Below are 71,618 nucleotides of genomic sequence, written 5' to 3'. Positions count from 1 at the left end.
CGGGTGACGGGCTCTCGGACTCTCTGCTAGCGGCGCCGCCCCCGATCGGCCATCGACATCTACAGAAACGCGATCGAGGCGAGGAGAGGGCCGAGCGGGTCACGGAGGCCCCCCGCGGTGAAACCCGCCTCCGGATCGATCGCCGCCGAGCAGCGGCAGAACGCCGAACGTCTTCCCTGAATACAAAATTATACTTCATACATTCAGGGATTCCCTCCGGAATCCCCTCCCCGCCTCTCCGCTCTCACCAGCGTCCTCCGCCGAGCTTCCAAGACGGACCACCTCGGCCCCGGTTGGTAAATCTTTCATCATGCGTGGGCGGAGATGTTATCCCGGTCGACGTAGAGTCATGCTGTGCGATGCCGTGCCACGTGTCCGGTGAACGCCCCGCTGCGTGGGAGAGCAGCCGAAGCAGATGGGAAAAACGTCTGAAGGGCTACAACAAAGAGTTGGAGTGCCGAGGTGTGAGAGGGCGTTAATGCGCCACATGCGGCTCGCCCGGCGCCGCGTGCACGTACTCCCGGGTTAACACGTCCTGAGAGCCACGCCGCTTTTTAATAATCGAGTAATCCGGAGTTTCGCCGAGCACACTACAAAGTTTCGCGCTTGCAGAGCGCCTGCTGATGAGCCGTGTGAAGGAGGCCTCGGAGGGCCTCCGTTTCCGGCAGGGACGGCCGGAGAGAACATTTTCTCGTATCATAATTAAGAAGCCGACTTTTCCCCGAGTTTCAGAGCACAACCGCGGACGGCTGCGTCGTGAGAAGTTAAAAATTCGCACGGACGTGAGACGACGTAAATATGGAAGGGATCCGCTTGCGGCGGCCGCATTTGTATGCAGGGCTTAACGTTTCCTCCGCATACAGTGCATTCAGCTGTTTCACTCCGGCCGCTCTCCGTTAGCCCCGGAAAACGTATATTTTTGGACGTTGTTGGATCTTGTTATACTGATGGAACCGGCCGGCTGTCGACAGAAAGAAAGGTTCCCGTTTATTTCTTTATTTTCATTTTCTGCGATTCGACAAAAAAAAAAAAAAAAAAAAAAAACTCCATTCGGACACGACTTTCACGGGAAGGGGCCTTAAGGTTATATTTTCAATCCAACGGCGGGCGGGAAATCCGACGCTGGACTGACGCTGTCGGTGTCGCTTTGGTATCGCGCGTCCTCTCGCAGATCCTTCCTCGTCGCTCACGGAGACAATTCTGTTAAAATTTAGCCGCCACCTTTGGCAAAGTGTCGAAGATTTCCTCGGGTATCTTTTAAAGGATCCCCGCCAGATTATGTAAGCGGCGAGCGCGAGACGGAACACAAAATGTTTATTTTCCCCTGCTTTCTATTCAGCCGATGGAATAACAATACAGTTGTTCTGCATTGTGTTTATTTACAATAACCCTGTGTGGCAGAGCATTGTATACCGAGAGGCGTTGGACCGGTGCTCGGGGCCAGAAACAGAGCCACAGCTTGTCCATTTGTAATTATGATCCTGGCAGGTTGCCTCAAGCTGTTACTCCATCCTGCTGTCACCCGTCCAACCAAAACACTGTGCGATGGTACATCTCCACTTACTTCATGTTCACATGTCTCCTCTTGTTTTGCACCGGTTTATTCCTCCTCTCTAATCAGCTCTGAAAGCCGTAATATCAAAACCATTAGGGCTTCGGCGCTGAAAGCCTGTAACATGATGGTGTTGAAACAAATGTGAAGCACGGAGGTAAAAACGGGTTGGATTTGAGGGAAAAGAAAAAAATAAAAGGCATTTTTTGAAGTTGGACAAGATTTTGTGGCAATAGAAACGAGTTTCTGAGAGGAAACTCCATCCGGCGGAAAGATGGCGAAGACAGCGCTAAATGTTTTCATATATCATAAAATATAAACGCTTTAGCCGAACAGATCTTTACCCCCCCCTGGTGTCCTGGTCCCGCTGTGGAGGTGAAACTCAAACTAAATCAGCTTTACCAAAGACTGTTGGTATATAAGTATATATATTTTTATTATTTATTAATGAATCCACTGTATTTTTGTCGGTATTTTCACATGTCTGCCTTTTTTTTTTTTTTCCCCCCCATTTGTTGCGATCCGTTCTCCCTCCAGACGCCAGGAAAAAGGACTACTAACCGGTTGAGGAGCAAAACAAAAGTGCCTTTTATTAACAGGATCCCTGAAATATGCCAGTGAGGTCACTTGCAAGCTTTGCCTGATGGAGACCGTATCCAGTGGTAACACTTCTGAGTATAAACACATCTTCACATCCCAGAAACAGTCAAAACATTGGTTGCAACACAACGTAATTAACTGCGTGAACACATTAGGATCCGTTATTGAGCTCCGGATTACGCCGGTTTGTGATTCCGGGCTTCCGCCTTCAATTAAAAATACACTCGCTTGAGAATTAGATCAAAATCTGCAGAATCCAGATGAGAAACCGGTGAGTGTGTGTGAAGACGTTATCGCTCCCAATCAGGAATGAGTCGGAACCCTAAACAGCGCGTTTGTGACCATAAAAGTCCGGCCAGGATCACCTAGCAGAGACCTGCTCACAGCGTAGCCTCAGAAATGCAGCGGTATCTGAATATTTTGGCTTCTTCTCGCCGTGGGAGAATGTGGCGAAGCGCCCTCCTGTTTTTGGAGTCTGTGTATCAACAACATAGTTTCCCCAGTAGGCCCAAATCCGTCCAGGAGTTTACAAACCTCCCGCTTTGCGTTCCAGCACCTCGCAACGCGCGGGAAGTGTTTGTGTAAGTTATCAACACGCGATTAGGGCAGAATTCGGCATAAAAGAAAATATTTTATCAGCCGTCAGCGGTTCAGGTGTTTCATCTCCAGCGGACGGAACATCCTGTCGTGAATCGACAAGACGCCCGTTTTCGGGACGGGGGGGGGTTCCATCCACCACCTCCTCCTGAGGTAAACTCGCATTTTTTTTTTGCAGATTTCCCACGCGAGCGGCCGCCCAGCGCGTCTCCTATCAGGAAAAACAACCGAACCGGAGGGGAACCTGGGAGGATTCGACGGCGGCGAGGAGCCGTGTTTGCACGGAGGCGTGTTTTCCCAATGAAACCGCCAGAAAATGTGAAGCGAGGAGGTCCGGGAGTGAAAGGACAGCCGTGTTTTCGGTAGCGACGTGGAGCTCGCAGTAAGTGCTTGTTATTGTGGTTGAATAAATAGAGTCGCTCGGGGAGAGACCTGGCGGACGAACCGCCGGTTTGTGGTTCTGCTTCATACGTGTCGGACCAGAGGCCTGGACTTCCTGGTATGAAGCCCGGCCTCCTCCGCCCGCGGTTGCACAACTTTGGGTGACAATGATGAGCTTCGACACGCCGCTGGCATCCGCGGCGAAGCAAAACAATCGCCTCAGTCATGTTTCGCCACCGTACACGTTTCATTTTGTTTTCGCCGGGCGGAAAATGCCTCTCCTCCTCCGCCGTGCCCGGTCAGACCGCCGCTCCAATTTCACAATGTGTGAAAACGCACTTTTGCATCGACCTCCATTCACAGCTGTTTGCGGGAGGTGACATAATGCGGTGGGATATTATACTCGGACGCATCGGATTCTTCAGATCTTTCGGCACGCTCGCAACGGTGACCCGAGTCACGAGTTCAGATGAGTATTTTTAGACGTAAACCTTTGAGTGATTTGTGGTTTTGAATCTTTCAGAGCTGTTAGCGGAGATTCAGGTCTTTTTTGTTTTTATTTTTTTAATTTTTTATCCCAACGGCAGCACGCGTCTACGGTAAATCGATTCGAGAGGAAAGTAGCTGCGGCGCAAAATATCCGAATAAATAATAAGCGCACCATCATAAACGATCTGCAAAGACGCGGACAAAATATTTCAGGACTTCTCAGTAGCAAAAACATTTTGGTCAAACACAGAATAGCTGCCTTCCATCAAAACGCCGATTAGCAAATCTAGACAATCCATGATTTACTGAGAGAATCACAATATGAAGGTCTTATTGTTTTTTTTTTAACTGTAAATGAATATAAACCCTTACAAAGTCGTACATGAAGCAAGCAGCTGATCATTGATCTCCACCAGCTCTTCCTCCACCAGAAAACCCTTCCTCACGTGAGACCAAAGCAGCAACAAGGATCTCGGGGGGGTTTATTATTCTGCACAGCGCCTCATGATCACGGGACTGGATGTAAAAAAAAAAAAAAAAAAAAAAAAAGAAAGAAAAAGAAAAAAGAACAGCAGTGGATAAGCTCTTTATCAGTGGTCGCCTGAGAAACCTTTCTGTCATAAGGAATGTTGGACTCTACCCTGCTCCACGTGAATTTCCTCACCGGAGACAAGGAAAGCACAAAGTATTTACCGTAATTTTCGGACTATTGAGCGCACCTGAATATAAGCCGCATCGGCTGAAAATAACCCAGTAAATATACGTGCACGTATACAGGCCGCACTTGTCCATAAGCTGCAGGTGTCATTTTATAGCCGTTAGTTGATCGCTATCCCCGCTAAAAGCTCCGGTGTCGGAATTGAACGGCCTCGGGATCTCACTGTCGTTTCATCGGTCCGATGTGACGAGGCTGAACGTTTTGGCGGCGTGAAGCTCGATACCCCGGCGTTCGGAGCGTGTGAGAAAAGTAGAGGCTTGCACTTATAATTAGCGAATTCCAGTATGAACGGTAACACAACTGTTAACCAGCTATGAAAATAGGTTCGATATTAATTTTGCTGTATGAATCGACTCCGTGTAGGGCAGAATCTTAGATCAGGGAACAAAAGGGTTGTTGAAGCCCATCAAGGTTCCTGCTGTGCAACACGGTCTCTGGCGGAATAGTCACCTGCGATGTCGTGAACGCAAAAGGTCACGTGAGACTCCTGGCGGACAGCTGAGAACACGAAGCCTGTAACTAGTGCTACTTTCATAAGACAGGTCAAAAGAACCTGGCTTTGTTAGCAGATTGCTAATTTCGTCTTCCTCCTGCGCGCTAAAAGCGATAAAGTCGTTTTCTTCGGCGTCGGAATCGAATGGCCTCTCAATTTCAGTGTGCTTTCATCGGTCCGATGCCACTGGGTACATTTTTCGCATGTAGCTTGTTAGCCGATGAACATCCATAAATTAGTCGCATTGTAAGAAGTAGCTGCGTATAGTCCGGAAATTAAATCGATTTTTGTTGCATATCTTGGTAAAATATAAGTTAATACACCAAAAAGTACATTCAATTCTGGGACTCTTGCAACTCTCTGTTTCGAGTCCATGATCCAAGCCACGGAAAGGTGTCACGGCAATTGTTTACATGCTGTTGTCATCTCACACACACACATCTATACATACATGTGCTGTAAATGGTCTAAACTTATCTCGCATTTTCACACCTTGCAGGCTCAAAGAAAGCCTAATACCGTATTTTCACGACCATAATACACTAAAAGGCACAGTCTCAGTTATGTGTGCCATTACTGTATTTAACACACACATAAGGCGCACCTGATTATAAGGCGCGGGTTTCACATACAATCCAAGCCCACACTTCCCCGTTTAACGTTCTCATGGTGTTCTCTACTACGTCCGCCTTACAACAACAACAACACACACACACAAGCGTACAAGTGTGCGTATTTAAAAATAGAGCGGGAGCTAAACTGAGTTTGGTATTCACATTTTTTTTACCGGTAATCGTCATCAATCGAACCCATGGAAGTCCTCATCCTCTGTTTCTGATTTGAACATCTGCGCTAAATCTCCATCAAACATGCCAGCTTTTCTTTCTTCACTGTCGGAGTCGCTTCCCTCGGTAATGATGCTGGCTTTTGCGAAAGCTCCAACAACAGTGGCTGGGCTGGGTGTGTTTGTAAGCCATGTTTTCAGGGTTGTTAAAACAACTATGTTCTGCATAACTCACATACCCGTTCTTTTATATACAATCAACGCCCACGCTTCCCCCTATGACGTCCTCATGGGGTTCTCTACTACGCACACAGGGCGCGCCGCACATTTTGACGTGCGCCTTATAGTCGTAAAAATACGGTAATAAAATAAACAAAAATAAGAAGACCTGATAATAATTCAGCAATGATTGCTAAAAAGGATAAATGATGAGCACATTGGATTATATAAGCCTGTTATTGGATTACAGTTGCTCTCCAGCAGATGGGGCTATGAGCCAAATCAAAAGATTTCATTGCCTGCACTCTCATCCCGAAAGGTCATGTGTTAAATTGATGTTTCCTTACATTTCCCTTTCTCTTTCTTTATCCTGCTGACCGTCAACAGCGTGATGGATATCAAGACACGCCATTTATGAGGAAAGTGATATGTGGGTCGGTAAAAACCATCATATCGTGCAGTAAAAAGTGCTCGTGGAATCTATCGGGGGCCTCGGTTTATCCCGTAAGTTAGCAGGAACACAACGCACAACAGCCGGATCTGCTGCAAAGACCCCATTTAATCATGCGAGTGAATTTAATTTGAAATTCAAAATAAAATCAACAATTTCCATAATAAATTATTTAAGCATATATATATCAACGTGTGATTTTGGATTAAGTAAAGTCCAATTGGAGTTGATTTAAGTACTAATTTGACTGCGAAGAAGCCCTGCAGTGCAAAGCGTTCATGGTTTGTCAGGTTTAAATGACTCTTAATAAATAACATCTGTTCAGCTGGAACTGGACTGAACTCATCAGCCGGACGACGAGCGCGATAATGGGTTTATACTGGTTATACTGTTACATTATATTTGCCAGAGCTCTATTTCATCGGATTAATGAGCGTGTAAGGTTAACTTAGCATCATGCAACACATGACTGAACCAGTAGTTCTCACTTTTATAATAGTAATAATACTCGTAATAATAACTAATAATAATTATAATAATTATATAAAATATTTTTTTATAACATTTTATTTATTTTAATTTTTTATTTAAAATAATCATTTAAATAGTGATGATGATAATAATAATTATAAATATCATAATAACAATAATGATAACAATTGTAAATATTATAATAAAAAATTATAATAATAATTCTACAATACTGAGGTTAATCACAATTATATAATGATATATAGGTGTCCTTCTATTTCTAAGTATACCATATGCTGTATTGCTGTATATCACTCACAAAAAAAAACTTGTGTATACACGCACACACACACACACACACGAGCAAGCTCTGCAAGGCCTAACCCTGTGATTACAGAGAAGCGTTCTTATCCAAATGATAAACACGGACGCTTTATTTACATTCACGCGTGTCAACCTTTGCAAACACGGCCGTGTGAAACTCCAGAGGATCTCTCCGAGCCAGAGACCGTTCGCTGTTCCTCCGGCGACCCCTGGAGGCAACAGCTCAGAGCTGAGAAGCCGCTCCATAAAACATTTACATCAGGTCGATACGCTTCTTGCGTTTCACACACTTTACACCAACCAAGCCGTCGGTAAAAGCGCTGTTGTGTAAAAATCTGTGCCTGTTCGGCGGGAACACTTTTATCAAACTTTTACTCTTATCAAACCATCCTGTGTTTGGGGACGAATAGGGACTTTTGGGCTCCAGATGGAGGAAACCGTGACCGAATCGTCCAGAAGAGCTGTGAGAAATTCTTTTTATCCTCTAATGCGTTTTCTAATCTTCGGTATCGCAGGTGGATTTAAGGAAATGAGGGCGGGCCTGCGCGCTTGGTAAGGGGTGACAAACTTTATCTGAATAAAATGGTTAAACTAATTCATGCATGTCAAGGGGTTTTGCTCTGAGAAATCACGATTGACATACATTACAAAGAAGGAAGCGAGCCGTGAAAGAGCAGGCCGATCGCCGAGTGCGGGATGATTTCGGATGTTCCTGACTGAACACCATGTGGAGAAAACAGAAACAAATCCAGCTCAGCGACCGCACGTTCCAGCATTGTCCCGTCCTTCTGTTTGGAATTTGGCTTTTCATGATGATTTACAAGCAAAAAAAAAAAAAAAAAATGGGCCGAGGTTGTTATAGCTTTTCCATTCGCTTGCAAAAGGTTATAAATACCGATGTGAGGAGTACCAGCATTTCTCAAACGGAGAGTCTGGATCTCGAAACAATTTGCGAGGCCGATGAACACACCGGGCTCCGTCATTCACACCGAAAAGGTGATTCGGCGAAACACACTGAATCCACTTCTCCCTTCCGATCTGCAATGAGAAGATCCCTGCTCGGATTCTCCATGTTCTCCCCGTGTCTGCAGGTTCCCCGGGTTCCTCCGACAGTCCAAAAACATCGCGGACGTCTGAATGACAGGGTGAATAATTATGTCTCAATATGACGTGTGAATGGTTGTAAGTTTCTGTATAATGTGTATAATGTATAATGTGTTTATCTATTATCCCCCAACACCATTGTGGATACATATTAAGAGATGATCTTCTATTAATGCGGCGATATAGTCCAGCACCGTCATTGGCTGATCCATTAACTCGTGCAAAATATAAAATAAGTAGAATGTATCCTGTAATTTCAAGATTATTGAACAAAATTAACTAATTAATCAACTAAAAAAATTATCAAATTAAAATGAAGAAATACAATTAAAAGAAAAAAAGAGAGGAAAAAAGAGGATTTTAAATATATATATATATATTAAAAAATAAAAAAAAATCATTCACTAATTAATTAACTAAATAAATTATTAAATTAAAATAAATAAATAAATACAATTGAAAAGAAAAAAAGAGAGGAAAAAAGAGGATTTTAAATATATATTTATATTAAAAAATAAAAAAAATAATTCACTAACTAATTAATTAACTACATAAATTACTAAATTAAAATAAATATATACAATTAAAAAGAAAAAAAGAGAGGGAAAAAGAGGATTTTAAATATATAAGATAAAATAAGAAGAACTTTATTTATCCCAAAGGAAATTGTTGCGCCAGAGTTTCAAGTAAAACATAACAATAATAAATAATAGTAGGAAATTGTATAATCGGTATAAAAAAAGAGAATAAAAAATACAAATAAAACTATAAAAAGTAACAAGTCAAGGCTATAAAATGTCTTAAGGTCTTAAGTACAAAGATTTTGAGATTCCCTGCGGCTGAAGGGAGAGGAATTAAAAAGTCTGATAGTCCGTACATATATAGGCCGCACTTGTCTAGGTTGTAACATGAGATATACATTTTTTCATTACATAGATACCTGTAACATCCACAAATACGTGCCAGAAATGCTTTTTCCGAAAAGCGCCTGTAACACTGACGATGAAAGAGACGAGTCGAACCTGGCTTCGATAGCTAATCGCTAATTTCCACTTTCTCCTGCGCACTAAAACCGTTAAAGTCGTCTTCTTCGGCGTCGGAATTGAACAACCTCAGAATTTCACCGGCGATTTCATCGGTCCCATGCGACGAGGCTAAATGTTTTGCCGGCTTGAAGATTGTTAGCACGAATAAATCCATAAATTAGCCGCATCGTTGTTTAAGCCGCAGTGTTCAAAGCGTGCGAAAAAAGTAGCGGCTCATAGTCTGGAAATTACAGGATGTTAGTTGCGGCTCATTGTATTTATTCTCTGTCAATAAATGATAAATATATGTGGCTGCAGTTTATCCAGCTGTAACAGTGACCGTAAAGAATAGATGGTAGGAAGCTAATTCTAATTCAGTGTTCCTTTTTTTCATTTAACATTAGGCATGAAAAGGTAATATTTGAACCCCGAAATTATATTAATGAGAAAAAATGGCTATATAACAACTTGGTAATGGGGAAAAAAAAAAGGGGGGGGCATTAATCCTTTTCACATCATCAATTCCAACATTTTTGTGGAAATTCATCCTCTAAACATTTTACCAGAATTATTTTCTCGCCTATGGCAGCAACTCACTGAGGTTTATTCCGCTATTGCGCTATTGAGTTTTTTGGGAACAGCGCAGCCAAATCATTTCAATACGATTAAACCAATCTGCGCCGGAATTGGAATGGAGCGGACGAAGTATTTCACGGTCATTTCATTGGTCTGATGTGACGAGACTAAATGTTTTGGCGGCGTGAAGCGCGTTAGCCCAAAAAAAAAATCCCCAAATTAGCCACATTGTTGTTTAAGCCGCGGAGAAAAAAGCAGCGGCTTATAATTCGGAAATAACGGTAGAATAAGCAAAATGTACTGACTTCCTGTTTAAGTTTAGGCTTCCTAAACGGATGATACAAGTTTTGCAAAGCGATTCTGAGGACGCAGAGACACGGGACGGCTGAGTCGGGACGGGACGACGGAATCACGTCATTGATTAAGATGGATTATTGATGATTATAGATGGATAATGTTACGGTGTCCGAGTTCGTCTCAATTTGACGGACTGTGGCGTTGAAAGGTCGCTGGAGTCGGATAAAACTCGAATCAAGCTGGAACATTCATTCAGTTAGGGACCTTTTTACTGGAATCGGGATCTTAACATTAAGTTTCTTAGTTTATTCACAACCAAAAACACAGATCAATTCAAAAGTAATGGAATCCAACTCAGCTTTCAACTGGAATATTACCTCCTGAGCTGTGCCTCGACGTCACTTTGCACTTTGCGCTTTTTAACGTCATTCCTGGAATCCATGTTGTTCAATAAAGGAGCCTCAACGCCGGTAAAACCAATATTATCTTGAAAGCGTACACATGCGGGGGTCAGGACGTGCCGCCGGATTTCCATATCACGCCCACCACGTTCATTCACCTTTTGAATTTATTTTCACCCATTCACACTCTGCATTTATTGATCATTTGCGCCGAGTAAAACCTGCTGACAGCGACATCAGGTTTGGCATCGTGTTCCGAAACGCTTCTGAAACAACAGTTAGCGTGATGTCATCCACGGTTTGTCGTAGCGACAAGGCCCATCCAATCAATCCCGGTAAATCTCGGCAACACGCGTTGGTTTAGCATTTAGCGTTAGCTTTGCGGTGCGGGAACAGAGCATGCACACAGGAACAGGAAATATGCAGTGTAGAAACCCCTCCAGAGACACTATGGATGAATATTTAACAGCGATGATAAGAAAGGCTGTGAGAGACGAAAGTGACCCGGGAATACGACGAAGCGTATGTTGGTTGGAGGCGAGCAAAAACCGGCACGTCTAAAAGTGTTGTCAGCCGACAGCATGAAGCCAAATAAATGAAGGGGTTGTTTCAACCCATCACGCCGATGAGCCGCTTGTGTTTTTTCAGCAAAAACGTGCAGAATTTTGCAGACAATCATCCCGCTTAGTGAAAGCTACTTCGGTTAATAAACGTACATAAAGTTATTCTTTGTTGCAAGTTGATCTATATTTCTAATTTTTTCTTTTCTTTTATGGTAATAAGGATACATTGTTATGCAGAGGTGGACATAGAACAATTTTATAGACAAGTTAGACTATTTAAAGTGAGAAAATAATTGAGAATCACTGGTCTACACTGATATATCTATTGCAATGACACACATGAGGTAAATGTGTATTTGTATTTCACATTTTAAAATTAAGCCTCACAAAATAGATCATCATTCTAGATTTGGCAGAATGCTGAGTCTTGAAGATTAAAAGATATATTATCTCTGGTATCGGTCAATTTTTTTTTTCAAAAACACCAAAACTTAACCGTATAATGAATCAAGTTGACTGTGACAGAAAAAAAGATTGACGTCCAAAAATGACTTTATGAGGCCAAATGATGTTGGTCCCTCAACACCATGCAGACGGTCAGGAGGTTGAGGAGGTTTGGCATGTCAACCGCACAATTGCGCACTGCTCACACACTCTCAGCGCAAAAGAAAACCTGCAAATGAATTATATATATATAACATTTAGAACATACGATACGATGCAATTTTGCCACGCAGCCGATCACGGCATTGACAGTACTTGCCAAATACTTGCCCATACACGCTAATAATAATAACAGTGTGGCGGCGCCCAGTGATGCTAATGCTAATGCTAAGTGAATGTGATATCTCCACTCACCAAACCAAGGTAAAAAAGAAATGCGGTTCTTTTAAGTTCTGTCGGAGTTTGTGCAAATAGAAGAAAAAGCGGTGAAACCGGTTGAGATTTTTTCTTTCGAGTGAGAAAGGTCTACTCTGCAAAACAGGCGGCGAAGCTAAAGTAGCAAGCGAGTTTTCTGATGCAAAAAATGGGACTAAATGGAAGCTGTGCTCCCACATGTGATACTGGTGTGTGTGGCCACAGCGTGCACATCCGATGTTGCACACAGTGGTCCTCGGCGTGCACGGCGAGGCTGTCTGTATGCACAGAAAAATTAGAGGGAGCATTGATGGACACTCCTTCCCTTCAGACGGAGGGACGGGAGTGTGAAATGTAGAACGACACGATGAAAGAACTAGTTTACCCGACCGCCATCAGACTCTCCAACAGCTGCCGCTCATTCTTCTGGCACATGTAAAGTCCACTTCAATCGCACTCATTCTTGCACCTGCACTTTACGAGCTATTGCACGGTTCATATCTATAATCATATTTACAACAATGTTTACAGTCAGCACGTATCCGAATGGGAACAGCAAAGTACAGGGAAACATGCTTTGAATCTTGAAAACAAGAGTGAATGATTGTACGTCCCTCCATGAGGTGTGAAGGAGTGAGTGAAAGGCTGGATGTCTTTATAAGATGCGTATATGAGAGGGTGATGGTTAGAAGTGGCTCTGTGACGGACCGTAAACCCGCCTTTCGTCGGCCTCCTCCAAGGACCGCGGTGGTTAACAAATGAAAGTATCTTTCTGTCACAGGAAGAAAACACCGTGCTATAAATGCTTCGGCAAACTTGCAAACTGAATATCCGAGTGATGAGACTCAATTGTATGCAACCCCGGGGAGGCGAAAGCTGTTTTATATAAATGTCCTGAAGTCACACGTGTGCTCAATGTGGTGCTTTTTTATCCGTGTGGGTGAAAGAGAGGTGCTAGAAGTAGGTTGGGGGTGACCGAAGTCCCACAGGGTTTCGGTATCCTCTGATGCGCCGATGGAAAACGCCGTTTTTATTGGGAACAAAAGGGCCCAAAGGACCACGAGGCCGGGGACACTTTTATTTCAGAATCCACATATGGTAGGTTTTCTTTTGCAATAACTGTTACATGACAGGAAGTCAAGAAATCGCTTTGTTTCAGCAAAACAAGGCGGGTTAAGGGGACGGCTGAGTCCTCCTCCATCTGCAAGATAAACTACTGGGGTAGCGGGTCCTCTATCACCGACGGACAAAAATGGTCTTCCTGATCCACGGCGGTTTGTAACGTCTGGTTTTCGCCGCCGAGCATAAAGCAGATTTGACATTATGTTAACTTAAAAGAGAGAGTCTGCCCAAGATTAGATAAGAATAGTGAAACGTATACCAACAGATGGCAGCCATGTGTAAAAAAAGTGCAATCGCTCACGAAACTGGAGATTCTCCAATATCTCATTCTGGATATTCGTAAGGATTTGTCACTTAAATTAGGTCCGAACGGCCGGACTAGATTAGACCGCTAAAATCCTGATGCAAAGCAGAGGGCAGAAAGCGCCCGTGGCTCTGCTGAACACGGTCGGCATGGAAACCCGATCGCTGAAAACCGAGGGGAAAAACAAAGCGGTAAACACGTTAGTTTACAACTCTCTCGGATGACACTGCGTTGCTTACATGGTTATAAATACCGCAGTTGGGGTTGAAATCATTGAAGAGCACATGAACACACACTGCACACACTTGCACGACGAGACTCAGAACATTGCAATGTCTTCAAGATGACTGTCTGGAAAAAAGGTTATAAATATGCAAGTATTATAAAAAGGATCGTGCACAGCTTTAGTGAAAAGATAAAGAGAGGAAAAACAAAGCGTCCAAGGGAATGATTTTTTTTTCCCCTCCGTTAAAATAACTTGCGAATGATCAGAAACGGATTCAAAAGTTCCAGCGGGTCAATGGAGGACATTTTTGAAGGGGACGCAACAAATGAGCGTCTCCACGAGTGAAGAAATGAACTCACGGTTGAGTTTCCGTCAGCAGGATTGATTGATATTATTTTAAAAATGTTCCAAGCTTAGCGTTAGCGCTAGGCTAGCGCTCTAGTAACGCCGCCGTATGTTGACTCCGCTAAGGGACGTCCCGTGATGCACCTCTCGACCTACTTTGGCCTCCACCATTAATATTTCTTTTACGAATATGAACGCTATTCATTCCGGTATCATTTCGGCTATTATCATTTAATTGTTAGCGCTACTGGTATCAGTGGCGATAGATCAATTGATCATTTGATCCGGTCTCTCAAAGGCGGCGTTTCCTCACCGCTGTTGCAAATTCATCTCCTGGGTTTATGTTGGATTCCTGTGGATCTTAAAGTGTGCGGTCCAGAGAAAGTGTCGTCAGACAACCGAATCGCGATGTGGTGGCGGATAAATGAGATCTGACTTCCCTGAATGCAAATTATCGGGGAGTTAGTGAAACGTGAAGAAAAGGATTTAAATAGAAGGAAGTGTCACTTCCGCCGCGGCGGAAAAGAATCTGGAGAAATAAACGTGTTTCGGAGAGACTTGTCACTGAATTATTCATCTTGATTCAAAATCATATTGTACACCGTGTTTTTGTTTTCCTTTTTTTTTTTTTTTTCTAATATCTTGCGATGCAAGATGGAGTAGCTGCAACACTGACTGTCTCTTTCTTGCAAAAAAAAAAAAAGCGCCACAAAAAAGCGATCTTAAGGGGACTTCCTTGTTTGGATTAATAATAAAAAAAGCTTTGTGTCTCTGGGTGCATCGATCTTGTTGTCATTTAAGTTGGTTCATTGTTGCATTGCAGTTAATGAAACCAGGTGCAGATGTTTACTTTGTCATCTCCGCGTTTTAACCCGGCTTTGCTTACCACGTCAGAACACGGCCATCTGGTTCGGGTTAGTAGCGAGGAAGAAGATTGAGAAAGTCAATCTTACTGGATGAAGCACTCGACGCATTCATTTCTATGAAAAGACCAAAGTGAAAAACACAGATCCATCACAAAGTCTCTCGTCAGGCCAAGACTCCGGGCGTTTTTTTCTTCCCCCTCGCTATCACGAGCCGCAGGAAGCCAAACTGCTTTCTGCAATCCGAGGGATTTACATGCTCGCTAACACAGACGACAGCTAGCGACAAGGCCGTTAATCAACGACGACCGGGTCGGTGCCAAGCGGTCACGTGGGTTTTGGGACTTCTAATAACATTCCGGGGGGGGAAAAAAAAAATATGACCAAATTCCTGTCTCTAAGTATGGCTCCACAAAAGTATCATCTTTCATCCCTGCCTTCGGAGGTGAATTAGCAGGATGCGCGATGCAGGGAAATGCCGCTGCGGCAGAGATGTCAAGATAGAAAGCAGTGACAGAAAGGCAAAGCGGGAAAATAATTAAAAATAATAATTGGGGGAAGAATCATCATTTTCATTTAGAGGGAGATCAGAAAGGTCATCCGAACATCGCCGGAGTCGCAAACATGAACTCACGGAACTCCGGAAACCTGAAATCTTAACTTATGAATTTTATAATTGACTGCTCGCAAAAATGATCGATAAAAAAACGGTACCGACGTCCTGCTCCTGCATGAGGGGATGTGGATCTCCACGCCAGCAGGTGACTATGTGTGTGTGTGTTCATTATTGGGTTTGCGCTGCCGTTTTAGAGGACGGAAACCTTCGGGAAACCGATCCCGCGCCTGACTGGAAAACAAAACCCGATCAACTGTTATCGTTCAACAGGTAGCACCTCTTTGGCTGCAAAAAAAAATTAAAAAAAAAATAAATAAAAAAAAGCTGGGGAAGCGTTGAGAGCAGCCAGTTTCTGGAACAGACTTGATGGACGGCACCCCAGTCGTGGAACTTGTGCAAACAAAACAAGTAGAGCATCAAATTGACCCACTCACTCAGACGGCCTTTTCTTGCCAAAGTCAACACACATGGTTGCGATTCTGAGTTTCTGGGACCAAAAATGACAGCAAAGTCAGGTTGTGTAATAAAACATCCTGTTCTTATAACACAGCTCTGGGGGGAGTAAAATCACAGCAACACATGCGTTACTTCCTGTCTGATCTCCAGGGCGATTAAGCTGCTGAATATGAGATGAGTTGATCATCGTATCTACGGTTACACCTGAATATAAGCCGCACCGGCTAAAAATAAACAAATACATTTTAATACAATAAATCTTCCATCCATCCATTTTCTACCACTCATCCTGCACAATACATTAAATATATATATAAGTATAAAATATTTATACATATATATTTAATAATATTAATTATATATTAAATATGTATATAATGTTTGTATATTTAAATATATATGATACACTATACATTATTCTAAAATAAATAATAATAATACTTTTTTTTTTTTTTTTTACTTTTCATTAAATACATAGCGGTAACACAAATAGGTACTAGAAATGCTTTTATCTGAACACTGCTTGTAACACGGTTGATGAAAAGGTCCATCTATCCATCCATGTTCTATCCCCGCGTTGACCTCCTCCAGCTGATCGCTATCTTGATCTTCCTCCTGCGCACTAAAACTATAAAAGTCGTCACGTCACTTCATTAGTCCGATGTGATGAAGCTAAATGTTTTGGCGCCGTGAAGCTTGTTAGCCCTCCCAAAAAAAATCCATAAATCAGCCGCATCGTTGTTGAAGTGTTCAAAGTTTGTAATCTGAAAACTATGGTATTCCAGTAGGAATCATAACACAACTGTTAACTGGGTTTAAAAATAAAAGGTAAATACTGACATTGCTGTATGATTCGATACTGCCTAGTGCCGAACTTTAGACTAAGGCAACTTACATAAGACGGGTCAAAAGAACCTGGCTTTTCTTCTCCGGTTAGCGGGAAGTTCCTGAAACCTAAGTCAGAAAATATGCAGTCGTGGATCCACAGGGGGGAATTCCAGGATGTGGATTGTCCTCAAAAACCTGCCACAAGTCACAAATCCATAAAAACTACGGGGCTTTTACCCAGCACAAACAAAAGTGTCCCAGAAATGTTAAATCAAGGCTGGGCGGGTTTTCCGATTCTGAATACCTTCCAGGATCTGTGAGCAGCATGGCCCGGTTTCCATGATTTTAAGAAAGATAAAGAATATCAATGAGTAAAATCTATTTACAAAAATAAAAGAAAAATGGTTAAAAAAAAAAAAAAAAAGAGTCATTGCATCATCATTCATGCAAGAAAACAAAATGGATTTTTTTTATTTAACGTATTGATTTTTTTTCTTGAGATGTTGAAGACGCCGAAAGAAACAGAAGGAATATGTTGGACAGACCTTGAACAAAAAAAAAAAAAAAAAGAAAAATTCATAACCCATACGTTATTCAAGAGACAAGGACTGCAGTCTTGATAGATGAAGACGAGCACATCGTGAGCAACTCAATAAATACACGAGACAGCTGACTGGACGGACGCTGCAGAGAAGCTCTGCTTATTCTCATGGAACGCTTTGTATGGATTCACATGAAAAGTCAAGCATGAAAATGCGCTGGAGGACTTTCAGAGATCTCACTCGATGGTCCAGGACTTCGAGCTTCTCCTAATACTTTAGCCTGATTGAAAATTAATCTCCATAAATTCACCTGTCAATATAAAACGTACGCCTCTGGTACACCACAATAAAAAAATAAAAAATAAAAAAAAAAATTAACTAATTAATCAACTAAAAAAATTATCAAATTTAAATAGATAAATACAATTAAAAGAAAAAAAGAGAGGAAAAAAGAGGATTTTAAAAATATATATATTAAAAAATAAAAAAAATCATTCACTAATTAATTAACTAAATAAATTATTAAATTAAAATAAATAAATACAATTGAAAAGAAAAAAAGAGAGGAAAAAAGAGGATTTTAAATATATATTTATATTAAAAAATAAAAAAAATAATTCACTAACTAATTAATTAACTACATAAATTACTAAATTAAAATAAATATATACAATTAAAAAGAAAAAAAGAGAGGGAAAAAGAGGATTTTAAATATATAAGATAAAATAAGAAGAACTTTATTTATCCCGAAGGAAATTGTTGTGCCAGAGTTTCAAGCAAATACATAACAATAATAGATAATAGTAGGAAGGAGGGAGAATAAGAAATACAATAAAATATAAATTGTCAAGGTTAAGGCTATCAAGTGTTTTAAGGTCTTAAGTACAAAGATTTGAAGATTCCCTGCGGCTGAGGGAAGAGGAATAAATATATATATATATATATATATATATATATATATTACTTTACAAAATTGTGCAGGTTGTCGGTCCCAAATCGCTCTGCATTTATATAACAACAGCTGAACTTGTTCGGAAGGAATTCCACACGTGAGGAAAAGCTTGTGAGGGAGCGAATGTCTGACGTAAGATGACATTCTTTTTTTTTTTTGTCTCCCTGACCGCACTATTCCTGTCATTCACCTCCCACCGAGGTTTGGCCAGAAGCAGTCAGAGGCGTCCGGAGTGTGTGAGCGCGACCTTATATGTGTCTATGGACTCTTTAGCTCTTGCCAGTTAGTTGTGACTTTTAACAGCGCAGCTATTTCATGCGTGTTTCCAGTCCTGCATGCGATGACACCGCAACTACACCTGAAGTTGCAGATTACGCATCCTTCTCGCGTCCGTCATCTCGATTCGAACGCTGGATATTTTAAGCGCCGCGGGAAGGAATGTTATCCTTTGTCTGGAGTGAATTAAAGAGTTTTCATAACAGTTTCTTTGGCGTGGAGGATAAAAGACGGACCGCACATAACGTTGCGATCAGCGCAGCCGCAAACAAACGCCCCCCGACCCGACCCCTCCTCGTCTGGGCCGCACGTCCACGTGCACGAAGACACACAAATCCGTTCGCTCGACGCACCCCTCTTGTCGTCGTCGTCGCCCCCAAAAGACCTGTAAGCTTCTTAGCGAGGCGCATTTACCACCTCGGAGACGAGCCTTATCTTCTCGGTTGTAGTCGCGAGGTGGGCTGAGCGTAATGCCATCCGTCTCATAAAGGGAGGGAAAAAAAAAAAATGTCCTTCAGCAGATTAAGCCCACTCTCTCTGAGAGGGATTTGCTTTGGAATCCTGCTTAAGTGAATTAATTCTGCTTTGCGTCAAGAGCGAAAAAATCAGAACAATAAAATCACCTGTTATTCATCAAGCCAAGTCGGGTAAATCATCTGCTGTTTTGCAAAATAATAAATAGCGATCCATCTCCGCCCCCCCTTCGCCGTGGACGCTTTTCTCGCGGCTTCTCGTTCTCTTTGGTGTTTGTCTGTGAAAGAATTTGCGAGTGCACGGAGTCTGTGCACGGTGACGGGTTATGTTTAAACAAACGCGGGACGTAGAATTTAGGAGAATGAAGAAAAAAAAAAAAAAAAAAAAAAACATCATGACCTTCATAAATACTGTTTACACGTGAAATGTTTGTGATGCACACACACACACACACACAACGACAATCAGGCTGGAGCCGGAAGCACACACACACTCACCTGTGAGTCATTATTAGTTTAAAAACACAAGGAGAAAACAAGCGGATTGGAGGACGACACCTTCACCAGCTCCTCCCTGTCAGTACCAGCTTTTTGCTACGTGGAATCGCCGAGGCCCGACTTCCAACCCTGAGGGAACTGGAAAGAAACTCCACGAGCTTCAGATACCGGTCGGGGACAAAATAAAGATAAGGACTGATCGCAGCTGCAGGATGTTTGTGCAAAGTTTAATCGATCGATATTCATTGCTAGAAAAGGAATATAATGAGAAAAATGGAGTTGATCCCTAATAGAGCGCATCATTAGCGATCTGGATGCGTCACGACTAGCATTTGTGCTCCCATGACCTCGCATATATATTTTTCTTTATTTTTGTCATTAATATTGTCACTGTTTATCTTCCTGTCCTTGTTGTTCTCATTTTGGTTTTCTATTTTCACCCTTGCTGTCCCCCCCCCCCCGATTCTGTTGTCCATTCTTATCCTTTATGTTGATGTTGTTTCTTTTGCTATCTTCTAATTATCTCTCTATTTACATTTATATTTATATTCGTATCTGCCTTCCCCTAACTGTTCCCCAGGCGCTGATGGTACCGCTCATGGTTCATCCACGATGCGTTAATCGCAAAGAGCGAATTTCCCCACGAGGGATTAATAATAATAAAGTATAAATTATTATCGATACTATAACTGTTACGCTGCTGTTACAAAACCATTTCCCCTATGGGGATCAATAAAGGTTATCTTATAAAGCACCAAAAAATTTGCGGTGCATTTAAAAACCAGATTATTTCTCATATCTAAATAACTTTTGGGGGTTGAGGGAGGACAAAAAAACATAATAAAATCCCCGATTGTGCTCGAGATGGCGTTCCATCGGTGGCTCAAGAGCGAGGAAAAACAAATAAAAGATCCAAAGCCTCCATTCTCTGGAAGCTGAGCACATAAGACGTCGAGGGAGATGATCTACGACGCATTCGTCTTCGAGCGTCAAGACCGGAGGCCACTTTCATCCGACCCAAAGAGCCGCCGTGTCATTTGTACCGAGGCCACGTTGGGACCACTCGTCCTGTAACGTCCGCATGTAATGTTGCTCCACGGATGATTAACAAGAAGAGACGCCAAAATAAAACACGATATCGGCGGTTTCGGCATGTGGGTCTCGTCCCCTTTGTTTACAAGGCTCTGGCTCATCTCCCACAGGCTTTTCCTCTAAAAATACCTTGGCGGCGGGATACATTTCCACTCAAGACTGCTTTTTTGGCAGCGTTTTGAAAGTCCAACAGATGCGTGTTCTTTCCAGACGACAGTTTCCGTGGAGTATTTCGCCGCCAGAGTGAGCTCGCTTGCCTTGCAGCAGGTTACAGGGGTTGGAGAGGGGGCCGGAGGGGCGGAGGAGACCACTTTGAGTTCCCGAACTCCAGGCTCTCCCACAGACATGAGTCCCGTCCCTCTGCGCTCCAGACACGTTGGGCTCAACTGAGGAATTAAACCTGATCCGCAGATCTCCCTCTGCCTCTCTAGATTCTGCACTCCTGCACAGTTGCAAGAAAAAGTGGAAGGACTTTCCAGGTACGCTGAACATCTCTGGGTTAACATTCAAAGCTGCGCATTTTTATCTCACGTTGCATTGTTGTGTGTGTTTGCGCAAAAAAAAAATACCGCGATCAACTTTCCCTGCGTCACGTTTTACGCGCAGCCCTGATCGGCAGCGCACCAGCTATTTTCTTGGTTTGATTAAAAAAAATAATAATAAAAAAATGTTTATTTTTAAAAAACAGTCATGCAAAAGATTTTTCTCCGTAGGTGAGTTTCATTCATGGGGGAAGTGGAAGTTTAGCTGGCCGCGGATCTGAAGAGGCGTCCCTGCGCGCAATGAGCGTCTCCGCCGGCGGCGCCCGGCGTGGCGGGAGGGCGCTGTTTCTGCTCCTGCTTCCGCTCCCGCTTCTGCTCCCGCCGCCCGCCACCGCACGCTGCCCCGCATCTTGCGTCTGCAACGTCCCCGGCGAGGTGCACTGCACCTTCCGGTACCTGACCGCGGTGCCCGACGGCATCCAGACGGCTGCGGAGAGCCTGAATCTCGGGTGAGCGCCGCTGCGTGAATCCCGCGTGGATCGTCACGACTGATTTGACTTCTGATCTGAGAGCAGAAGTCGGCAACTTTTTCCACTCAAACAGCCGTTTGGATGTGTTTCCCCACGGGACACAAAACACCGGGAGCCTCGCAACCCTTTTGAAATGTAAAATAAATGATACAGGACTGTCTCAGAAAATTAGAATATCGTGATGAAGTTCTTTATCTTCTGTAATGCACTTAAAAAAACAGGCACACCTGCTTTAAATAAACACAGGTGCCACGATTGGTCGAATTCTTGTCGAAGAACTGAAGATTTCGGTAAGAATTCGCCGCGACCCGGATGACCGAGAACCTCCACAGACGTCTATCAGTCCGATATATCGGCATGGATCTAATTCTGCTGATTGTCTCAATGAAACCATGCATTTTCTTTCAAAGCAGAATCCTTCAAAATCCGCCTCCGACAGGAAACCAGTCCAGTTTGGTGACGTGCAGAATATGATATAATAAAACATAACATATCCAACCCAGTCCACCCCTTGCCACAACTGTTTATCACCAGCTAGACAAATAAAATAAACTGAATTAAAAGTGGAGTAAAATATGTGCCCATACGATGAGTGTTAGTCTCTTAAAACCAGTTTTTCAGCCGAATATTTCCGTCTGCAGGGCCGAGGCTATAACAATTTACTTGGAAAGCAAGAAGATAATGTGCTACGGCACCAAGTGTGATAATCTACGCTCAATTTTGTACTTATCAGGACTCTCTTGGAGTTCTGCTGCACAACCAGCTTTTAAGCTTTTAATTTAACTTACATTAGAGGTGGGATTTTTTTCTTCCCAAGGTGCAGTTCATGCAAAGGGGAATCATTTACACATTGCGGTAAGATGTACCCGGCATTAAATTATTCTCCAAAATCCATTTTCCACTGTCGGCTTCATTAATGCAGCATAATCGTTTAAGTTTGAATTGAATTCATTAAGACCGGTATCAGGATTGTCCTCAATAATTTCAAGATATATGCAACGTATAATAAGCCTCCTCTTTCGGCTCGCCGAGTCCCGAGTAGGTGAAGAGAAAACAGTTTTAATGAATTCAGATAGGAGCCGTTTGCGGCCTGCGATTCCGCACGTTGTTTCCCACAGCGGTGATAAACATTCCCTGAAAGCTTTGATACGGCCGCCTGTAGAAACAATGTCCCGAGCGCGAGCACGTGCTCACGCTCAAAAGTGAACCGATCGGTGCTGAATTTCAATTCTTCCGTGTTTTGTTTGTAGATACAACAGCATGACTGTGTTAAGAGAAACGGACCTGTCGGGACTCCAGCATTTGGAGCTATTGATGCTGCATAGCAACTCAATCCACAACATTGAAGACGGAGCGTTCCAGGACCTAAAGTCGCTGCAGGTAAAGTGCGTTTTTTCAGTTTTATGGAAAGGCCACAGTGTTGGAAAAACGTATTTACTTGACGTTTATAATCTCTGGTTTCGTAACTGGTTTATTTCACCATGCCGGGTAGTTGGCCCTGCGATGGCTATTCAGCTGGTGGGGCTGCCACCTCACAGCACACTGACATGCTGCTGGAGGCTGGCGGGTTCACGGTTTGTTGTGACCCGCCTGCGTGTGCCCCCAACACGTGCTTTTCTCTCAGGGTCTGCTCCCCTAGCCTTTTGTCTTCCCAGACTAACCCACAAGGCAGTGGGACTGAGCCACACTTTGTCTGGTCCCTCACCTGGGACCTGTTTGCCTTGGGTGACCCTTCCAGGGGCATGAAGCCCCCGACAACATAGCTCCCAGGATCACTGGGGCACGCAAACCCTCCACCACGGTAAGGTGGCAGCTCACGGAGGGCTCCGGGTCTACAATGCCTCAGTCATCTCTGTCCTCCTCTATGGCTCCGAAACCTGGCCGCTGAACAACACGCTGGCAGCCAGGCTTGATGGATTTGACTCCAGGGCCCTGAGGACATTAGAAGGCATCAGCTGGACCCAGCATGTCACAAACAAGACCCTAAGGGATCGAACCCAGCAGCCCCCAGCATCTCGCCTCGCAGCAATGCGGCGAGTTCGTTGGTATGGCCACATCATCCGCTTGCCTGCCGAACACCCCACAAGCTCCATCTTGGCCTTTAATCCCCAGCTAGCCGGATGGAGAAGACCCAGAGGTGCCCCCCGCACCCGCTGGCTTGATGTTGTGGCCCAAGACCTCAGGGCCTGCGGTGTGAGCCTGGCACAGGCACGGCAACTTGCCAACGACAGACCCCAATGGAGAAACCTGGTAGCCACGGTTGGCTCTACGCATTTCCTGCAAGAGGACTAACTAACTAACTAACTTATAATCTCTGACTCTGATGAAGAAGAACAATGTGCTTCTGAAATGTCCCCTCTGATGTTTTGCTTCTCAGTTAGTTTCTGTTTCGCCCCCCCAGGAAAAAGAAAACATTTCACGCAACTATAAATAGTATCATTTGTCTATAAAATCTGCATAACATTGTATCCGTGAGAAAAGAATAGATTAAATTACAACAAAAAATAACACTATCATCATTGTTTTTTAATCTGTGACAGGAGAAATTTAAAGTGCATCAATTGGCCTGTAATGTAAAAAAAACTAAATCCTTATGTAAACTATATTTTTGACCGACTGAGCCATTTGATACTGAAAAATAAACCAATAAAATCAATAAATAGTAATCAGAAATTGACATTGATTCAGCAATATTAACTAAGGAGCACAATATATAAAACACTTTAACCTAAAAAACAAAACCAAATAAAACAATTTGTGCCGATTTTTTTTGTTTTTAATCAAAATGAGTAAGTTAGGATTAATGGCTACAATGAGCGCATTTGAAGCGTTATACTGCAACTCAGCTCACAGTAAACACAACCTTATTTCATCATCTGCATCCGTAGTCACGGAGACGCCAAGCACTGCGTAAGCGCCGTCATATTTTCACGTCTTAGCTTTTCGGGTGTCTTTTGTTTGTCTCATTATATCCATTTTAGGACAATTGGACCTTTTAAGACGTTCTCTCGGTCCAAATTTGGCCCGCGGGCCTTGAGTTTCACACTGGTGATCTAGTGGAAGAGAATTTCATTGTTCTGCTTGTCGCTGCATGCTGCCCACAAAGATGGACGTACAGACACATTATTCGCATTGAATAAATCATTTTTGGACCAAAGTAGGCATTTTTCCACGGCGCACTAATGTGCCTCGACACAATGATTGGGAAACACTGCTCTCGACAATCCCACGTGGTTGTGGTCGATGAACTTTACTGTTTACCGCCAAGAATAACGTCTTGAAAGTCATTTAAAGTTTATGTTCTGCTCTGGCAGATCCTGAAGATGTCATACAATAAAGTAAAGGAAATCAACAAAGGGACGTTCAAAGGCTTGGACGGTCTGCTCAGACTCCACATGGACCACAACCAGATTCGCTTCATCCACCCCGAGGCTTTCTACGGCCTGACCAATCTGCAGCTGGTCAATCTGGAGGGTAACCACCTCCAGCAGCTCCACCCAGACACATTCATCACGCGGAGACACAGCCAGGTGTTCAAGGTGTCCTCGCTCAGAACCATCCATCTATCCGACAACCTCCTCACCGGCCTACCCGCGGACATTTTCTCAGGATGTAGCCAACTGGAGAACCTCTCCCTCCACGGCAACCGATGGATGTGTGACTGTCGCATGAACTGGATCCCAAAGTGGGTGCAGAGGAACCCGGGTGAGGAAAAGACCTGAGCTTAAGCGAAACACTGTTTGTACCGTACGGTATTTGCATACATATCGGCCATTTGCTATTTTTTTCCCCTTTAACGTTTATGTTTTGCATGAATATAGGCCAGTTATACAGGACTGTCTCCAGTTCTTTATCTTCTGTAATTCAATTACAAAAACAAAAATGTCATACATTCTGGATTCATTACAAATCGACTGAAATATTGCAAGCCTTTTATTATTTTAATATTGCTGATCGTGGCTTACATCTTAAGAAAACTCGGAAATCCAATCTCAAAATATCAGAATGTCATGAAAAAGTTTGTTTTTGTAATTGCATTACAGAAGATAAAGAACTTCTAATTTCAATGTGTTCTGCACGTTGTTTCCCACAGCGGTGATAAACATTCCCTGAAAGCTTTGATACCACCGCAATGTGTAAATAATTCTAATTTCTTGAGACAGTCCTGTAAGGGCAAGTAAGCGTCAACAATATATAATCACTCACAACTCCGCTGCCAGCGCATTCAGCGTGTTTTTTAATATTATCGCAAAGCGCGTCGTAGCTCCGAGTCGGTGTTAACCGAGCACGTCGTAAAGCGAGGACCACCTGTGTGGAGATATATATACATATATATATATATATACTGCTCAAAAAAATAAAGGGAACACTTAAAAAACACATCCTAGATCTAAATGAATGAAATATTCTTATGAAATACTTTGCTCTTTACACAGTTGAATGTGCTGACAACAAAATCACACAAAAATGATCAATGGAAATCAATTGTATCAACCCATGGAGGTCTGGATTAGGAATCACACTCAAAATTAAAGTGTAAAAACAAACTCCAGGCTGATCCAACTTTGATGTAATGTCCTTAAAACAAGTCAAAATGAATCTGTGTTGCTTCCTGAGTGGACACTATGATTTCACACAAGTGTGATTGACTTGGAGTTACATTGTGTTGTTCAAGTGTTCCCTTTATTTTTTTGAGCAGTGTATATATATATATATATATATATATATATGCTGTTTCTAAACCGGGTGGCGTTGTGGTTAGTGCTCCGGCTTCACAGCACCAACATTCGATTCCTTTCTGTTCGGAGTTTGCGTGTTTTACCCCGTCACTTCATGGGTTTTCCTCACACAATCCAAAAAAATGCAGCTTGTTAATTGGAAAAAAAAATGGGAAAAATGTCCCCGAATGAGTGAGTGAGCGGTTATCTGTCAGGATCCAGCGTCCCCTGCAATCCCGAGTGCAGGATAAGCGTCAAAAGATGGATGGATGTTTCTAAATGTTACAGAAAACAGAAGGGAGGGGAATCGTGTACATTGATGATGATCTGTGTGATTTTATGTTTCAAAAGTCCACCGCTTGATTTTCAGGTGTCCTGAAATGCAAACGAGATAAGGGATATCAGAGAGGCCCGCTGTGTCCCGTCTGTGACAAACCCTCCCGGAACCACAACAGACCTCTTACCCTTCTTCCCGGCGACGCCTTCACTTGTGCCAAACCCTGGATCCAACCCCAGCTAAAGCAGAAGAACATCACTTTGGACGAAGGGGATTTCACCCCGGTTTCCAGCAGGGACTTTATCGCGCCGTTAGGCTCCATGAAAATGAATCTGACGGACCGGTTTCACAAAGATGTGGGTTTATCCTGCACCGTCCAGAGACCGTCTAAGTTCGAGAACCTCACCGTCAGCCTGGAGGAGCAGGAGGAAGGTGACAACATCACTCTCCTGACGTCCAGCGTCACCACGTATCTGGTCTGTAACGTTGAGTACGAACACATGCAGCAGTTGTGGCAAATCCTGGCCTCCTACAGCGACGCCCCCTTGAAACTGAAGAGAGGCTTCATGCTGACCAGGAACCCGGAGATGGTGTTCAGGTATAGTCAGATGATCCCAGAAGAAGGAGAGGAAGGGATTTATACGAACATCGTGGCTGAAATGAAAGCCGCGCCCGCGTGGTTGATGCAAGATGAGATTGTGTTTCAGCTGGATCGTACCACCACCACCTTTTCTACCCTGCACGTTAAGTACCAGTCTCCGGTCAGCCTACGGATAGAAAACACATCCCCGAAGAAGGATCGCTACTCCTGGACCATGATAAAACAGGACAACCAAACCAAGACGGCGCACACAGTGCTAACAGGTGAGAGTTACCTGCATACCTGCATCTCAAGCTTCATCTGCCCGTGGATGAACATTTAAACAGCTGACGACGCTATGATTTTTCAGTGCCCTAAGCATGCCTTGTACGTTTAGATACGACAAGCGTTGAGCCGCATTTTGCAATAAACGTCCAAAATGTAATCCCTTTTTCATTTCGTTTTGTAATAAAGCCGCATTTTGTAATAAACTGCCCCAACACATTTTGTAATAAATGTTGCCGCATTATGTAATAAGTTATGACATTTTTAAGAAGATGATTACAAAATGCACTTGCAACTTTTTTATTCTCTAGGAAATGTAATAGCATGGTGCATTTTGTAATAACAATTCTAAAGCATTGTTTATTTTTTGTTAATTGTATTGTATTTTACTCTAAAGTATTTGTAAAAGCTAGGCCTATTATTAGTATCACTGTATTAGCCCAGTAGCAGTACTTGGCAATTACTATCAGTACGCTATTCAAAGGTTGCATTAACAGATAATATTCTATTAATTCCATGTTATTATTATGTAATAACAATTCTAAAGCATAGTTTATTTGTTTTTTAATTGTATTTTATTTTACTTTAAAATATTTGTAAAAGCTAGGCCTATTATTAGTATCACTGTATTAGCCTACTAGCAGTACTTAGCAATTACTATCAGTACACTATTCAAAGGTTGCATTAACAGATAATATTCTATAAATTCCATGTTATTACATTTCCTAGAGAATAAAAAAGTTGCAATTGCATTTTGTAATCATCTTCTCAAAATGTCATAACTTATTACATAATGTGGCAAAATTTATTTGAAAATGCGTTGGGGCAGTTTATTACAAAATGTGGCAGTTTATTACAAAATGAAATGAAAAAGTTATCACATTTTGGACGTTTATTACCTGTTATTCCAAAACGCGGCTCAACAGACAGTCACGCCTTCGCTTATTGAACATCCTATTTTGTTTCAACACAGGTGGCGTGGCAGAGCTAACTTGTCACGTCCAGGGTGAGCCAAAGCCTTTGTTGGAGTGGATTTTACCCGATGGGAGTAAAGTGCGAGCCCCGTACAGCAGCGAGGACAGGAGGATGATAATCACGGCTGAAGGGAAGCTCACCGTTCGGGGCGCGGACGCCTCTGACACCGGCCTTTACATCTGCATTGCCACCAACTACCTTGACGCCGACGTTCTTGTTTTTCGGGTGACAGTCCTGTCGCCTGACGTGGAAGAAACCAGTGTCAACGGTGTTCAGGTCTCAATGAAACCGGGGGAAAATCTGCTTTTTGACTGCGCCAGCTCTGGAAGTCCCGAGGCCACGGTGCATTGGATCCTTCCCGACCACTCCGTACTGGACGCTTCCGCCGGAAACAAGATGGTTTACCAGAACGGAACGTTGGAGATTCGGGGTTCCACCGAGCGGGACCGAGGATTCTTCAGATGCTTGGTGGCTAACCACCTGGGGGTCGACCTGCTGGTTTCTCAAGTGACGCTAACGGGGGAAAGGTCCGAGACGGGGAAAGGCTTTGAAAGCGAGGGATCTGGGATGAACCTGGAGGTCGAAGTTGAGCCCTCTTTGACTGACGACAAAGTTAGCGTCACCGAGATCCCTTTTCACAGCTCCTCTGAAAGAACCGAAGAAGAATCAAGGATCATCACCTTGGATCCTCCTTACCCCAGACTGAGATCAGAGGGTAAAGGAGGCGCTGAGGGTGGTCGGAAATGGAGAAGGAGGCGCCCCGTCAGCAGCAGACGCTTTTGGAGCACCAGAGTGTTTGAGAAAACACAAAGGAAAGTGGACCCGGACAAATTTGCGGAATTTATGAAGAAGGCTCAAAATGGCGCGAGACTGAAAAGTCAGACAGAAGGAGAGAAGGTCAAGTATTTAGAGTCGCCTGATGTATTTTCAGGTGACGGCGAAAATGGCTCTGGTGAGAGTCATAGTGAACATCGTAACGCTTTGCCTCCGACGGTTAAGGCGACCGCGGATCACTCACAGCCAGCTCGTAAATTAGGACAAGAAAACAGACAATCTCGAGTTACGGCGGCAACGACAAACGCTCGGGGAGGCGCTTTAGTGACAGCAGAGACATACCGCATATATGACGTGGAAACCAGAGACGGCAACCGCATTGATTTAAGTGCGGTAAGAAAAGAAACGGATAGGAAAACGACAGATGCAAATAAGTCGATATTGACGTACAATGCGACAAAAAGGGCTGCGATCGATAATAATGACAGAACACAGCACCATCGACTCTCACACGAAACATGTATTTCATGTTTTGATGAGACTACAGAGCCTTTTACCCGGGAGAGAACGACCCGAGAGTCCTCCACGAGGCTCCCGGCCAATTTTAAACACACAGTTACGGATTCTTTACACGAAACTCAGCTCCAGGTTTCGGGAGAACGTCCTCCGGAACCAGAGACGTCGACCGGGGCGGCCTTCTCATTTACCACGGACCCGAATGTTACCCCCATGAAGGACGCGCCAGACCCGGTGGAGCTGTTCGTCCGCACAGATCCGAAAAGCAAGACTACGTTCACAGCCGTCACCACCACGGAGAGGCAGCAAGATCAAATTACCTTCCGCACGACCCAAACAATCAAATCCCCTCGCCTGCATCCTGGATCAACCATTATCTCCAGGCAGCGCATCCATATCATCCCACACAAGAGAGGCAGAGGAGGGGCTCGCAGAAGGACCTTCCAAGGCCGCAGAAGGATCATTAAGCCCGGCAGGATCACTGACATACAGTCCTTTATCAATAAAAATAAACAACCATCTGTGAAAAAGGAAGAGAGTACCACAGTGCCCTATAGAGTGGACCCGTCTACAGGTAAGCGTCTTAGCTTGTGTTATGCTATGTTTCATTTATCGGCATGCATTATATCTGACAAGACAAGACAAGACGGTACTGTTTCGAAAACCGCCGTCTGAGAACACGACCAATGAAAAACATAACTAGCAGTGGACGGATCGAATCCAAAAAAGATTTCATCTCGCCTTTCGTGCCGCTTTCTAAGAGAAATTAATGCGAATTCAAGCGAAAGCTTGGTGCAAAATCAAACAAAACAAATGCCTTGTTTAACTTCACTTGAACATGTAACCGTATCTATTTTCACAATGTCTTTATATATGTATATCTTTTTCATCAAAGGTATTTTGATGCTCCATTCATATATTTATTTAGATGTGTAAAAGATGACCATGATCTTAACAAAAACAGTTAGCATTGACACTCAACTGTTCCCTCCAGTTCTTCATGCAGCTCATATTGCAGACGACTTGCTGCCATTTCCTCTTTCGTATCTGCAGAGTCCAAGCAGGAAGGAGCCAATGGCTACATGACCTCTGCCGATGCCCCTGAGGTTGATCCAACAGACGACACACTCTTTAGCACAAATAAAGAACTGTTCACCTCTACCGTAACCGCAACTACAGCTGCCTCCAATGTTATTAAGGGGAAAATCCCGTGGAATAGGATATTTGGAGGGAGACAAGTTGAAAATATAGCAGGCACGCATAGGAAGCCATTTATCACACCCAAAGCCTCAACAACTGCTCAGACTACGGCGATGACTTCAACTACACCCTTTGCTACCACTGCTGCCAAGACATTTACTGAATCTAAGATTTCCTACAAACCCAGACCGACAGCGGATAAAGAGAGCTCGCTAGATGAAGACGACGGAGAGTTTTCATCTGGAGATTTTGCGATAATAACACAAAGGCCAAGTGTTAAGGATCTTACTACCATGAGCTCATATTACCCCGGGTCTTTCACCACAGCTGCGACACCAGTGAAAATACAGACTCTTCCCTCTCCGCCCACAGCCAGACCACAGACAATTAAACAGCCGGAGGAAGGGTTTTCATCGGGGTCAGGTGGATACCCCAAAAATTGGTTTGCAACCCGAAAGAGACCCGATGGAACGAGAGGACATCACTGGCGGAGACGAAAGCCAATTAGGGAAAGAAGACCCTTAGAGAAACTTACAACCACTAAATTATACCCGATTTCCACCGCGTTAACAACCGCACAACCGCCGACTACCGCAGTACCGCATCGGACCGGCTCCGGCTTTAGGCCGAGGTCCACTCCATCGATGACTGTGAAAAGACCCGCGGTATCAATTCCAAATGACCATAAGTTGGACCAGAACTTTAACCCTTATGAGGACTCAGACGTGAGGTGGTTTTATACGACAACAAAAACCCCTTTGATTCCCTCAGCAACATCCATCTCCAAAGGGTGGTACACGACGGCTCGGAACAGAGGTCACAGCAACGTACGACCGACGACTCAAGGAGACAACGGTCCCACCAGACGGTTGACAACAGAAAGGAGAATCAGACCGACCGTACAGAGCGGTCGTGGCAAAAGTCGTGGAGAAAAGGAGTTCACCTTTGATACGGTGACCATTCTTACAGTGGAGCCAGAGAACGCCATCTCACCGGCACCCTTTGACAAGGAGTTAGGCGAAGCTGTATCCTCTGATAATAATCATGGAACATCCCTTGAAGCTACCAGTGGCAACAGTGCCGGCCTCGAGCCCACTACCAGGGTCATGACCAGCAAGCCTAAGATAGTCGGTGGCAACGCAGCCAGCTTTACTGTTTTGTCCAACTCGGACGCTTTCCTGCCTTGTGAGGCTACTGGAAACCCGGAGCCAAAGATATCATGGAAAAGGTTCTCCTCCATTACAGGTACATGCACTTCATCTCATTGGAATTGGGGAGAAAAAAAAAAATCACAACTCTTAAATGAATGAGTTTGCATGAATGAATGTATTTGAATGCTTTTCGATTGTGGGGTCTCTTAAGGGATGTTTGTTTTTTTCCCTTCTCACTCACCAGCAGGAACTACTGTTGCCATCAACGGCAGAGTGGGCAAGTTTCAGGTCCTGAGAAACGGCACGCTGTTAATCCAGAATGCTAACATTAAGGATCGTGGACAATATCTCTGTCTCGCTGAAAACGATTATGGAACGGATAAACTCCTTGTCACACTGTCTGTGGTGGCCTACCCTTCACGCATTCTTGAACCCAAAGCGCGTGACATTAAGGCTCATGAGGGAAATACGGTGGAGATGAACTGTAAAGCCGAGGGTCGTCCGACGCCTATGGTATCCTGGATTTTGGCCAACCGGACACACGTCAGGGGGTACAGCTCGACGAACAGAAGGGTATCAGTCACCACTCTGGGGACTCTTGTCATAGAACAGGTGTCTGTTTCTGACAGAGGACATTACAGATGCATTGCGAGCAATCCAGCCGGCGCTGACACCGCCACCGTCCGACTGCATGTAGTGGCAGCGCCGCCGGCCATCTTGGAGGAGAAAAGGCAGCAGGTCAAGGCGGTGTTTGGCCAAAACCTATGGCTCCCATGTACAGGCAAAGGTAGTCCTCAGCCTATCATTCACTGGGTGCTCCATGATGGGTCGGTGCTTCATTCCGATAGATCTAATGACAGAGGAATGTCAGTCTATGCGAATGGTACTCTCCACATCAGAGATGTGGCTGAAAGCTACAATGGGACATTTGAATGTCTTGCTACCAGTTCTACTGGCTCCGAGCGAAGAGTCGTGGCTTTGACCGTCGAAAGAAAAGAATCAGCGCCTGTAATCGTGGCGATGTCCCAGCGAGTGACCGAGTTGTTCTTCGGCGACCGGCTGGTGTTGAACTGTTCAGCTACAGGAGACCCCATACCCAGGATCATGTGGAGGTTACCCTCCAAAGCAGTGGCGGACCAGTGGCACAGGTAAGATCAGGAAAAATATAACAGGCAATGCTTACTTAAACAACTATTTGTATTTCTCCAGACTAACAAATGTCCATGGTGGTCTCCTGGATCTGTCTTTGCTTCGAGGATTAGCGGTGGGCAGGATGTATAGCAGGATTGCCTGAAGGTAGTAGTTTACAAAAAGAGATGGGGAAAAAACAGTGTCCCAGCAGCAACTTGCACAGACCAAATTTGAAGTTCTCAGTCATCCAGGTGTTGGTGAATTCTCGTCGAAATCTTCTTGTTTTGGCAAATTCTTGTTTAGTCCGGTTGCCAAGACGAGAAGATTTCAACAAAAAATTTCAGGAAAGCATGACAAACATCCAAAAAAAACACCCCTACAATATTTGATGAGTGCTCCATTCTCTCTGTGAAAACTCCAAATCATTTTCTGTCATCTATTTCTTAAGGATGGGCAGCAGAATCCAGGTCCTGGATGACGGTACGCTGATCGTCAACAGCGTTATCGATAAAGACGCCGGCAACTATCTCTGTGTCGCACGAAACCACATCGGCGACGACCTCCAGCTCATGAAGGTCAGGGTGTCCATGAAGCCGGCCAAGATAGAGCACAAGCTCTACGGAAAGAAGCAGGTGCCTTACGGTAATGATTTAAAGGTGGACTGCAAAGCCTCTGGTGCTCCGAAGCCAGAGATCTCCTGGGGCCTTCCAGACGGCACTGTCGTCAACAGCGCTCTCCAGTCCGATGGCAGTAACGGGGGAGGACGAACACGGCGGTACACCCTCTTCGATAACGGAACGCTTTACCTTAATCGAGTAAGCTACGTGAACAGCCGTCACCTTCGATGACCCATGTATGGACGTGGTTCAGCTCCGTGTCTTTCCTTTTTCCCTCAGGTCGGTATTTCAGAGGAAGGGGACTACACGTGCATTGCCGAGAACCAAGTGGGAAAAGACGAGATGCAATTTCACATCACCGTGGTCACGGTCGCCCCCAGGATACGTTCAACCAGCCAGACCTATGCTAGAGTGAAGCCTGGGGGGAACATTCGCTTCGACTGCGAGGCGCACGGAGAACCCAAACCGAAAATCTTGTGGATGCTTCCAACGAATGACATGATTGCAGCATCCAATGAGCGCTACCTCATGCATGTCAACGGCTCTTTGGACATCAGGGATGTTAAGTCACTTGATAGCGGGGAGTACGTTTGCATCGCTCGCAATCCTGCAGGTGAAAACAGAAGAGTCTACAAGATCGATATAGATGGAAACCCTCCGGTGATAAATGGTTTTCAAAGGAACAGGACTGTGATACAGGATTTTGCTACGAAATACACGAGGAAGTTCATAGACTGTAAAGTGGACGGTGCTCCGCCTCCAGCAATTACTTGGATAATGCCAGATAACATCTTTCTGAAAGCGCCCTACTTTGGCAGTAGAATTAATGTCCACCATAACGGGACATTAGAAATAAAAAATGTGCGTCCTACTGATACCGCAGAGTTCATTTGCATGGCGAGGAATGACGGGGGAGAGGCGGTAATGGTGGTCCAGCTGAAGGTGACCAGTTTGCTTCGAAGGCCAATTTTTAAGAGCCCCTTCAATGAGCGGATTGTGGCTCAAATTGGGAAAACCACTGTTTTGAATTGCTCTGCCAACGGGCATCCGGAGCCTGAAATTTCATGGACCTTGCCGAATGGAACACGATTGAGTGGTGAGTATGATAACTCTCAGTATCACTTTGGCAGGGAAGGGACTTTGATTATATACAGCCCTCGTATGGAAGATGCCGGAAAGTATCGATGTGGCGCCAGGAATATCCTGGGCTACATACAAAAGCTAATCGTTCTAGATGTCGGGCAGAAGCCTTACATCTTGACAAGACCGAGGGGCATCATACGTGGTGCGTTTGGGGAGCCTCTCTCTCTCCACTGTTTATCTGAGGGCAATCCAAAACCCAGGATCTACTGGACCACGCCTGGAGGCCAAACCCTCGCTCGGCCTCAAACCCTGGGCCGATACCAGCTGCTGGAGAACGGTACTCTGGTTGTCCGTGACACCACCCTGCACGACCGGGGGAACTACATCTGCAGAGCTCAAAGCGATGCCGGGGAGGCGGCGCTAAGTGTCCCGGTGGTCATTATGGCCTACACGCCACGGATTACAACGGGACCGCCACCGAGTCTGAGCGCAGTGGCGGGGACCCCCATCCGGCTCAACTGCGGAGCCGTCGGGATCCCTAAGCCAGAAATCACCTGGGAGCTCCCTGATCGTTCTGTTCTGTCAACAGCACAAAAAGGCAGGCGAACGGGGAGCGAACTGCTCCACCCACCGGGAACGCTGGTCATCCAGAGCCTCACAGCTTCAGACTCTGGCACATATACCTGCCTGGCCAAGAACGTTCTGGGTAGAGACTTAAGGGTGACTTATGTACATGTACTATGAGACGTGATCGCACACGGACACGAGGGATACGAATGTCGTTTCCATCCGTAGCATACCGTAATTTCCGGACGACGAGACGCGACTTTTTTCACGTAAACAACGATGCGGCTAATATATGGACTTTTTTGGGTGGGGGACGCTAACGAGCTCCACGCCGCTAAAATGTTTATCCTCGTCACATCGGACCGATGAAACGACCGGGAGACTGTTCAACTCCGACACCGAAGAAGACGACTTTGACGGTTTTAGTGCGCGGGAGGAAGCCCGAGACAGCGATCGGCTAGCCGGTGCCGCTTATATTGAGGTGCCCGCAATAGTCCGGAAATTACGGTACATTGCCATGTGGCTTGGGGACTTTTAAGGATCACAGCTTCTGGAATATTATACGAGAAAGGACAAACGCGGACAAAAAATATGTATATTTATATGTACACCGAGAAGCGGTAGGGAACTGGCCTGAGGCTGAAGGTAAAATACAGTCTGAGCCTAGCAAGTTGTTATCGTGGAACTATAGGTCTGGAAAAACCTCGGTGGTTCTTATTTGGAGGCGTTCTCCCGGGAGCAAAAGGGCTCACAGTGTCAAACCTAATGTGATTCCACTGACTGGTAGTGCTGGTTGCACCTTGGGATACTATTACGGCAAAGCAGGCAGGAAGAAAAATGTGTGACAGATTGAAAGAAAGACAAAAGAGACCCAGTGGGTTTTTAATTGCCTTTAGACTCGAGACATATTTTTTACTGTCATGACACATTGCTTTGTCCTTTAGCAGAAAATGAAAAAGACAACCGGCAGAATGTACCATAAAACATCTCTTGGGGGAAATGTATTGAAATTCACAAGGGGAAAGTTGTTTATTTTCCGTGGACACGTGAGACTTGTTTTACACTGGACGCATATCTTTGTGAGCGGAGTAAAGTAATAAAAATTAAAAATTTCAGTGCGGTTATTGCATTTTTACAGAAATATTCAATTTTTGATCGTTACCATCATATTCTAACGTCATTTTACCATTTTCACTGTCTAGTTACTGTATAAGTACCGAGAGTATCTTATTGTGCTGTACAGAAGGATTTACAGTAATGTTATACATTATGTGCACCTTTAATGACATATTACATTTATTTTATATTACCCACATATGTATGGGAGGAAAGGAATTAAATGAAAAAGGATATACCAATGTCTATTTAATGATTTTGTGTCACGCCAAAGCAACGATGCATAGAAGAGATCGGCAAAGTTGTTGTTATTTACTGAATAATTCACCCTCATTGCTGCCGATAAAACGTCAATAAGGGCGTATCGGTCATCGGAAGTATCTGTGTGGAAGTTTGCACCTTTGGAAAACAATCAGGGACCGTTTCGGTTCCACGTCAGCAGAATAAATAAGGATAATTCTCCATTTTTAAGACGGTCGTGTGAATGTTTGTGATCGACTCGGCCAATCACAGTGAGGACAGCGCCCCCCCCCCCCCGCCACAGGCTACACGATATAGATAATCTATGAATGAACTATGCAACTGTTTCTAAAATTAATGCATAAGTGAAGTCCGAAAATAAGAACAAACATTCGGGTGATGACTTGTGCTTTTGATTGATGGTAAGACTTGTTCAGCGGTGGCACTTTAGCTATTCATCATCAAGATGGATGCTCACCGCGCAGAGGACTATTTTAACAATGGATTGCTTGTTTTGCATTTCCCAGGATGGTATAAGCATGCAAACAAATAGACGTACTTCTTGCAAAATGAAAAAAGCCATGTAAAAATATAGAAAAAGAGTGCGCTAAAGACCGAATTGATCAATCCATGTTAGAAATTACGATAATAAATGTGTTATCATTCCCTCAATGCTTTTGTATTTGAGCCCCAGAGACCATTTTCAAGGGTTTATTGAAAAATCAATGCCCGCTCCTCGGAAATCTGACAAATTAATAAAATACATGCTGCAAATAAAATAACGTGAAAGTGGGAAACGATTAATGTGCATTACGTCTGAAAAGCCGTTTTGAGTTTCCTTAACATGAACTGGATTTTATGGCTTTTATTCCAAACACCGGAGTCAGATAACTCAGACCTCATCGATTTTCAGGTTTTAAAAAGTCGGAGGAAAGTCCAACCGAAGGACTTTCACTCCCCGTTCTAAAAATGTTTAATATCCCGTCCAATTCGTCACATTTGTTCTTCGATGGTGCCAAATTATTTCTCCTCAAATTTAAGACGCAAAACAAAACAGAACAAAAAGATGAAATGTTTTCGGTTTTGGAAACGCGCTGGCGAGGCGCGGGGGGGACGGATGGATTTGTTTTCCGTAAACGCCGGCACGAAGGCTATTTGCTCCACGAATGGAGAGAAAACTGCTTTCTAATGAAAGTCAGTAATTTAAGTAGTTCGGGCACCACATACTCTTTATGTGGCGCGTCAGCAGGGGGAAAAAAAAATAAAAAATAACACCCTGCTCACCCCAAGTTTATTTGTTCACTTCTGGTTTTGTGACTTATGATTGGGGAATGAAAAACTTTATCTTCCACTGACCTGGATATTTGTGAGGACTTTAAACATGCAGTTTTCCATTTAATCCTTGTGAGTGTTTAGAGGGAAAGGGGAACTGATATCTAACACATAAATCATGAAATATAGTTTTATACCTGGCTACTGAGAGGGTGTGTGTGTTTGAGTGTGTGTTGCCTGTCCGTGTGATTGCAAAAGCAAATGTCACCTTCGCAAGGTCAGATACACCGAACACAGCCGACCAATTTTCTGGTCACAGCTGTTAAAGTGAGAAATGTTAACAGGAGGAGTTACAGAGCTACATCACATCTACCGTATTTAAAATAAACAGTCTGTTTAAACTCTCGATGAGGTCGTTAAAAGGAGGCCCACCTTGAAAACGGTGCAGAAAAGCGCAAGCTATTCCGAATCACGACTTCTCGCTGGGACTATTTTCTTGCTCACTCTGCGGTTCACCATCACAAAGATTGATCGGGAGAAGCATTACTATTATTTTGCTTTCATTTATCACCCTAATATCTAGTATGGATTTCTACCAACAAGCGTTTCACTAATAAATACTGGACCGCCTTTACAGCCTCTTTCCCAGGGGTGGCCAAACTTTTTGGCTCAGCGGCCGCATTGATTTTTGAAATTTGACAGTCGGGCCGGCTCAGCACAAGACAAGATACATATTAAAAAAATAAAATAAAATAATAAAAAAAAAAAAAACACATTTGTTAACAGTGCATATCGGACATTTGCTTTGAAAATAAAACCAGCTTGGTTTTGAAGGCACTGTCGTTTGCTTGCATTTCATGCACAAACTGCATTTTCCCTTGTATCGCCACGTGTGTCAGTATGTCCACAGAAAAGGCTAAATCACGAAGCTAATCTGTGTCATTCAGCTCGGGAAAATTCTCAAGTAGCTCCAAAAATGAAATAATCTCCTGTTTGAGCTCCAACATTCATGAATCCAATCACATCAAGTATGAATTCTGCACCAATCTTTAACAGGCCGGATTAAGAGGACCAACGAGCCAGATGTGGCCCGCAGGCCGTACTTTGCCAACTCTATCCGAAGGCGTGGACAAAATACAATATTCAGTTTTTTAACAACAGATGTGTGATCGAAAGGCGATCACATATTTTCACCAGACAAGGACAGCTCGACAAGTTCAACAAGTAAATAAGTCGTTCAATGATATCATAATAATAATAATGATAATAAAACAGTCTATGCTTGGTGAGTTAAAAATGGGATTTCCGCTCCTGGTCAGGCCTCACTGAATGCCAAGGTTCCCGATGATGCTAAATTAAATAATTCATTGAGTAATAACGCAGGTAATTGCCTTCGCTCTCAACATGAACATCGGAGGGTGATAATGCAGCGTACAGGTGAAGTGTCCTCGCTATCGTTATATGAAAATAATGTTTTTTTTTCAGCGCAGATTGGTTTAATCATATTGAAATGATTTGACTCCGCTGGTCCCAAAAGGCTCTGAGTGCCTCTGCGCAATTTTAGAATAAAGCTCAGTGGGTTGCTGCCATACCCGTATTTACAGAGGCGAGAAAATAATTCTGCTAAAATGTCTAGAGGATGAATTTCCATGAAAATGTTGTACTTCATGGTGTGAAAAGGATGAACGGCACAATTTTTTTTCCATTATCAAGTTGTAATATAATCATTTTTTCATTAATATAACTTCAGGGTTCAAATATTTCCATTTTATCATTGATGCTAAATGAAGAATTAGGAAACCGTCATTATTAAGATTATTTCACACGTCCAGCTTGACGCATTGGAAGCTGCGCCTTACAACAGTGCAGTTGAATAAACAATTAGCCTCCAACCATCTGCAGCCACATATATTTAACATTTATTGATAGAGAATACATACCCTGAGCCGCAACTAACATATCGTAATTTCCAGACTTTGAACACTGCAGATTTAACAACGATGCGGCTAATTTATGGATTTTTTTGCCACCGAAAAACATTTAAGAATAAGAATAAGAATAAGAAGAAGAATAACTTTTCCAACTTTACTTTATTTAGCCTGGTCACATCGGACCATTGAAATTGGCGTGCAATTCTGAGGCCGTTCAAGTCCGACACAGAAGAAGACGACTTTAAATGGTTTTAGCGCGCAGGAGGAGGACAAAGCGGGGATAGAAAATGGATGGATGGATGGACTTTTCCTTGTGTTATTTGTTCAGAAAAAAGCATTTCCAGTACGAATTTGTGGGTGTTACCTGAATGTATTTAACAAAGTAGACACCTGTGTCTTATAGACATACTTTATGTGTACACATATATTTATGTACCGTAATTTCCGGACTATTGAGCGCACCTAAATATAAGCCGCACCGGCTAGCCGATCGCCATCTCGGGCTTCCTCCTGCGCACTAAAACCATCAAAGTCGACCTCTTGATGTCGGAGTTAAATGGACTCAGAATTTCCCGGTCACTTCATCGGTCCGATGTGACGAGGATAAACGTTTTAGCGGCGTGAAGCTCGTTAGCGTCCCCCACCCAAAAAAGTCCATATATTAGCCGCATCGTTGTTTACGTGAAAAAAGTCGCGGCTTATCGTCCGGAAATTACGGTAGTTATTTTTAGCCGGTGCGTTTTATATTCAGGTGCGCTCAATAGTCCGGAAATTACAGTACAAACATACATGTACTGTATACACACATACCCAAACATAATACATACATATACACACATATTAACATGTATACGTTTATACGCACATTTTCAACAGAGGAAAAAGTGAAAAACACAGGGTTAGTTCATAAGAATTGCAAGATGCAGAAAAGCAGGAAGGTCTGGGACATACTTGTAGTCTGTGGTCTGAACTCCATACTTAAACTGGATTGTTAGAGGCCAGTACATGGAAAATAAGCTCTCCAGAGAGGGCGGCTGGCCTATTACAATCTGAGGCGGTACTCCAGCATTTGGTCGTAGATTCATTTATTTTTTTTTATTTTTTCAGAAATAATGATGTTTTTAGACCCCTGCCGAAAAACAAAATCCCAGGAGATAGGAAAGGACCGGTTCCCTTCACCGTAATCTGGCGCTTACAATCCTGCAGATACGCACTCACGCACACTGTAAACCTGCCCTCTCTTAGTATCTGTGGTGATGCTGGAATTTCACACCAGCGTTTTACAATCCACACCTCAACCTTCAAGCCACAAGTAGGACGGATTCATCTTTTCACCTCTCCTCCGCGAAGGGCACTGATCGCGGGTTCCTCTGACGGTTGATTCTCAGGTAAATTTTTCAGACTGCCTGTTTTCATAGAGTTCATTAGGAAGCAAATGAAAGGCGTGAAGCAGGTATCAGTTCCCTTCCTCCTCCCAGTCACAGTCACAATGAAATATATTAATTCATGTTCTCTTTCTCAGGTATGGTTCCTCACTGGAGGCAAAAGCACAGACATAAATCATCATAATTAAACCATAAATTGGCTGAAAGCATTGGACATATAAATATTGGAATTGTTAAACATAATAGAGCCCCAATAAATAGAGCATCAAGAAGAATCAAGAGTCAGTATAACAGTATAAACATGTTCATTCTCATTGGGCCGTACGTTCTCTGACCCGAGGCCATTGGAAGTGTTTCCATGCGGGTCATCAAACGTGATTGGGCGCAGATGTGGCTCGTCGGTCGCTAAAGATGAACCAGATGAAGTGGCTGAATCCACGACTGTATAGCTAACCCCGCTCACTGCATACACACAAACGTCGATCTGAAAACTTCAAAGAAACTTGCAAAGTCTCCCAAAGCGGTAAAGTTTTTAAACAAGCGCGCTCACCCCATTAGGCTACATCGGTTATGCGGCGGTGCTACTTTACAAGAGATGTTGATGTTTCTGCTCAGCCGCTTTAGGTTTTAAAGAGGGCTTTTCATGTTCCTTGATTGAGCAGTTGAGGTATTTGAGTTTATGCCAGTGGGGCCTTAAAGATAAGGGCATTTCTTAAAAACGTTCACTCAGTATCAGGTTTAAATGTCAAACGAAGTCTACCTTGTTCTTTCTTTGAGACGCGATCCCATACATTTCATAGTGCAATTGAGTAAAAAAAAAAAAAAAAAAAATGTTACCTCCTTGGAAAAAAGCTGAGACATATGTCAGAGTGGTGCAGGACATGTATGACCAGTGTCTGGTATGTATGGTAAGACAGCGAGGTGTGCTCTGGGTGTGACGAAGGAGTTCAAGGAGGAGGTTTGACCCTCCTTCTTGTTTGCGGTGGTGACGGACAGGTTGACAGATGAGGTTGGACAGGAATCAACATGGACCGTGATGTTTGCAGATGACATTGTGATCTGTAGTGAAAGCAGGGAGCAGGAGGAGGAACATCTAGAGAAGTGGTGCAATGACCTTGTCCAGGGCGGGGATGAAAGTTAGCTGCAGGATAACAGAATACTAAGTTTGAGAGAGAGGGATCTAAGTGGAACAAGGAGGCTACAAGGAGCGGAGGTGAAGAAGATGGAGGATTTTTAGTTGAGAAAGATGACGAGTGACAGCAGGTTGGAATAGGTGGCAAAAAAGTTTCTGGGGGATAAAAGAGTACTAGCTAGAATGAAAGGACAGGTGGAGAAGATCTGCTTTGGAGACACGGAGGAAAACACTGGAGGCTGCAGACATGATAATGTAGGGGTTCTCTTTGGGATTGAGGAGGACGGAAGGAGTCCATCAGACGGACGGCACATGGTATGTTCTGGAGATAAAGTCACACGGAGATGGTTTGGACATGGACAGACGAGCGATGGTGAAGATCTGGGTGGGAGGATGCTGAGGTTGGAACTGCCAGACAGGAGGCCAAAGGAAGACCAGAGAGGAGATTTATGGCTGCTGGGAGAGCGGACAGGAAGTTAGATAGAGGCAGATGACTTCAGAGGCCCCCAAAGGGGAGCAGCTCGAAGGAAAAACAAGAAAAATCTCTCAGAAATGCTTGTCCAACATCTTAGACCCTTTGGGTCGAGAAGAAGTAAGAGTAAGCCGGAAGAAACTATTAAACTATTTGTGATACTCAACTAAACTCAAAGCTCCAGGAGGGCAAAAGGGGGCACCATCCAGGAGTACGACACGATAAACGAAGACACAGAAAATTGTTTCACGTCTTAGTGTGCATGAGAGGAGAGCGATATGAAGTCCAAAAAATAACTAGACTTACCGATACCAATAGATTACATGCTAATGTGCTGATGATCACAGTAATATGGACTCAAACAAGTGAATCCTCCTGCACCCCAGCAAGCCCAACGTGTTTGTTGTGACTCCATAAAGAAGCTTCAGTTTACACCACTTGCTGCAGTTGCAACATTCGATATTATTATCATCATTATTATTATTATTATTAACACTTGTTTTCGAGGCTTGTTTGTCATTAAAACAGCAGCAGCACATACTGTACCTCGTGACTGCCGAAAAACAGATGTCCACGCTCGGCGTCTACCTTGAACTATTTTCTATTCAAAGCTAGACCTTTGAGACACTTCTAAAAATGCTCTTTTGATGATTTTCTGAGTAAAATGTGATCATTTCTTTTCCATTACACAGATTCCAAAGCCCCATTTGTTTTCCAGAATAAGACATAAAATTATATGATTCATTTTTTTTTTCCAATTCTTACAATAAATGCCATGCAATGTGGAAAGAGTATATTTATTTTTTATCATTTAAAATGTTAAAAAATTCTCACACCTTTGACTAATATGAGACAGTAATACTTTCCATGGTATTGCATTGGAACCATCATAATGAGTACTTTGATTATTCAAAGTACAATTTGTCTAAAATGTTTTGGTACTTTTACTTCAATATTTTTTTTTCAATTCAGCTCTTTTACCTGTAATCGATATTCGTAAAAATACCTATATATTTTGATCTGGATCGTGTTTCTGATGTATCTGTGCTACACTCCGTCATAGCAACATGTCGGAACTTTCCCAAATCGAGCTTCATGTAGCCTCGTTGCATCGGACCGATGAAATTACCATGAAATTCTGAAAAATATCTAATTCTTGAAATTCTTTAATGGTAGCGATAGCGATCGGCTGGAGTAGGAAAAATTAGAAAAAAAAAAATTGATGGACTTTTCCTTGTACTTTTTATTATTAATCTTTTTCTTCAGCCATGTTACAGGCACAGTTCAGAAAAAAGTATTTCCAGTACTTATTTGTGGATTTACCGCTATTTATTTCATTCAAAGTAAAAAAGAAAAAAAAAAGTTTCTATGTAAATATCTCGTGTTACAACATGAACACCTGCGTCATACGATAAAATGAACTTTATCGATCCCCATAGGGGAAATTAATTTCACAGCTGCGTAACAGTTATATGTCACAAAAAAAACTATTATAAAAAAATAACAGTAAAAAATGATAAATATAGACAAGTGCGGCCTATATATCTACACATACATCTATTTAGTTATTTTTAGCTGGTGCGGCTTATAATCAGGTGCGTTTAATAGTCCGGAAATTATGGTACAAAGTAACATGTACAGTGATCCCTCGCTATAACGCGGTTTACTTTTCACGGTTTCGCTACTTCACGGATTTGCACCGTGCGTTGTGTTCTGCATTCTGATTGGCTAAAAAGTCACTCCGCTTCTTCTCTACCTGTGCGTCGATAACGTTGCAGTTTGATATGTACACGTACGTAAAACAGCTTGTCAAATTTATATTACGTTCGTGCAAATTCTCTTGCAATTTCGAGTTTCTCTAAAAGCCATAATGTTGACAAAACGCTCTGGAGCGACAAAAGCACCTTGCAGGGCCTCGCAGATAAAGTTCAACTTCTGGACATGATAAGGGAAGGTAAAAGCTATGCGGCTGTAGGTCGGCATTGCGGAGTTGATTAATCTTCCGTTCGTTCCATAAAGAAGGACGAAAAAAACATAAGGACGACAGCAGCAATGTATACTAGAGTATTTAATTGTATAATAATTGTAAAAAAATAAAGGTTTCTACTTCACGGATTTTACCTATCACGGGTTCTTTTTGGAACGTAACCCCCGCGAAAAACAAGGCTATACTGTATACACACATACCCACACATGATACATACATATACACACATACTAACATGTATACATATATATACGATTTCAAAATGTTCTAGTTTTACTGTCCTGCACTTTCATTCATTCATTTCATTCATTTTGTGGATATAGTGGGTTCAGGTCTAAAGTTTTTCTTTGTATTTGACCTTTGGGAATAAGCGTTCCAACCACTGTGGCCAACAGCTGATGACGTGTCAGCTCGCCGCCGCCGCCGCCGTGTCCTGCTCGCCCTGTGTGCACACAAGTGTCTGTTGAACACACAGCGACACCCTGTCAAATATGCCAGGTATCCCGAGCCGGCCAGTCTCTCAAAGGGAGCCGTTGTCTTTCTTTTTTCCCTCGACTCAGAAGCCACATCTTTGCATCCCGCTCTCACAAGCAGTCAGTTAAGGCCAAAATCAAAAAGCGATTGACATTTGGGATTAAATGTTTTTAAGATGGATGCCATTGCTGACAGCTCGGCTTCTCCTGGTAAAGGAAGATGTTGCACTTTTGACATATTAGCGTCTTTGGTACGAGAGCCATTGGAACAGCACAGGAACTAGGAACCACCAACCTCGGTTTCTAGAAGCCATTTTAGCTCCTTCTCTGACGCAGGGACTTTTAAAGTCCTGACGATAACATTATCGATGTAACTCGATGTAATGTCAAATAAATGTAACTACTCCTTGATGTGAAATAACTCCTTCAAATCCAGAATGTTACATATCCATTCCCATCTTGCTTGAAAAAGCCTTCCATCTACACCAGCTTTTCTCTTCCTGAAATTTGTCTTTCTCAATTCCACTTGTTGAAAATGGCATGGATGTGGATGCACTGCGATCTAAAGGCGGGACGCCGTCACTTTGCGGGGGAACGTGATCGACATGAATTGTGGGAAATGTAGTTTATGGTCAATGCATTGCATATTTGAAGGCAATCAGACCTTTTAAAACGTTCTCCCGGGCCACATTTGGCCCGCGGGCCTTGAGTTTGACACGTGATCTAGTTGAAGAGCATTTCACTGTTCTGCCTGTCACTGCATGCTGCCTACATGGTTAGACGTACAAAGACGTTCACATTATTTGCGCTGCATGAATCATTTTTGGACCAATCAGGTGAAAGTAGGCCTTGAGTTTGACATGTGTTACAGACCAAGGAATGGGTGCTTTAAATTCGTACAGCGTGAACCGATGGTTCTTCACATAACGAAGCAGTGCTGAGGGAAATGAACGAGCTTCAACCCGCCTGATAGTCCAAGAAATGATTCCCGCCAAGCAGCATGTGACTCTTGCGTCACACCGGTCCCTACCGCGGCCCCCAAATGCCTATGTGAGCACCAAATTCAAGCTGGATTGTTCCTAGAAGTGTTACGTCTGAAAGCGGTGATCATCCGTGTGTGGTGTATTGTCGCTTCTGTCTTACGCGCAGCAGCAGCATCATACATGTCGTGTTGGTCGCCGCGTGTCCACGTGTCGAATGAACAGATCCCGAGACGACTTGAGATTAGCTCCTCACCGAAAACCATCCACCTTGAATGCCGCCTCGGAGTTGCGGAGGAAAAGGAAGCCTTTCGGCTCTGAAACCGAACCAAAGCACGGCTGAGCTCTGCAGGATCATAAATAAGAACCTTTAGGTTGCCGCCGAGAAGAGGGGAAGGAACGAGACTTGTGGGAAATGCTGTGGGGGCACATCATCCCGGGGCCATTTTATGAGCTCTATATTATCACAGTAAGAGCCGTGTCCATATTCTCGATCGTACGTCAAACGTGTTTCCGCGGGTAGTTTACGAGCAGATTCGAAGTGGCTGGCAGGACAGTCAGCACTTCCAGGTCGGAGACCCTGATTCTCCGCCGTAAAGTCCAGGGTTTTTCTAGCAAACTTCAGAGTTAGCCTCTGCCAAATGGGAGGGAGTTCCAGTATATCAAAGTCTTTCTCCTCGGTCAATATAAGACGGCGTGTGAACCGGACGGGTCGGCCGGCTCTGCAGCGTCAGTAGAAATGCAAGCACTACGCTGATGAATCGAGTCGGTGATGAAACGGAAGCTCGCGCTTTACCGGTCAATTTGCGTTCGGAAGCAACCGGACTTGTTCAAGCACGGCGCCGGGATTCGACCTCGGAGACGGAGCGAAAGGGTCAGACGTCCCGAGGGAGCCGGCCGGTTCCTCGCAACAACAGGAGTCAGCTGAGGTGGTCTCCTCGAGAAGACCTCCACTGCGGGTTTTTCTACGCCTGGCACGAAGCCTCCCCCTGGAACACCCAGAACACTGGGTGGGGGAGGTCCGGAATGCATTTCCGGGTCTGTTGAAACCCAAAATTCCTATTTTATCTGCCACCCATCGCAGCCCAGTTCACTTCGAGCTTTAGAAAACAGATGGTTATAAAGACCGCGGCAGTCGAATTGAATACTTGATCTCTTTTTATTAACAGATCACTTATCCGAGCCAGATAGCGCTCGGTCGTTCGTTCACTAATACCTTTACCAGAACCATGATTTGTAGCATTAGCATCACAAAAACAGTTGCTTGGAGAATAAAAAGGCTGGAGGTCAGGATGGAATCCATGACATCGTTCTTCAGGACAAAACTCAAGCCCTGGAATTAGTCAATACCGAAACGGGACAAGTGGGACTAGTGAGAAATGAAGGAATGTATGACCGCACTTGCAAAGATCCCTCTCATTGGTCATCAGGGTTTGCACGATAGAAGGACACCTACACAATTTTTGTGCGTTTTTTTTTTTTCCAGAAGTTTGAAGGGCGCTTTGCAACGAAAGCGCATTACCCGGAATTCGGTCTCAGCCTCCAGAAATATGAATCCATATTTATGGCGTAGCATATTTTTTCAATTAAGTCAGACTCAACCCTCCCCTTGACATGAGATGATTTCTCTTTGTCCGTTGGGGTAACCATATGGGAGGCAGACCTCCTGGACCGACGTCGAGTAGCACACCGGCAGTAGCGGAAGAAACCTTATCCTGTCCAAACAGTCTGGCTCGCACATTTCAACCTCGTGAGTTGGAACTCATTTGAAGGCCCGCTAATACGGACAAACGGTCGTACGTAAAAGTCGGACAGCGACAAACAAACCCTGCGTCGGGACCACCCTTGTTACGGGGTCAAAAGTGTCTCCCTGTGCTTTCTCTCTCCATCTACCTGCCACGAGACTCTGACCTCAGAGGTCAAAGTTCGGCCTCGGACGACGGACCGCGACCTCTCGCGCCGAAAGCCGGGCCGTTTTTCGAGCTTCGGTTCTCACATCCGCACCGCCGCTACAGGCGTTCGCCCCCCCCGTTGCCGACACGGGTGATGTTTTTTTTTTCTGCCTTCGGTCGTCGGCCTTTTGTTGACACGGAATTAAATGTTTATCTTGCCTGGCAAAGCGTTGCTTTTGCAGCCACAGGCTTGCGGTCCGGAGCTGGCAGCCGCTGATTATCCTGAGTGGTGACTTAAAGGTCACGGGTTGAGTCGGAGGTGGTGAGAGTAATGCGTTTGCAGCAAGGAAAAAGCATCAAAGAAGGCGAGGAGGGGAGTCGCGGGGGAGCTCGATGGGTTTTAAATGGAAATTCAGTCAAGTCTTGTGTTACTTTCTTTTTATTTCCTGTCCTCGATTCTTGTTTCCTGTCTGTCTGAAAGGGCTTAACAAGGGCTTCTGTGTGTGAACACAATTCCCTTTTGTTGCTATGGCGCGTACAGCTTTGCATGGTTAACCGTTAGCATCGACGAAAAACAAAATACATCCCTCTGAATACGGCGGGCAGAGCGACACAAAGACATCCCCGTGTGATTTTTGAGAAAATAGAGCGTAAAATCTCACGTGATTGATTGATCGCGGCGGCACATGAGAGAATTGAGCCAAAAACATCCTGTCGCACAAATCGAAAAAGAAGCGAAGCACGATATAGACAACAGACCGGAGGATTCACGCTCAATGTAGCTCAGATCAGATCCAGATGGACAAAGATCACATCTGTGAAAATGAGACTATGATTTGATATGGAGGGTTGGGAAACTGACTTTGGGTAGACCGTAAAGAGCCATAAAGTTTCATAAATTACATGAAAAGCGCCCGCCCTTACAGGCGTGTAATAGGAAAGTCAAGGATGCTGACGATGTGGTTTTTTTGACCCAGACGCAGGAAGTCTCACTTTTGCCACGCACCGAAAGGGGAAAGAGGTCGAGCAAAAGAAAGGCGGCGTGAGGCGACCGAGGCCACGCTGCTAAACTCCCAAACGTCTAAAACGACACTTTGACACGAAAAACAAACGGTCCAGGATTTTCAAATGACCGATCACGACGGGACGTTTTCAGTCGGAGAATGTAATATTGCCCGAGTCTTATTGAGATACCGACCCTCCTCAAAATCTGATAGATTGCCCCTGAGGTTTGGCTCCGGTGATAAGACTCCAGAGATGCCGATTGCAGCAAAAGCAACAGAAACTTGTCTGCATCATTTATTTAAGTATGACATTCTAAAAATGACCAGTTTATCCATAAATGATCCACCCGCTCATCGTGGGTCATGGAATTGAAATGACAAACGTAGATCTCTCACAACAACGCAGAAAATTGACATATTTGTGAGGAATAAAATACATACCAGACTTACAAGGGCCATAAGCTCAATGAGAAGGTTTGACATTAATGAGCAGAAATGCTAGTGTTGCTACTAAATGGGCCGAAATTCATCCTGAACCCAAGAATGGCGTCCTAACATTATAAGCCTGCGGAGTTTACAGCAGGCTGGGATCCAAAATCAGGAACAATAACAGAAGCCATATTGAAATTGATTATCTAATAAAGATGCACTGTCGAAGTGAGAGCAGCTTGTTTCAATTCTTCTCCTCCAGTAATAAAACTGTTTTTATTTTTCTGTGTAGGATGATCCAATCAATACTGTTTAATGAGATCCAGAGGTGAATAAACACTACGTGGTAATGGATGCAAGTGCTGATTGTATTTGCAAAAGAGTAGGATATTGATCATCGCTGCTGGAGGAGAGCCAGTGACGCAGGGGGAATAAAAAAAAAAAAAAAAAAAGAAAAATGATGAAAATAAATCTATAAATGTTCAAAAATCGTCTCCGCCGCCGATGTGCTCCCTCTGGGTGATTTTTCCTCTTCCGACGCACTGCAGGAGAGGCGTCACCCTGTTCACTGTTTGTTCTTACAGGGTTGGAGAGTGAGAGCTGCTCTGGAAATAGAAAATCTACACGCAGCGACATTTCATTCCAGGTAGCAAATGAATTCGGGACAGTATGCGGATACATTTTAGTGGTTAATGTTTTCATTTGGAACACTATCTCTTTTCTTTTTTCACCCGTCGCAAAAGGAGAAGTGACCGACTTCTTCCTCCTCAGGAAGGTCCTGCAGCTGCATAAAAACACTCATTTGGCAACTTCGCAAATTCATTCATTCACGCTTTCGATATCTTTACCGCACAGACCCGCGACCATTCACGCTGTCATTCACACGTCTGGAATAATTTCAGGTCTTACTTGCTGCGAGGGGAAGTGCAAACCATTGCGCAAAGCAATCGCGGAAAGTGATATAAAATGACAGAATAACGGGCTGAGCATCGATCGAAACGCAGGCCGGAAAAAAAGGGTTTTTAGAATCGCCGCTCCACGACGTCCCTTTCAGTGGGAACGTGCGCCCTTAGAAGTCATTGGACTTAGAAATCGTAATTTAAAGCAAGGTCGCTGAGATACTCGGTGATAAAAAACAATCAGCCACTTGCTCTTCACAGTCCCGTTTCTTACTCGGGGAGCGCCGACAGCTCCGGAGCTCCCTCCTGCAAGGAAATGGCCGGCTATAAATACGACAAGATGTGTTTTTTTTACGATTGTTGCCGTCCTACATCATCTTTGCGATCCACACACAACACAGTTTATTGGTCACCCCCGGCTGGAGAGACGGAAATAATTACTACCCCGACGCCAGACATTTTCAAGGAACAAATCAGAGGTCGCTAATAATAATTTGAATTATTGTCCGTGTGGTTGATTTATACAGCTATAACAAAACCGTTTTAGATAACCAAATAATTGCTTTGGCAATTCATTTTCATTCATTCATGCGTTCGGGGTCGCGGGGGACGCCGGGGTCGATCTCGGCTGCCGTCGGGCCAGAGGCGGGGTTCACCCCGGACCGGTCGCCGGTCGGTCGCGGGTAAACCTTTCCATTCATGCTCGATCATTATCAACACCCGATCAGTCATTAACAAATGATTACAATAAGATCCGCTAAGCTAAATCGCTAAAACCTTATTGAGTGAATGAAGACGTCAGCAGAGCAGTGGAAACAACATTTTGTGAACTGGCAGCTCAGGGTGGCGAAGCACAGATAAAAGAGGATGCGATGCCCGACCGCCGTCGACGGCCTCAAGTAAAGAGCAAGATTATACAGAAATGGAGAACAAGTCCATGGATGATAATCAAAAACAAACAAGTAGGTACTGAGGGTTTTTTAGCTAGAGGAGGTGTGTGTGGTGTGCATGACGATTTTTAAGTTGCAGCTGCAACTTCCCCATTCCGCGGGAGCTACATCTTGGGGTGAAGACCAATGAGACGTAAACACCCGCGACTGCACATTTCATTCGTTGTATTCTAAAAACACCGGGTCACGGAAACACAGCCGGTCAGATTTTGTGAACCGACACTTCTATCAGAGGATAGAAGATCAGACCCAGAGCTCTGCAGACTTTATTTTTACTGCTGAATTGCAACCTGATGGAAGCCTATTGCTCCTATTGCTTCATCGACGCAGGATCTACCCACACATAGTGTCGAGACAGAACGGGACAAGATCGAAACGACATCCATTCACAATTTTCGGTCTACGATGAACCTCCTGGATGGTTCTGGACGGAGAACCTCGAGAAAACCCCACGCAGAATAAACGCGCATCCGCTACCCGGTTAGGGATGGGTGCTGGATCAAAAAAGTCAACTAAGTAGAGTATGAAAAAAATCCGCCAACAAAAAAGCTCCAAAAAAAAAAAAAAAAATTTTTTACATATAACAAAAAAATCGTGTTCTCTCATAGGCTCTTCCTCGGATGCTCAACGAAGATGTGTGTTAAAAAACATGTTTCTGTGGCCGTTCTCTTTAAACATAACATGTTTGTGAATAAATCATCTATCTTTTTGGAGCGTGGATTTTTACAAACTCGACGTAGAACCCGGAGACTCCACATAGAACCAGGAACCTTCTTGCTGTGAGGTGGCTATGCTAACCACCGCGCAGCCCCACAGCGGGCGACAAGGTGGTAAATCACATTCATGGATAACGGCAATTCTTTAGCTGATGCTATTCGACTGAATAATAAATAAATAGAAAATAAACTTTAGCCGCCAAAGAAAAAAATGAGCGACTGTATTTCAAAGGAACATATACAAGCTGGCAGTTGTGAAAGAAGTCCCTGGAGACACGTGAGAACTTTCTATTCTTGTGAAATCTGCAGCAAATGGCTGCGACCTGACACCCAAAAAATCGAGGTCCGTCTGCGTGCGTTAAAATGGAGATTTAGTCTGGAGCCCTTCCGCATGACAGGAAATGGAAAGGAGAAGAAACAGAGAAAGTCTTTCCGTAACACACACTCTCACACACAAAGCGGGACTGGACACGTTGCATCCCCGCGTCCAAACAACCTTCGGTCAGGAGTCACAGGAACAAACCGAGGATCGGACACGACTCGGGACAGGTACCAACTCAAGAATCGCGTGGGTCGGATTTGCTGTGGGACGGCTTAAGTGACAGAATGTTCCCTTTGAAATGACAAATCTTATCAGACGTCGAAGGATTTTGATCCGAGTTGTCATGGAATTCATTATTTTCCTCAAAACGATCGACACGGTGGGACATTCTTGAATGCAATGGTTTTCCCCTTAGGTCATCTTCTCAATGGATGGAGACGGAGGTTTGTCCCGCTCCCCCGCCAATCACAGCCTCACAAACGTCACGTGTTCCCGCGACAACGTCCTGAAGACGGTGATTTTCCCGGTGCTCTACACCTTCCTTTTCGTGGCGGGGCTGTCGCTCAACGGCTTGGCGGTGTGGATCTTTTTACGCATTCCCTCCAAGTCCCATTTTGTCATCTACCTAAAGAATATCGTGGTGGCCGACGTTGTCACGACCTTCACGTTCCCTTTTAAGGTGGGCGTCTTTTTCATTCCTGTCACTCAAGTAGCGGTTGCTATGCCGACGGGGGTGCGTGTGGTCGCCGGGGAATATGTTTATGGTGTAGCATTAGCGCTTTTTTTTTTGCAGCAAACATGCACACACACACACACACACACGTAGCGATGTGTTAACAAAATGTTGTCAGCGGACGGCGTGAAGCCAAATAAGAATAAGAATAAGAACAACTTTATTTATCCCGAAGGAAATTGTTGTGCCAGAGTTTCAAGTAAAAATAACAATAATAAATAATAGTAAGAAATTGTATAAACAGTAAAAAAAAATAAGGGGGGGAGGGGGATAACAAATACAAATAAAACTATAAAGTGTCAAAGTCAAGGCTATAAAGTGTTTAAGGTCTTCAGTACAAAGAAGAAATAAATAAAGGTGTCACCTTAAGACATAACACCCAAATTACGCCGATAAACCGCTTGGGTTTTTTCAGCAAAAATACGCCGAATATTAGCAACAACCTTTGTGAAAGCAAACCAGCGAGCACTGTTATGTTAATAAGTGCAAGTCGATCTACATATTTTTTCTTTTCTTTAATATTAACTTGGATACAATGTTGTGCAGAGGTGTATGTAGAACAATTTATGGATTATTTATAGTTGCGCGGATTGTTTTCTTCTTCCTCGGGAGGCGCGTCACAGAAAAATAATTGAGATGCATCGGTTTAAAAAAGGCTCTTTCTGAACTCTGCAGGTGCTGTCCGACTCCAACCTGGCGTCCGTCGGACTGCGTGTGTTTGTGTGTCGCGTTTCCTCCGTGCTCTTTTACCTCACCATGTACATCAGCATCCTCTTCTTCGGCCTGATCAGCGTCGACCGCTGCATGAAAACCCTCCGGCCGTTCAAGAGGACGAACGCGGCCCGGTTGACCCGTCGGAAACTCCTGGCCGGAGCGATCTGGATCGTTCTGATCGCTCTCTGTTTGCCCAACGTGATCCTGACCAGTAAAACACCAAAATCGGCGCACTTTAAGTGCAGCGACCTGAAGACCCCGGCGGGCCTGTATTGGCACGAGGTGGTGAATCACATCTGCCAGGTTATCTTCTGGTCCAACCTGCTGACGGTGGTGATATGTTACACCCTCATCTCCAGGGAGCTCTATAAATCCTTCACCCGCACCAAGAATCCAAGCCGCGAAGGGCCGATATGTCGAACGGCGAACCGGGCGACGGCCCCGAAGACCAAGCAGGCCAACAGAAAGATGAACGCCAACGTCTTCCTCATTCTGGCGGTGTTCTTTTTGTGTTTCGTGCCGTTTCACTTCGCCCGGGTCCCCTACACCATGAGCCAGACCCGCGACCTCCTCTTCGACTGCAAGCTCAAGCTTTTCCTCTTCCAGCTGAAGGAAAGCACGCGTTTCCTCTCGTCACTGAACTCTCTGCTGAACCCCCTGATCTACTTTTTTCTACACAAATCCTTCAGAACCACCCTGTTCAAGACCCTGAGGCTGCCTCCGGGTTCCTGCGGCTGGATAACGGGGAAGGGATCGGAATCGGAGTTGGACAGCACCCCCATGAGAGACGCCTCCGTCTGTAAATAAAGATCGTGGACGTGGAAGCAGCTTCAATGGCTTATGGATTTTAAGATTCTGGCAGCGGTGGTGACGAATAAATGGACTCGCAGCGGCTGCCGGACAAAACAATAGTGTGTAAATAATCGCGTTTCTCTGTTGTCAGACAGAGCCCGAATCTAAAAAAAAAAAGGACAGAATTAGATATTGCTGCGGTTTGGATTTTTTTTTTTTTTCCCCCAGAAGAAAATGTTTTTAAAATGTATTAAAGTTCTGCATTCATGCCATCGGATGGGCTCCTTCAGCGGTGAAAGTCTGTAACGCGCACGTCGTCTCAAATATAAATTGTCCATCTCCGGGCCGCGGATTATGACACACACCCACACACACACACTTCTGCTGCATCACACACTTTTAAATCAGTGTTTAAAACAGTGATGTTTGTGCTGCCCATTGGCTTTTGTGAGGTCAAATCCTTGTCGGGTTTCGGCAAAGTGAACGCTTCAGGGTCCGAGATTCACTTTTCACGGGAACAAACAACGGTCTGCACTCATTAGGACGTTGTTTTGACTGCCGTTCGTTGCCGACAGCCGACGCCAAACCCTAACCGATGCGGTTTTGTGGCAAAAATTTGCTTCACTTTCCAGCAAAAGTCGCTCTGAAATTGCATTACGGTGGAATCCGGGCTTCCCGCTCCAAACGAGGTTGATATCCATGGATGATTGAAGAGAACGTAACCACAGACACGCAATTCATCTGCCTTGCCAATAAAATACGACCGACATACCGACCAACGGCAGCGGAATCGAAATTCTAAATAAATGCTAAATCTCACGCCAGCAACCATTTCAAAGAAAAATGTTACAAGCAACAAAAGCAGACAAATGCAAAATGAAGAGCCACTCAGCCGCCGGCTCGCACGTCACCAGATTACGACAGATAAAAACAAGGCATTTCATGAACAGAATTAAAAATAAAAAGTCAAAAGAGCAGAAAGGTGGAAAGATTTCTATTTGCTGCGCTCGCACTGCTGCTGCAAGACCAGCAGGAGGAGCCACAGCGTGCCGACGCCTTCATCCGTGCATCCCGGGACGTGCACTTGAAAAGCGGCGTTAGATTAAAATAAATATCGACTGAATGGAAACCCGCGGTCGACGTCCAATCCGAGGATTGGAAAAGGTCCGGTCTACGTCGAAACGCATGCCTCGCCGCAATTTGTCTTATTTAAATACATTTCCTCCTCTTTCGCTCGGCGCTCGTGGATTTGCATGTTTTCTGGCGGATGAGGCCGAAGCGCGCTCAGGTTAATTTATCCCGGGAGAAGCTTTTAATCACAGCGGCTGCACGGCGGGGTGATCAGGAGGCGACCCTTCCCGGTGAGTGGCTTCGTATTATCCCGTTTACAAAGTGCTTCGGATTCAAATAGGTCTAGAAAATGAAGCCATCGGCCATTTGACTTTTTTTTTCTCCAATAGTGTCATGATTTACTTGACGCACTTGGGTGGCACTCCAGTTCTATTACTCCAGATCTACCATCGTATCGAGCCTTTGTAATTAATACTCATTTACACCACTTATTGGCAAAATTCAATGCGTTACATTTCGGGGTTAAAACCAGATGAATGGACTTGAGATCTTATGACAAAAAAAAAAAAACAAAAAACAATAAGCCACTGAGAATGTGCAGAAGGTCAGCAGCAACGCAACTGCAGAACAGAACAGAAATAAATAAGGAATATATTTCAAAGCAATATAAGTGTATTCTGGTACACATTAAATACTCTTTGCTTCCGTGTCACACCGCCTTCAGCGGGAGGGTCGGGTTCGGCGCTCGGATTCATTCAAATGCTCTGGTTGAGCATTCAAAGCAAAAGTGTGGTGACAAATGTGCTGGGAACTGATGGTCGATGCAAAACAGCCGCGCAGAAAACATTATTTTTTCTTACGCGGCTTCTCCGCGGCTACATTCAGACAGCCGCTACACCCACACCGTTCCCCGTAGAAACATTTGTTTGAGGTTTCTGGACCAAAGTGGAGCGTCTTGTTTGCCTTCTGCATCACAAAAGGCAACCTCCTGGCAACCGATGAAACACTTCTCCAGTGATCCACGATCTACTTAGAAAGGCTAGAGAAGTAAAAACTGAACGGTCATTTCCGACGTAAATGTCGTGGTCAAAACTGGCTTCAAGGCTCCGTGATGCACTGCTCCAAAAAAATAAAGGGACGATAAAACAACACGTCCTAGATCTGAATGAATGACATCTTCTTATTCAATACTTTGTGCTGACAACTATGGAAATAAAATATATGAACCCATGGAGGTCTGGATTTAGAAGATGTAAGTGGAAAAACACACAACAGGCTGATAATGTCCTTAAAACAAGTCCAAATGAATCCGTGTCGCTTCCTAAGTGGACAGTTGGATTGACTCGCAGTTCCATCGTGTCCACCTTTATGTTTTTGAGCAGAATATCTTCTATTCCAGATTCCAAAATGACGGCTGACGGCTCTCCCCGCGCCTCCTCGGGCTGCATCTATTCCGGCTACGGGACGACAAACACGGTCATCTCCTACTTCTTCTTGTTCCTGTTCCCCGTTGCGTTGCTGCTCAACGGGGGTGGCGGCGTGTGTGGCCCTGCGCTTGCGGTCCACCACCACTTTTATAGTGTATCTCAAGAACCTGGTGGCGGCCGATCTGCTTCTGACCCTGACGCTCCCGCCGATGGCCACGAGCATGCTGCCCGGAGCGTCGCTGGAGTTACAGGCGTTCGCCTGCCGCTACTCCAACGTCATCTTCTACTGCTGTATGTACACCAGCATCGCCCTGATGGGTCTCATCAGCCAAGATCGCTTCTTCAAAATCGTCCGACCGTGCGGACTCGTGTTGGGACGGAGCCCGGCCTTCGGTTTTGCCGCGTGCACCTTCGTTTGGGTCGCCATTTTCGGCGGCACGGCCGTCCCGACCATGATCCTCACGGACAAGGACCACCGGGGGTTCGTAAACGCCACCGGAGACTTCTGCATGTCCCTGAAAAGTTCGGCGGGTCTGTCTTTTCACTCCTACGTGGTGTACGTGATGGAGATCCTTTTCTGGTTCGTCACCGTGATCACCGTGTTCTGCTACATCTGCATCTCGCTCAAAGTCCTGCAGTCTTTTAGGAATTCCGGGAGCAGCAACAGTCGCGGGAAGAAGCGAACCAAGCTGCGCGTCTTCCTGATCCTCCTCGTGTATTTGCTGTGTTTCGTGCCTCTCCACATAATACGCGTACCGTTCACATTGTACGAAGTTTTCGACTCCCATATCTGTCCTCAGATGTGGCTGACTGTGGCCCAGAAATTATTTCTGTGGGTCTCCTCCACGAACGCCTGCCTGGATCCCCTTCTCTACATCTACCTCTGCAGAGAGTTCAGGGACAAACTGGTCGAAATCATGAAAAATCGAGGCGTCTGCGTCGCACTGCATCCAGACGAAGGAGAGGAAACCTCCCATTAGGGTCGTCAAACACGCGATCGCAATTGAAATCGCCTTCCGAAATTACTCGTCACGATCGCCCGCAAGTGTTCGATCGATTTTTGAAAAAAAAGGATGGATTGGTTTGAAAGCAGTGATGTTTATTCCTCTGACCGGTTTTGCTTGGGTTGATAAATATTGACTACAATTGTCAAAAACGATCCTGGCTCTCGGTATCGGAACCCTTTAATCTACGGTTGATCAGAATCTAGAATTCTGCTTGTTTACATGCTGATATTAATAAACACTGAAAACTGTGATCCCAGAATTTGACTTTTCATCGCTCAAGAACCGCACAAATAACGACGGCGCTGCATCCACGGGCTAAAACGTCTTCTCCGCCCTCCACAGATGGTCGCGGCCGATCATCTGCCTCCGTCTCGGCCTCTGTATCCTCTTCCTGCCCTCTCAGCCTCCTTCCACCAATATATTGATGTATTCACCATCCAAGACATTTCCACCCTTTTCCCACGAAACAGTGTTTTTTTCAGGCACAACTGGCCAGAACTACAAACGCAGCCGGTGATGATGGCGGATTGGGAATTCCTGGAGGCCCTTTGGCTCCTCATTAGCCGGCCCTTGCTTTGGATTCTGGCGGAAAATATCGAAATATGAAACTGCGATTGGGAATGAAGCTTGCGTGACATGTTTTCCGTCCGTATCTACATGCGATGTTTTTTTCTTCTATGAACAGACGTGTGTAATATTGAATAACCTGCAGGAGCTTCACAAAAAAAAAAAAAAAAAAAAGAGCGTCGTCAAAGCTGGATACTGTTTTTTCATCATGTTGCTATCATTACCTCACTGAAACAGTCATAAAAAGTAATTCTTTATTGAATGATTAATCCTTGTGATTTAATCAGTGAGCACAAAAGCCCGTAATTACCCGGCGCACCGTCTAAAATGGACAATTTGTAAGCCGCTACAGAAGCCGGCTGGGGCGGTTATTTCTTATGATTCTGTTTGAATTGGAAAACGGTGGTTATGCTAAAGCCAACAAAGTAGCGCATAACTGAGGAAAGTTGGCAAACTTCTTCAATATATATTGGAAAATATATTAAATGTATTGTGAAATTCATTCGTCAAAGCAGCGCAACAATAACAATATTTATAAATATGAATAGAAATAGAAGAGACAATTTAAAGGACGTGCAATGAAAAAGAGAAAAATACATCATAATAAATATGATAAAATTGATAAATATGCGACCATGAAGTCTTTCATTCACAGGTGGGACCACGGAGAACATTGAGACTCCACACAGATTCCTGTGGGAATCCAAACCGGTTCACCCGGACGCCACCCGCGATTTGAATTCCGATCACTAAACGACATCCGTCCACCTCAAAAATGTTGCATCGGTCCAGCTCTCCGAATACTCCGTCTTTCACATCCGAAGAAGTTACCTTTAAATTGAAGTGACATATTAAAATACTATGAATCTTAAGGCGAGGCGTGAGAGGACCTCACCTTCTCGCAGCCTTGAGGGCAAACCGGACCTTTCCGTCGCTGTTTTCCAGCCCGGAGCTTAGAATACTCTTTTTCTGTGCATAATGACGCAAAATGAAGAATGTCACACCAGGGTGTATCAAATGTTAAAAAATCTAATAATACTGACTATAACATGTGAGCCTTCTATCGATTCAAATCAGTTGAATTCATGTTTTTGGTTACGCGTTATCCGAACACGTCAAACTCCAGGCGCCTTGGAGTTCTGCAAGCTTGGTGGAAGACGTCTTTGTTTCTTTCCCTAAATTCTATCTCGCCACGTATTTAACCGTGACAGCGATGACAAGGGGAAAAAAGCGTGAGCTCCCGCTGTTGCAAAATGTGGCCGTGAAGCGCAGGGTGTCAAAGATCGTCCCATAAATAGAGGAGAGAACAATCCTGTGCGGACCTGAATCATCTACTGCCCTCTGGTGTGGCGATGAAACACGTAGACAAATAATAGGTAGAGAAAAACAAAATGACAATTTGATTGTTATCCTCTAGCACGCCATGCAAATGTCATTTGCCGATTAAGTGGGTTCAACTCTTTAAATAAAGAAATAAAGAATTCAAATTTGATGCAAAACCAAAGGGACGTGGCGTAAAAAGCAACGTGAATATACTCAGCCGTCACCATCGACACGATCGCAGAATTATCTTCATATTCGACGGAATTACCTCAAATTGTCAGGCGTTTGCAACACGACCTGTGATCTACCTCAGGCTGACGTCCTGAGGAATCACGCCAATTCACCCGAATCACGACAGCTGGTCACTTCATTCACACTAAAACGAGCGCTGATTATCAAACCGATGACTTTGTAGAAGAAAAACGACCCTGCGGGAAATGAAAAAAAAAAAACGGACAAAACAGCTGATGAGATTTGTATTTGAATCCATCTTGTGTTTCTCTGGAACCGGAATGGTTTTCCTTATATTTGCATAAGTCAAGTCTCATTGCAGTTGAAATGTTGATTTGCTTATTAGGTAAATCAAAGTGCCTCTTAAATACCTTCCTGTTTGGTTTGTTGTCGCAAAGGTCCGTCTATCTGCCTCCTAGAAAGGTGAGTCACGTTGTTAATGTTAATTTTTTTTTTTTTTAATCAGGATTTTCAGACCCCTTGGGGGGCCGGGGGGGGGTGAGGTGACTTACAGAGAGACTCTGTAGATCAGCAGAAAACATCTTGAGAAATTACTCGCTTGTAGCAACACTTAAAAAGAAGTGTCAACTCATTGGGGTGCAAACAACAAGCCGAGACAGCGATGTTGCAAGATGGACGGAGGCGTTTGATGGTATCAGGGCACAAACAGAGTGAGAGAGAACATTCAAACTACGATTCAAATCGTGCCGATTTTAATTATCTTAAATTTATTCATTCTGAAATGAAAGGTGTACAAGACAGCGGTGAGATACCGTATGGACTCAGAACAGTGACAAGAAGATAGGAGGCAGAGCTGGAGGTTGCAGAGATGAAGATGTTGAGGTTCTCTTTCAGGATGTATAGGCTCAGGAATGAGTCCATCAGAGGAACAGCTCATGTTAGATGTTCAGGAGAGAAGGTCAGAGAAGCCGGACTGAGATGGTTGGGGAGAGTAAATATATTGGTGGACGGATGCTGGAATTGGAGCTGCCTGGCAAGAGGTCTAGAGGAAGACCGAAGAGAAGATTATGGATGTAGTGAGAGAGGATATGAAGGTAGTTGGTGTGAGAGAGGAGGATACAGAGAATAGGGTTCGATGGAGAAAGTTGATTTGCTGTGGCTACCAATGAAGGGAAAAGCCGAAGGAAGAAGAAGAAGAAGATGTTTATACCGTAATTTCCGGACGATAAGCCGTGACTTTTTTCACGTAAACAACGATGCGGCTAATTTATGGACTTTGGGTGGGGGACGCTAACGAGCTTCACGCCGCTAAAACGTTTATCCTCGTCACATCGGACAGATGAAATGACCGGGAAATTCTGAGTCTGATCAACTCCGACACCGAAGACGACGACTTTGACGGTTTTGGTGCGCAGGAGGAAGCCCGAGATAGCGACCGGCTAGCCGGTGCGGCTTATATCGAGGTGCGCTCAATAGTCCGGAAATTACGGTATATATGTATATTTTAGCATTCGGTGGTGGGACTTGCAGATGGAACCCTAAAATCGTTGGAGTGATGATGATTGTTGGGAGCTTCTCGTGGTTCTGCGTTAAAGAACTCCATTGTTGAACACATTGTACAACGTTGTGGCCGATGTGTGACACTAACTTGCACCGAAAGAGGAGGTGGTTGATTCACTTTAGGGAAAAGCCCAAAGGAGAAGAAGAAATTCATTCATTCATTGTCCATACTGCTTATCCTATCCTAGCCATACCAAAGCAGTGGGATGATGGAGAAATACGAAATATTAAAAGTCTAAAAGAGCGAGCGGGAATCAAAACGCCTTGGATTACATAAGAATAAAGCTATTTATCATTTGATTCTTTCCACCACTATGGCTCCATTTGGAGTTCCATCCAATAGAACTGTCCAAATGACATTGAAGGTACCGTAATTTCGGGACGATAAGCCGCGACTTTTTTCACGTAAACAACGATGCGGCTAATATATGGACTTTTTTGGGTGGGGGACGCTAACGAGCTTCACGCCGCTAAAACGTTTATCCAAGTCACATTGGAACAATGAAAAGACCGAGAAATTCTGAGTCCGTTCAACTCCGACACTGAAGAAGACGACTTTGGCGGTTTTAGTGCGCAGGAGGAAGCCCGAGATAGCGACCGGCTAGCCGGTGCGGCTTATATCGAGGTGCGCTCAATAGTCCGGAAATTACAGTAAACAGATGTTTATCCGATTGATTGACGTGAATTCTTTTCCTCCCCCTCAGGTGCAGCGATGTCGAATCGGACGTCTCACGGTGACGCCACTTGTGACAGAGTGATTTACGACCGGAATATTTTCCCCATACTTTACTTTGTGATTTTCCCCGAGGCCCTGCTGCTGAACGTCGTGGCCGCCTGGGTGTCCCTGCACCTGAAGTCCACCACCTCCTTCGTGGTGTTCTTGAAAAACCTAGTCGTGGCCGACCTCATCATGACCCTGATCATCCCGATCCACGCCACAAGCAGCTTGGCGCACGCCTCAAACAGCTTACTTATAATCACTTGCCGCTATTCGAGTGTTGTTTTTTACAGTACACTGTACACCTGCGTCACTTTCCTCGGGCTCATAAGCCTGGACCGTTTCTTCAAGATCATGTCGCCCCAAGGCAAGTTCTTCGGTCACAGCGTCACCCCAAGCAAAGTGATATCGGCCTCGGTGTGGCTGGTTTTGTTTGGGGGCAAAGCTTTACCAACTATTTTCCTGAGTAACAAACCGGTAACCACTTCTACCAAGATCAGTACTTGTATGCTTCTGAAAGGACCGGCTGGGCTGGAATTCCATCGGCAAATGGTGCTAATAGTAAACGGTTACTTCTGGTTTGTCAGCGTGGTCATTGTCGTTTGCTACATTTGCATCGCCAACAAGGTCATTCGGTCCTTCAGGAAATCCGGCAGCAGCAACACCCAGGGCAGCCAGAAGGTCCAGCTCCGGGTCTTCCTGGTGGTCATCGTGTTCTTCGCCTCCTTCGGGCCCTACCACATCGTCAGGTTTCCCTACACTTTCCAGCAAATGAAAAACTCCAAACGCGGCTGCTACATACACGGCAGGTTCACCAAGGACCTCAGCCTGTGGATCACCAGCATAAACCTCTGCCTGGACCCACTCCTCTATGTCTTCCTTTGTAGAGAATTCAGGGAAAAGCTCATTTGCTTGTCAAGAGCCCTTTTCAAGCAAAGGTTTGGCTGTCGGTTTTAAAAGGCGCCACTCAATATAATACAATCTTTCCCGTTTATCTCACAGAGGCTGAAACTTGAACCGCGATAAAAGTCAGATAAAGGGTTTCATGTTTTTCAACTGTACCTGATTTTCGCACTATAAGATGCAGTTAAAATCCTTACATATTCTAAAAAATCGTCTCTGCGCCTTATCTTGTTGTGCTTACCGACCTCCAACCAATTTCAAGTGGCACATTTTCACTCTCGAAATGTTTTAGTGCGATTTTGCTAAGCGACCGAGCCGCTCGCGTTAAAGTCGGTCCTTGGTTGAAATGGCTTGCGACGCCAGACAACGTTGGACAACTAATTATGTAGCGGTGGAATACAACGTCGTTCAAACCTCACAGTAACTTGAGGTGTCCACTATCGATGGCAACCATTGTACTACAGTACACTTACCTCCGCCGCTTTTTGTAATAGCGGTAAGTACTGTACTTAACGTACACTTGTGTGTATGAGGACCCCCAAAAATGGCACCTGTTGGGAGACATCCTTAGGAAGCACAATTCAAACTCAAGGCTATCAGTCACACGGTCGATCATGGGAATGGAGAAGTCGCCAAATATTGAACGAATCATCGGTACGGAGATGGAGGAAGCAAGCGGATGAACTGCGCCAAGTAAAGAAGAAGTTTACCAGGGAAAAAAGCGAGATGGCCACAGGGAGAAGACGAAACCGAACAGTGGACAACTGACAATTTTGTTTCGCTTTATATAGCAAATGTTTTGTCATGCGCCTTATAACACAGTGCGCCTTATATATGAAAATAGACCCGTTCATCGATAGTGGGCCTTGCAATGCGCGGCGCCTTATGGTCCGCTAAACAAATAAACATCCGTCCTCTCATTCACAAGTCTGGACAATTTAGGTTCTACAATGAACCTCCTGCATGTTTTCGGACCGCGAGTGGAAACCGGAGAAACCCAAGCAGACACGGAGAGGCTCCAAACAAAAAGGCCCAATGTCGCAATCCAATCAGGGCCCTTCTTACTGCGAGGCGGGAGCGCTAACCGTTGCGCCACCTCTGAAAAACAGTGAGCTAAATCTAGACGGCACTTTGTTGAATGTGATGTGCCAATATGTTGAACAAATTGATTTTTTTTTTCTATTAATTAGCATGAATAACTTACAAAAGAAAATAAAATAATACAAGAAATATTCATTTTTTCCTGATAGCTGAAAAGATCAGATATCTGTGTATCTACCGCTGTCATTTCACTGTCATGGTTAAAGCTGATTGTATCAGATTATTGTGTTTGGTGTAAGTTTAGGTCAGGAAAGAGCTGTAAAATTCAAATCCATCTAACATATCTTGTTTGTGTCGCTCCAAATCAATGTCCTACCTTTATTATGTTGCATGTATTTATTCTCATATATTGAAAGTAATCTCTGTAATCATTCTTTGCTGCTGACTTAACAAAGATGCCCACTGCTGACCAGCTGATTCAAAACCGCACCTTCTGCTTGTGGAAGTCCCACGTTACCCTGGAATTTGCAAAAAAAAAATAAACTCCCATTTCAGCTTTGCAATACTTGAAATTTCACTTCACTTTCATAACACAGATCCATTTAGTTTCACAGCTGCTTTTTTTTCCTGTCATAATTCTGGGCCCTGATCCAAATCAAATCACACGGGAAGTTGTGTTTTGCTGCTCTCAGAGCACTTTTATGAAGAGACTGTTAGAGGAAGTAAAGCAACAGAGTCAAATCAAATATGAGTGGGGAAAAAAAAAAAACATTGTTGATTTCGTCCAGATTTCCACAATATATTTACGCAAACTTTGCAACTGACATCTGCATTGTAGCGGTGCTGAGGTTGCACAATTGTGCATAAAGTGGACCCTCACTTTTCTCAGGAGTTACGTTTCAAATAAATTTCCGCGAAGTAGAGACATGATAATTTTGATGGAGTTTCCAGATATATCAACCCTCAACGAACCTCACCCAACCCTTTGCGAACCTGACGCAAACTGTTATCAACCCACCATCGACTGGGTTACGCTGTTGTACCGTTCACTCGACACTTTTGGATAAATGTACAAACACTGAAATACCCTCCAATGAGAATACTCAGCTTCGCCGAAACTTGAATTTGCTGTGGAGTAGTTTTGGCGATTTAACATCGAGAAGTCTTTCTTTTCAGCCCTGCTACTCTCGTACTAGACTTTTGTGTAGATGCTCTGCGTTTCCGTGGCAACGTAGAGCATGTTGTTATTCATATATAAGAATAAGAATAAGAACAACTTTATTCATCCCGAAGGAAATTGTTGTGCCAGAGTTTCAAGTAAAACATAACAATAATAAATAATAGTAGGTAATTGTATAAACAGTAAAAAAAAAAAAAAAAGATGTGACATCAAATATGACATGTCGTGTAGGTACAATGGTAGAAGCGAGACTTCGTGATACTGGGTATCTTTATTTAGCAAAGGAGATCTCATATTATATTTATTTTATAAATTGATTTTAGTTTAATTTTACTGTTTTTTTTCCTGTCTTCTTAGGCTATAATATTGCTCTTATTAAATGAATCTTGGTTTAATTTTACCCGTTTTTTTTTTTCCTGTCTTATTAGGCTAGAATATTGCTATTTCAAAACCACAAAAAAAAAAATCAAATACTGAAAAAAAGGCTTAATTCTGAGAAACAAATAAAAACAAATCACAAAAAAAAAAAAAAAAAATCAAATACTGAAAACAAAAGGCTTAATTCTGAGAAACAAATTAAAAAAAAAAAAAAAATGACAAACAAAAAAATCTGCAAAGTAGCCGAACCGGGATAAGCGAGGGTCGGCTGAATTTCTAAGGCTGACCCCAAAGCAGCGGGCAAAACCTGCTGGAAGATGGAAGGGAGGAGTAGTCGGACACAAGAAGTTTGTCAACAGACGCCGGCTCGTGAGGGCAGGGGAGCCCGAGGAGGGAAGGGGGGGGGGGGGCCTTCGAGAAGACAATACAAACAGGAAGCCAGGAAGGAAACGCTCTTTCACTCAGAGAGAGACTGTCAAAGTCATTGGAACAGCGACAAAACAGGCACACAGTGGCTCTGGAGAGAGAGAGAGAAATAAGGAAAAACCAAGAAAGACTCGCTCCTCTAGACTCAGGAAGAGTGTTTGATGAATTACTGAAAAGCTGAAGTTATACCCGAGAATTTTCTTTTGTTTTCATTTTCCGCACCTGTGGGCACGATTACACAGAAAACTAAAAATTGCGTATTTCACTTCTTGTTTTTTTTTTTCTTTTTAAGTCCCGCTGCCGTCGCTGGCAGTCTCAAAGCCACAGAGGACAACACCACCATCAGAAGGTAAGGCGCACACATCAATTTCAAAGGGAAAAAAAAAAATTAATCAGCTTAACTAAGATAGGATCATTTGTTCAAAAATAACTGTAACAGGCCCGGTGAACATTTGTGTGCAAACTGAAGCGCTCATGTTTGGATTGTAAGTATCGTACTTTCGTTGCCATGACAGCCGCTGCTGCTGCTGTGAAACTTATCCTTCACGGGTGATGTTTTTGTTTTATTTTTTTCCAACGTTCTAGATATACAAAGAGCAGGATTTCAGAAGGCGTCACGCAGCAGGGAGGCGCTTTACAATAACGTACAGATAAACCGAGAGCCTGTAAAACCGGTCCTGCCTTTCCGTACCTTGCAGAGAGTGCACGTATTTCGCTCGGTCATGATATGAAAACTCTCCACCGCTTAACACGCGACCGAGTCGAGCTTGCACTTTGATGCCTCTGCAGGGAAGTGCAGAAAATAGAAACAAACTAGAGTTACCCGTTGTTTCTCAATCCTGCTTTGAACGTTCTCTCATAATAATCCATGACACAATTACCGTAATTTCCACCACGGTTTTCACACGCTTGGCTAATTTAAGGATTTTTTTTTTTTTTTTTTTTTTTTTTTGGGGGGGGGGGGGGGGTCATGCCCCCAAAACATTTCGCGATCAAACGCACTCATGCTAAATTCTTGAGATCAGTTATTTTGCGCTTCATGCATGAAAAATCCATATGATGCAGCTTTCAAGTTAATGTCAATGGACTTGGTTGTAAAACAAGGAAATAGAAGGATAAAATGGAGATAGAAAATGGAGGGATGAATGGACGGACTTTTTCTTGTGTTATTTATTATTCATTTTTTTAATCGTCCGTGTTACAGGCACTGTTTGGAAAAAAGCATTTCCAGAACATATTAAACTATATGTTTCTGTGTAAATATCTCATGCTACAACCTGGACACCTGTGGCTTATAGAGCAAGTGAGGCCTCTACATGTACACATACAGGACTGCCTCCAAAAATGAGAATATTCTGATAAAGTTCTTTATCTTCCGTAATGCAATTACAAAAACAAAATTGTCATACATTCTGAATTCATTACAAATCAAGTGAAATATTGCAAGACATTTATTATTCTAATATTGCTGATTATGGCTTACATCTTAAGAAAACTCAAAAATCCTATCTCAAAATATTACAATATCATGAAAAAGTAATGTTGTTTGTTTTTTGATTGCATTGCAGAAGATAAAGAACTTTATCACAATATTCTAATTTTCGGACAGTCCTGTAAGCCGCACTGGCTAAAAATAACAAAACAAATATACAGGACGGTCTCAGAAAATTAGAATATTGTGATAATATTCCTTATCTTCTGTAATGCAATTACAAAAACAAAAAATACTTTTTGAGTTTTCTTAAGAGGTAAGCCATAATCAGCACAAGCCTTTTATTATTTTAATATTGCTGATTATGGCTTACCTCTTAAGAAAAGTCAAAAATCCTTTCTCAAAATATTACAATATCATGAAAAAGTAATGTTGTTTGTTTTTTAAATGCATTGCAGAAGATAAAGATAAAGTAATTTTGCATATACAGTCCTGTATATTTATTTTGTTATTTTCAGCCGTTGCGGCTTACAGGACTGTCTCAGAAAATTTGAATATTGTGATAAAGTTCTTTATCTTCTGTAATGCAATTAAAAAAACAAAAAATACTTTTTGAGTTTTCTTAAGATGTAAGCCATAATCAGCAATATTAAAATAATAAAAGGCTTGCAATATTTCAGTCGATTTGTAATGAATCCAGAATATATGCCGATTTTTGTTTTTGTAATTGCATTACAGAAGATAAAGAACTTTATCACAATATTCTCATTTTCGGAGACAGTCCTGTATATTCAGGTGGGCTCAATAGTCCGGAAATTACGGTATGCAGTGTGATAAAAAAGTAGCTGCAAGATGTTTGTGCCTCCCCTGCAGGAAGACACTCAAATCTACCAATAAACCATAAACTAGTTTCACCACCTCATAACGGGACATTGCATCGCGGCGCTACGTCTTCACGTAAATAAATCCTCAAGACCCCCGTTTCCTCTCTCAGCCTCACGAAAGCTCCACCATGAACTCCTCCCTGACCAACGCCTCCATCAAGTGTGTCCGTGACATCAGCGTGACATCGGTGGTCTTCCCGTCCCTGTACGGCGTCCTCTTCGTCCTGGCTTTGGTTTTGAACTCCCTGGCTGCTCGGATCTTCCTGACCATCCGCAGCACCTCGACGTTCGTGGTCTTCCTGAAGAACGTGGTGAGGGATTTTTCTTTAAACGCAGAGGAACATCTGAGGCGACACCAAAACAAACCGGTTCTCCTCCGAACGACAGGTGCTGGCTGACTTGCTGATGACCCTGACGCTCCCCTTGAAAATCTTGGGCGACGCCGGCGTGGGTTCCTGGCACATACGCGCCATCCACTGCCGGTACTCCGCCGTTCTCTTCTACTCCACCATGTACATCAGCATCCTCCTACTGGGTCTCATCAGCCTGGATCGCTACGTGAAGATAGTCCGACCCTTCAGCAGGGCCTCTTTGCAGCAGGTGCGCGTCGGTCAGATGCTGAGCGCCGCCGTCTGGGTCGCCGTGCTGTTTCTGGCACTGCCCAACGTCATTCTGAGCAACAAGCCTATCCAGATGTCCGGCGGGAGGTGGAAGTGCTCCTCGATGAAAGCCGAAGCCGGCCTCAACTGGCACGAAGGATTCAACTACTTCTGTCAGGTAGCTATCGGTTCGGAGAAATCACGTCGGGCGCTTTCCCGGAGAGAAGCGGTCGGTGATCCCGTTTGATTGTTTGTCGTCTCTCATCTGCAGGTGCTTTTTTGGGGGACGCTGGCCGTGATGATCGTCTGCTATACGTTCATCAGTAAGAAGGTCTATGAATCGTACAAGGCCTCGAAGAGCACATCTCGTGCGGCGAGCCGTCGGACCAAAGCGAAGGTCTTCGTCGTAGTGGGGGTGTTTTTCATCTGCTTCGCCCCTTTTCATTTTATCCGCGTCCCGTACACTCTGACTCAAACTCGAGGCACGGCCAACCACTGCAAGGTAGAGCGCGCCCTCTTCGTGGCCAAAGAGACCACCCTGTGGCTGGCGGCCGCCAACATTTGCCTGGATCCGCTCATCTACGTGTTCCTGTGCAAAGTGTTCAGAAAGAGACTCGCGGAGACACTCGGCCGGAAGGGACCCAAAGACGGCAGGGATTCTCCCACGGCCACGTCCACCCAGCTGGAGATGTCACATATGGTCCACAGCAAGAGAACGTCGTACGCAAACGTGCCGCTCGAGCAAAACGGGAAGTGCACGCACGGGCGCTAAGAACGTCAACGCCGGAAGACAATGATAGAGACGCTCGTGTAAATAGATGGAAGCTGATCGGGCGAAGCGGATACGAGTCTGGAGGTGAAGTTAACGCTGGACGTCATGGATTCCTGCGTGCATGCTAAGTCATCCGACGCGGCCCTTAACGCCGCTCGCCGTCTGTTTTTGACTTCCTCCTCTTTAATCTCGTTTGACCGACACTTTCCCTTCGGCTGACTGGAGTGTATTTTTTCGGCAGATTACTCAAGCAAGAGTTGAACATTTCTATTCAGACTTGGACAAAGGGTTGCGGAGCGCCTTCAGATACGGCTTCATTTGCCAAAAAATGAAATCGGCTGGAATTAGGATCATAAAAATAACAAAAGCTCTAACAAAGCAGAACAGATAGGACTCTTTTACAGGGTAAAACCTCATATTAGCGTTAATGTAGTCATTAATCTAAAGATTATGCCGGAAAAGATGAGTCGGGTTAATTTTCTGACAACTGCGAATATACGCAACCCCTCCTCCGTGAGACAGCGACTGTTTTATTTACCGCGCCGACTCTCTTGTCATCATCTGCGGCACTTTTTAACCACTGTCAAGACCGAGAGCGGGCGGATCTGATGCATGAAAACACCGAAAGCGTTTGTTGGAAATTCGCGGTGACCTTTGACACATCGCAACAGTCATCTGATTAATATTCCGATTGATATTTGAATATTCCGGCGCACGTGGAAATGGAATAAATTACCTTTTTTCCCAGCGCGCCGACACCCCGTAGACATCGCCATCCCGGTTTAAGGCCATTTACAAACTGGATCTTTGGAATTAATGTCGCCTCCCACCTGATTTACAGTCCGGTCTGCATGTAGGATCTGATTAATGTAATAATAAAACATGATTTTCCACCATCTCACCCAGTATTGGCTACTGCACAGGCTGATATTTGGGCAGGAAATTAATGAGGTACGGTGGAGTCGAAGTGGCAACTGCAGCCGCTGGAACGGCCATTTGTCACCCTCAGATTAAACCCTGTGACGAATGGCTCTCCGAGAGTGAATTATGAGAAATACTAAATGACATTCATGAAATTAAGTAAACCCCGAAGATAGCGTTGCCCGGCGCCGCGCCGCGACACGAGATGGGGACGGACAAATAAAGAACAAGCAGCAACAGGTGATGACACTTTTATCTGACTTTGTGTTTATGGAGGGCCCGGTTGAATTGTGGTGCGGTTTTCGCATTTTTGCACGAAAAGCGCCGACCGGTAGGTTCAAAACTGATCTCAGCACCGAGCATGAATTAAATAGATAGATAAATAGATCTGACTTT

The 71,618-nt window shown here is 44.1% G+C and overlaps 3 protein-coding genes and 2 pseudogenes across 4 annotated transcripts; all 5 read left to right on the top strand.

The window, feature by feature from the left end:
- Window positions 1-20,898: 20,898 nt before the first annotated feature.
- Window positions 20,899-36,497, top strand: igsf10 (immunoglobulin superfamily, member 10). The gene is made up of 12 exons (XM_086164278.1): window positions 20,899-20,975; window positions 21,210-21,487; window positions 22,759-22,888; window positions 24,823-25,213; window positions 26,597-27,367; window positions 28,342-29,307; window positions 29,485-30,207; window positions 31,206-32,078; window positions 32,232-33,132; window positions 33,564-33,930; window positions 34,012-34,832; window positions 34,863-36,497. The coding sequence occupies exons 2-12, from the start codon at window positions 21,279-21,281 to the stop codon at window positions 35,557-35,559; spliced, it is 6,849 nt and encodes a 2,282-aa protein (XP_086020404.1). The 5' UTR covers window positions 20,899-20,975; window positions 21,210-21,278; the 3' UTR covers window positions 35,560-36,497.
- Window positions 36,498-52,674: 16,177 nt separating this feature from the next.
- On the top strand, window positions 52,675-55,084 carry p2ry12 (purinergic receptor P2Y12). Of its 2 annotated transcripts, XM_086164417.1 has the most exons (3): window positions 52,675-52,809; window positions 52,998-53,261; window positions 53,991-55,084. In XM_086164417.1, the coding sequence occupies exons 2-3, from the start codon at window positions 53,010-53,012 to the stop codon at window positions 54,834-54,836; spliced, it is 1,098 nt and encodes a 365-aa protein (XP_086020543.1). In that variant the 5' UTR covers window positions 52,675-52,809; window positions 52,998-53,009; the 3' UTR covers window positions 54,837-55,084. The 2 variants fall into 2 exon arrangements, with proteins under 2 accessions (XP_086020543.1, XP_086020544.1); XM_086164418.1 differs by lacking the exon at window positions 52,675-52,809 and having other exon boundaries at window positions 52,891-53,261.
- Window positions 55,085-57,299: 2,215 nt separating this feature from the next.
- LOC147224518 (P2Y purinoceptor 13 pseudogene) lies at window positions 57,300-58,299 on the top strand (annotated as a pseudogene).
- Window positions 58,300-62,680: 4,381 nt separating this feature from the next.
- LOC147224517 (P2Y purinoceptor 13 pseudogene) lies at window positions 62,681-63,643 on the top strand (annotated as a pseudogene).
- A 3,025-nt stretch (window positions 63,644-66,668) lies between these two features.
- LOC147224516 (P2Y purinoceptor 13-like) lies at window positions 66,669-70,880 on the top strand. The gene is made up of 4 exons (XM_086164429.1): window positions 66,669-66,963; window positions 69,041-69,241; window positions 69,318-69,707; window positions 69,801-70,880. Exons 2-4 carry the CDS (start codon window positions 69,059-69,061, stop codon window positions 70,299-70,301), a joined length of 1,074 nt encoding a protein of 357 aa, XP_086020555.1. The 5' UTR covers window positions 66,669-66,963; window positions 69,041-69,058; the 3' UTR covers window positions 70,302-70,880.
- The last annotated feature ends 738 nt before the right edge of the window (window positions 70,881-71,618 follow it).

This window comes from Fistularia commersonii, chromosome 18, assembly GCF_037954325.1.
Source record: "Fistularia commersonii isolate RoL2024-O1a breed Wild chromosome 18, RoL_Fcom_v1.0, whole genome shotgun sequence".
Taxonomy (NCBI): Eukaryota; Metazoa; Chordata; class Actinopteri; order Syngnathiformes; family Fistulariidae; genus Fistularia; species Fistularia commersonii.
This window is presented reverse-complemented; position numbering and strand designations above follow the sequence as displayed.

What these genes read in the sequence shown, in the direction of transcription:
- igsf10 (XM_086164278.1), top strand. Translation starts at nt 21,279, where the DNA reads ATGAGCGTCTCCGCCGGCGGCGCCCGGCGTGGCGGGAGGGCGCTGTTT. An exon ending in AAGGTTCTCCTCCATTACAG is followed by an intron (nt 32,079 to 32,231) that starts GTACATGCACTT and finishes ACTCACCAGCAG; the next exon opens with GAACTACTGTTGCCATCAAC. An exon ending in GAACGCTTTACCTTAATCGA is followed by an intron (nt 33,931 to 34,011) that starts GTAAGCTACGTG and finishes TTTTTCCCTCAG; the next exon opens with GTCGGTATTTCAGAGGAAGG.
- p2ry12 (XM_086164417.1), top strand. Translation starts at nt 53,010, where the DNA reads ATGGATGGAGACGGAGGTTTGTCCCGCTCCCCCGCCAATCACAGCCTC. An exon ending in CCTTCACGTTCCCTTTTAAG is followed by an intron (nt 53,262 to 53,990) that starts GTGGGCGTCTTT and finishes TGAACTCTGCAG; the next exon opens with GTGCTGTCCGACTCCAACCT.
- LOC147224516 (XM_086164429.1), top strand. Translation starts at nt 69,059, where the DNA reads ATGAACTCCTCCCTGACCAACGCCTCCATCAAGTGTGTCCGTGACATC. An exon ending in TGGTCTTCCTGAAGAACGTG is followed by an intron (nt 69,242 to 69,317) that starts GTGAGGGATTTT and finishes TCCGAACGACAG; the next exon opens with GTGCTGGCTGACTTGCTGAT. An exon ending in GATTCAACTACTTCTGTCAG is followed by an intron (nt 69,708 to 69,800) that starts GTAGCTATCGGT and finishes TCTCATCTGCAG; the next exon opens with GTGCTTTTTTGGGGGACGCT.